This window comes from Amblyomma americanum, chromosome 9 (genome assembly GCF_052857255.1).
Source record: "Amblyomma americanum isolate KBUSLIRL-KWMA chromosome 9, ASM5285725v1, whole genome shotgun sequence".
Lineage (NCBI taxonomy): Eukaryota > Metazoa > Arthropoda > Arachnida > Ixodida > Ixodidae > Amblyomma > Amblyomma americanum.
Genome location: NC_135505.1, coordinates 43,871,700 through 43,943,788, shown reverse-complemented (window position 1 = coordinate 43,943,788; position 72,089 = coordinate 43,871,700). Strand labels below are relative to the sequence as shown.

The 72,089-nt window shown below is 45.8% G+C and overlaps 1 protein-coding gene across 4 annotated transcripts; it reads right to left on the bottom strand.

The window, feature by feature from the left end:
* Positions 1 to 19,527: 19,527 nt before the first annotated feature.
* Positions 19,528 to 53,750, bottom strand: LOC144105571 (uncharacterized). 4 transcript variants are annotated; one of them, XM_077638692.1, is made up of 8 exons: positions 53,594 to 53,750; positions 53,336 to 53,476; positions 49,422 to 49,498; positions 49,289 to 49,307; positions 49,058 to 49,214; positions 47,572 to 47,705; positions 45,658 to 45,793; positions 19,528 to 19,864 (listed from the first exon to the last, which is right to left on the bottom strand). In XM_077638692.1, the coding sequence occupies exons 2-8, from the start codon at positions 53,415 to 53,417 to the stop codon at positions 19,636 to 19,638; spliced, it is 834 nt and encodes a 277-aa protein (XP_077494818.1). In that variant the 5' UTR covers positions 53,418 to 53,476; positions 53,594 to 53,750; the 3' UTR covers positions 19,528 to 19,635. The 4 variants fall into 4 exon arrangements, 1 of the variants encoding a protein (XP_077494818.1); XR_013308830.1 differs by lacking the exon at positions 49,422 to 49,498; XR_013308829.1 differs by lacking the exons at positions 49,289 to 49,307; positions 49,422 to 49,498 and having other exon boundaries at positions 53,594 to 53,749.
* Between the last annotated feature and the right edge of the window lie 18,339 nt (positions 53,751 to 72,089).

The window sequence follows — 72,089 nt, the reverse complement described above, 5'->3', positions numbered from 1 at the left end:
GTAAACAATAAATAGTACAGAACAAACAGGGGGTAAACGATAAATATTAAACAACAATGATAACGTCATCATGTCAAAGATGCGTGGCCTTAATATACCTGGTGTCCCGGCTAACATGAGCCGGAGGTTAGAAAAATAAACTATTAGACAGGCTTGTGAAACCAGTTGCATATTGGTAAAAGCCATCTTGCGCACCACAGGAAATTTTTGTTTGGCAGTTAATTATCGTTATTTGTGTTTTATTATTCAAATGAATAAATATTGACTCTAGACAACAAATTGCATTTGCAGAGTTCTAGAGAGTCTTCGGAAACCCTCATTCCATGATTTACGATAAGGAAACCTTCACGCATGTCTTTTTTCCCAGCTCCAAAGAAAGCCTGCGTACTACAAAACTAAACCACGCGACTAACGCATTCGCGCGCCACGATCGTCCTGCTCTCAAGCGTGGTTTGAGCAAACGAAGTCACCTACAGCCTTGACTCGACGGCCTCGCAGCAGCGACAGGCCGATATGTTGGCGGTGGTTTCTCGTCTGCGTGAGCCAGTTGGCACACATGACGGCATGCTAGCTGCCGCCGCCAACATATCGCCCTGCCGCTGCTGCGGGGCCATCGAGTCAAGGCTGTAAGTGATTTCGTTGGCTCAGACCACGCTTGAGAGCAGCACGATCGTGGCGCGCGAATGCGTTAGTCACGCGGTTTATTTTTGTACTTCGCGTATTTCTTTGGGGCGAGAAAAAAAGACACGCGTGAGGGTTCAGGTTTTCCTTAACGTAAACGACGGAATGATGGTTTCTGAAGCTGCTCTAGAATTCTTTGACTGCAATTTGTTGTCTAAAGACAACATTCTTTAGTTAAGTAAAGGTAATTAAACTGTTAATTATTTGTTAAACAAAAACTCCTTGTGGTGCGCAAGATTACTGTCACCAATATTCAACTGGTTTCACCCGCCTGTCTCTGATAATTTATTTTTTAACCTTTGGTTCAAGTTATCTGTGACACTCGGTATAAATTGGATTGCCAATGGACTCAAGATAATGTAACAAGGAAGGAAATAATTGAAACCAAAACGGGAGCCAAACAAGCGCAGAGTATGCTCATGCAGCATAACTAGCAAAACCTAAGTATGCCGCTTTCATCGAGAAAAAATCAAAGAAATAGTATTTCGGGCCTCTGCGCAATTGCGTCAAGCTGAGTCAGTGCAGGGTGAATAAGCGGCTGACAAATGGACACTTGACAACAGCTGACACGAGCCTTGAGAGTGGGTTCCGTTGAACAGGCCGTGAACAGGCTCTGGAGTGGGATATTGGGCGGAAACAGCGATGAGAGCGCTGGCGGTGCGATAAGCGGCAAGCTTCAAACACGCCTTGGAAAGCAAGGGGTTTCGGAGTTCATGATAACGCTAAGGAGCCTCCCGATAACAAAAAGCTTGGATGGGAGTTCAATAGTCCACTCACATAGACCGCTGGAGCATGGTGTTTCAGTGTACGCTGCGCACATTTTCCGGCAACACATAGAGCCAACATAGCTTTTGTGACCATTAGAAGAAAGCATGGCTCGTAGCTAATCACATTTTAATTCAGGGTTTCATTTAACATCCAAGTGTCTGATGTGATTTTTAAGCAAATATTTTCCATAGGTATACGGACTAACTCGAATCGGAAAGGTAAAAAGTTTCTTTTGGATTCAAACCCTTGCCTTAGCGCAGTGAAGTACTGATGATGATGCTAGGTTTTTAATGGCGCAAGGGCAACTGGGGCCAAAGAGCGCCAAACACAAGGCTTATGGTCGACTCGGGCTAAAATGTGTGCAGATGGTAAAGTTAAAACCAGATGTATAGGGCACTGCCTCCAGCGACTTGGATACCTGCACAACGCAGCGTGTGATGTTTCTACATAGTTGTTTTATCAACTTTACTGAAGTATTTGTGCTTCAGATGGCATGATACGTTTTTGGTTTAGTGTTTGTTATATATCATTATAATTTACGCAACCTTCAATTCATTTGGAAAAAATGCCTTTTGAATTGCCAAGCTGTACTGCTTTGAACCTTTAAAGTATATGGCGCCAAGTTCCACATTTTTCGCTTCAGCCGTGACGAGCACTGCCCTGAACCGCTGGTGATTCACCATATTTTCAACATTCCACTTACAGGTGTTCCCGTCTATCTAAGGTGGTTTACGCTCGCTCAAAGCGCATCTTCATGTAAATGCTAACCCTCAGCGATGGCTCAGTTGTTAGGGCGCTCAGATATTGATCCGGAGGACCCGGGCTGAAACTTGACAGTGGCGGCTTCGTTTCGATAGAGGAGAAACTCAAAAAGGCACCCGCATGCTGTGCGATGTGGCTGCGCATTGAAGATCCCCAGGTGGTTGAAGTTTTAAGGAGAAAGCCTGGTACGGCTCATGAGCAAAGAAAACGCAGGTTCTGGATTCCAGTAAGAGTGACAGACAGCACCTCCAATGATTTCATCAGAAAAAAAAATTTCTTCCAGAGGTGCGTGGAACAGAAGCAAGCACCGTCGGAATGCGAGGCCAGCACGCAACCCACATGCCACAGAACGCCATTGCTTCTTGGCGAATAAAGGTCAACCAGTGTATGCGTTGCCTTACGACTGCATGCAACAATGTGCGCCAATAGAAAGGAAAGAAAATATAAATTAATAAATCAATCATTTAGCTTTCAAAGCAAGTAAGTATTCTTAGTGCCCTCTGCAATTTTTCAGGACGCCTTCACTACCGGCCATTGTATTTTATATCTTCTTTCACTCCACTCCCACCTACATCCCTTCCCTATGGCATGGTTGAGATATCCACCCAGCAATGAGAGAATTACTGCGCCTTGCCTTCCTCTTCCCCAATGTACAAAGTCAATAAAACTATTCTTATCGGCAAGCTGCAATGATTCGCAAATTAATTTAAGACTTGAGTCAAATCCAAAGAACTTGATAGCAACAGAATTCGGGTCTCCCAGGAACCCTGGAACCCACAACCCCACCACACTCATGTGTTCGTGACTATATGTCCATAACGCTAGCAGACCGCCGGACAGCTATATTTAGGCTTTTTGGGTCCATGGAGCGCAGTGAGATCTGCCAGTCTCCCCAGGCTTGGAGTTGCACCGGCTCGCCGGGGAGAGCAGCCGGACAGAACAGAACGATAGGGGTGAGGCCTGCATTCGGTGCATTTCACAGAGGGCAGGAAGGTGCGACAGGTCGGTAGTGGGAAAGGATGGAGAGGATAGGTATGGCCCACGTTTGCAGACGGGGCCTTAGTTGTTGTTTGCTGGTTGTGAGGGAAGAGCGGGGCTATTTGACTTTTGGAGCGAGAAATCGAGATGGGGTGAGTGAAGGTACACACACACTCCTTTGAGAAAGGCTCAGTGAGTTCGCCCTGTGCCCCGTTTCTGGACCTTCGGGCTTAATAATCCGATGCCTCATTGCCTCGGTGTCCTGAGTGCGCGGCTAAGATCATAAGCTCAGCTCTGCGGGTGGAGTGAGGTTCCTGACCAATACGTGGAAGGCAGCACAATGGACTTTGCTCAAGGATTGGATGCCCAAATCAAAGAAGCACTACAAAAAGCCGTAATGGTAGTACAGGAAGATGTTGCCAAGGTAAGCCTCATCTGCTGACCAGAAAAATCTGACCTCCTCTTGATTCCGCTACAGGGTTGAATGTACCACATACCGATGGCGTAGAGGTGGAGCGGTTGGCTCGCGTTCAAGACGACCGAGCTTCTTATCCTGGTGCCACGCACTTTTCCACCGGATTTAAAAAAGAAAAAAATTCAGCGTACCGATGGAATTGCATAACCAGGCCTCGGGTGCGGCCTGATCTCGGTGACCAGAACCGACAATGCACTCCCACACCAGAACAAAATTCGGCCACCTGATGTAGCACCTGGCGACAACCTTCTAATATGATTAAATCAAGTAACAGCTGGCCCTCAGCCCCCGGCGCCTGCGGAGCAACTGACGAAGGCGGCGGTCACACGTGTGATGCAGCGGAAGGTGCTTAACATCTCTGGCTCAGGACAGGCAGACAGGACTCCAATGGAAGCTGAACCTGCCAACGTTTAACGCTGGAACCTTTTCTAGTAAGGCTAGTCTAGCAGTACTCTTCGAGTAACCAGCGGATATTAAATTATGTGACATAGGGCTTAGTAAGGTTAGGAGACAGATCAGGCGAATAGGGTGCTAAGGGATGGGCACGTACTATGCTATCGTGGATTATCAGACTGACGAGAACTAGTTGTGGGATTCTGCATCAATAGGGATATAACTGGCAGCATACAGGAATTCTATAGTATTGACGATAAGGTGGCAGTCTTCATATTTAGGCTTAATAAGAGGTACAAACTTAAGGTTCTGCAGGTTGACGCGCCTACGTTCAGCCACGATGGCCAAATTGTCAAAAGCTTCGATGAGGACATAGAATCGGCAAAGAGGAAAGTAAAAACACTTTACATTGTATCGGTCAATTCAATGTCAAGCTAGGAAAGAAGCAGTATGGAGACTAGGCACTAGGCGACTATGGCATAAGTTCTAGGAGCAACAGGGCCGAGTTGCAGAATAGAGGTTGCAGAGAAAAATAATCTAGGAATAATGAATACCTCATTCCTTCAACGAGAGAAGCGGGAGTGGACGTAGAAAATCACCAATGGTGTGACTAAAAACGAGGTAGAGTTCATACCTTGGGCTCACGCTGGCATCATGGAGGATGTGGGTGTGCTCGGAGAGGTGCACTGTAACGAGCGCAGGCAGGATCGTAATGTCTCGAATTAACAGACTTAACGAAATAACTGAAGAAACTAGCAAAGCAGAAGCCCAGTAAAGAGTTAGCGGTCAGAGAGAAAGTAGAGGAATTCAGGATACCTCTACAGGCCAGATATTTGGATTGGGCCGAGGACGATTACCTTACTGTTCAAGCTAGAAAAGATAATCTCAAAGCTATCATTACCGAGTGTGCAGCAGTGGTAGGAGGTAAGAAGGTTCGATAGCACACAGGCAAGCTCATTCAGGGGACGTAAGATATGATTAAAAAATGCCAAAGCATGAAAGCATCAAACACCACAGACAAAATAGAACTGACAGAGCTATCAATGTTAATCAATAAGTGCAAAATAACTTACATGAGGAAGCTTAGTATGAATATATTCGAGCATGTTCTGAAGAAGAGAGGTTGCCTAAATGTGAAGAAAACTCTAGAAATATGCAAAAATCAGATGTATGCGTTAAACGACGAAGCGGGTAATGTCATTAGCAATATGCATATAATAGTTAAAGTAGCCGAAGAGTTCTGTGCGAATGTATACTGTAGCCAAAGCGATGTGTATGTAAATGAGATAACCAATATTACACAGCAATGGGACTTCCCGTAAGTAACAAAAGAGGGCCTTCGACAACATCTCTCACAAGGGCATCCACAATGGGCTGAATAACATCAGCTGTGAAGAATGCATCTTTTAATACATCAAATCGTCCCTGACGTGCCAGACGGCGACCATTGGAATGGGCTTGACTCGATCGGACAAGACCGAGGCGCCGAACAAAGTAACTCCGCAAGTGCCGATGGTCTCACCGATCCTATTTGAGATCGCATTGCTGCCGTTCACCAAGCAGCTGTGGAAGATACCTGGCTTGGGTTTTGCCCTGAACACCCACGGCATCACGTTCCGGGCCCCCAAGCGCTCCCTCGCACAAAAAGAGGCGACCATTAAATAGGTAGTGATTTCCGCGGAGATATTCGTGGCAGCAAGCGAGATCCTTGGCGCAGCCGTCAAGTCCGGGCTGATCCGGGTACACGGAGGAGGAATCTACAAGGCCGCCGGCTCCTTAAACCTCTATCTAGAGGGCTAGAAAATTCCAGAGAGCAACAAGACCAGGATTGTGGGTTTCTGAGCACAGAGCAACCTGAAAGCATCCCACACGATCCAAACCTTAAGGTCCGCCAAGGACCATATCTCAAAGATGATGAAAAGAATAAAAAGGAGCCGCAAGGACACGCGAAAAGAGGATACGCTCCGCCTCTTCCAGGCTTTTCTGATTAGCAGAGTGGCGTACGGCATGCTGTATCCTCACCACTTGCTAAACAGACGAAACCAAGAACAAGTCAAGACCGGCCATTATGAAAAGTGGATACAAAACGGTGCTGGGTCTCCGCATCACCACGTCGAACGAGAAATCAATGGCTCTCGCTATCCACAGCACCTTCGCCGAACAGCTGGACGTCATTCTGGCTTCGCAAAAGGCCAGACTGCAAAACACGGCGGCAGGCAGATCAATCCTCCACCAGACGGGAACGGCAACGGAGCTCCGCACTCTCGGTGGGTAGCGGTCGCTCCTGCCTGAGGTCAGAAGCAGGATGAAAGTGAGCCCCATCCCCTACCACATGAACCACGAACTCCGCGAACGTAGGCGCAATGCTCGCGTTGACCGACTGTGGCGGGAATTCAAAGGCGACCCGCACGCAACGTACGTGGACGTGGCGGCGTATCCCGAAGGGGGCCTCTTTGCAGTAGCCGCCGTGTACGGAAGAGACAAGTCCTTCACCCTCGCGACCTCCGTCAAGGCAGAGAGCCCCGCTGCGGTTCTAACCGTAGCCGAAGCGCTAGTTTTCAAGCAGCACGACAGGGTGGGCAGGGAAGTTCAAGCCGTCACCGACTAGCAACACGCTTGCCGGAAGTTTACAAATGGGCTAACACCGCAACTGCCGGCTCAGCTCCTGGGCCCAAAAGCTGGCGGAATACCATCAAATCACGTGCTCGCCGGGCTACGTGGGACTGGAGGGGAACGAAACGGCGAACAGTTTAGCTTAAGCGTTAACCAACCGACCGGGCCAACACCAATTGTCCGATAAATCCCCATCATTTATCCTCGTGGCCCTGCCATTCACTCACGACAAACGCATCGAGATCCAGCGGCTTAACCGAAGGATTCAGCCTCCCTCTCAGGAAGAGCTAAGCACTGAAGTCGCCTTAGTTCTCAGATTTATTCAAACACATGCGCAAGCCAGCACAGAGTGAGCAAGGTGTACCCAGTAAAAAGTCATGGCGTCTGTCCCTGGTGCGCTGACAAACATCAAATACTCTTCCTCATCTCGTAGGGGTGTCGTTGCAAACAACAACCACTTATAGGCGCTTAGCAACTAATTTGAGCGGTGGCAGGTACAGCTGTCCAGCGATGCCCTGGCGGGACAAGAAGCACTCCCCGTGCAAGTTCGTCGAGCAAGCATGGCCAGTGCAGTCCTAAAATGAGGAATTAAGCCATCCACTCTACCTCTCAAACGAGAACAATTATGTCTTTGGTTCTAATCAATGTTTCTCTTCCTCCTCCAATTTTTAGGACACAATGCCTTTGACTTGCAGCTTTCCCGCCAGAAAACTGCGTCAAATATCGCTGAATTTGTCGCCATCTTTCGCTCATTATACGCCTCTTGAAAATATAGTTCATAAATTGCACACAAAATAATCCAGAGTGACAGATTGTTTAGAGTTGCTTTTCCCTTTTACACAGCCGCAAATCGCTCGAAACCACTGGGCGCGAGTCAGATTCAGTATATTGTCGGTTAAACCCTCTTACCACTTCAGTGACTCATTCCTCCTCTTGTGAGAAAACGCTTGGAATTCTATCAGCATTCGACCCCCCCCCCCCCCCCCCCCCCCCTCAGTAAACCGCGCGCTTGAAGTCAAATAGACACCCGCTGATAAGCATGTAGTACAACTTTTGCGAATAGTAGGTTCCGGGATCATATCTCTCAGGAAGAGGTGAAGTGGGCGATAATACTCAAGTCTTCGGCCGTCAGCGGCAGGTTGTAGGGGCATTATTTCCTCTCTCTCGATACTGCACGGTACTGTGAGCGTCTGACCGCTCCCTGTGCCCATATTCAAAAACAATTTCCGTGGTTTGCGCATGTCACGCAGATAACCGAGTATCCTCCACATTGAATTCTCAAGATGTGTTATGAATAACACGAACGGGAGAAAACATCCGCCAGCACGGTATCACACTGCTTTAGATATCCGAGTGGCAGAAACAGACCCTTCCCCATGTTTCACATATATTACACTTCTCTACAGTAAGCCAGCTACGCTCTTAATAGATTTTCTCAGGGGAACAATGCCAGCAACTTGTGCACCACGCTTTAAAACCTGATGTGGAATTCCTTCAAAACTTTTCTGAGCAACAAGCCAGAGCGAAAAAGAAACGACCAGACGAAACAGAGTCTTGGAATTAAGGGTGCTTCGCTATCCCACAGGGAGAACTAGAAGGCGTTAATGGACTGTACGCGCGCTGATTATCGAATTTATGACGATAAAAGGTTACTTATACGGGTTGTTTCACCCAGAACTTAAGACAATTCTTAAAATTAGGTTTTGTTTTTGTTTAGAAGAGAGTTTTTCGGGCATAGCCTCTTAAGACGCTGTGTCCACATAAAAGTATGCGACCTATTCTTGCTAATATTTTCGGATACAAGGCGAATTTGCAGCTCTGAATTCCTCGCTCTTACCGTTTTGACCCTCCCTGTCAAATTTGTGGTGCTGCCCCTTGCATCTGCAGAGTAATATCCTTGCAAGAAATAAGGAAAAGATTGGCATAACTGTTTTTTTTTTTTGGCGGAGCCAGAGAATAGCTTTTAGTTTTGCGTGTTATTTTTCCAAACGGTCGTGAGTGAGCCAATAGGTCAACGTAGAATCGGCACGCCAATTTTCATTTTCATGGACGAAGAAAATGTTCTGCGATGGACGTTCAGAGTGGCACGTCCACATATGTGTACATGGCGGGTAATGCCGAAATTATCAAAGTAGGGTTTTTGCCATTGGTGCACCGTTTTGTTGCTGAAGTGCGATACAAAATGGCCTTATTGCTTACAGATGTTGAAAACTATGTTTCTACAAGGAGACCGTTAGGCGACTCTTGCGCAGAAGCATTGTTCCTGAATATAGCCGATGGCGAACCACCTCCAAAGAAGCGCGGCTGACCGAGCAATGAATGCGCGCAGGTGGTCGCACCGAACCGCCGCTACGCTTAGCCCCTGCCGACCGACACAGCGTACTATGATCAGTGCTTAAAGTCAGGAGGGTCCCGCAGTGCCTTGGCCCCTACCAATATTGAAAAAGGATCCGAGGGCCCCCCATGTTAGAATGTAGACTGCATGAATTCGAAGTAGAAACTATTTTTACGCTTCTTCTCAGTGGTGGTTTGAACATTTCTTCTCTCCTTTTCGAATCATTCCCTGTAAGTTTTAGCAAGAATCATGACATTTTGTATAAAACCACGAGACAGAGAAAATACGAAATGGCAGCACTACACAAGGGCGGTTGAAAAAGGGGAACCCATAGCCTCACACCACGAGGCACCGACAGAGCGGACCGCTCAGCTGCAAGGCTACAAGACAATACTCAGCACACTGGTGGAGCGTGCGGATAGTTTGGTACATGTCTGACGTAAATTGAGCAAACAACGACCTGTAAAAATGATTTCACCTCTTTTTAAAACCACGTGTAAATAGGCCGCAAGTTGCTTTCTTTCTCTCCATCTGTGCTCAGGTCCCTCGAGATCCCTTCGATGGAGCCAGACTTTAAGCACTGCCTATGATGGAAGCAGCCATGTGTCAAAAACTTCTGAACGCGTTAAGTGCACAACGGTGATGGCGTGAAGGCTGCACATCTAAACGCCATGTTTGGGACCGGAAATGGCGAATTTTCTTCTGCCTGTCTTCACAGAACGACTGTTTGTATCTGTTTCTTAGGTCACGAAATAAAGAATGATTCTCTGAAGCGCATATTCGCGAAGCTAAACATTTATTCATGTCGGACGATCAGTTAGAAAAGGCAAGCAAATGTTACAGTGTTTACGTCCGTGTACCAGCTTTCAAACGCTGTGCCCACACATGTGAACGCGAATAAAAAATGCTAAAATTTGAATATTTTCGCATACGTTTCGCACACCACTTCTATTTGGTCGACTAATCATGATTTATGCAAAAATAAATGATTTTATTTTTGGCAGATTTAACCAGTGCCTGAATGGGATAGCATTTCCAATGGTGTAGTACATCAGATAACAGCTAATACGTGCTATCTATCAGGCTGATTAACTAGTATTGAACACTTCACTTTTTAGCTCTTAGTTTTATAATCCTTAATTATTGAGATGCGTGTAGCCCGCCGCAGCTAATATCAGTATCAGTTCTTTATAATTTCGAAAACACGGTTACCCTCGATGCTGTGGCGAAACAAATTCTGGCTACGGCACGTCAAAAATAAATGCGCTTTCGAGAAACTTGTACGCAAAGCAATCTCTCCAGTGCACGAAACTCTTCTATATAGCCAAAATTGGTTCGGCTACAGCTGTGAGGGTAATCGCATTTTCGAAATTCTAAAAACTGATATTGATATTACGGTGGGCTAGGCGCCTCTGAATAATTCAGAAGACTAAAAGTAATAGCTAATAATTTAGCTAATAAATATTAGTTTGCAAGCTTGCTAGTTAGCATGTCTTAGCTGTATTTTGATGTACTTCACCACTGATAATGCTAGGGCGAAAAAAGTGCTGTTATAACTCAGAAATCCTATTTTTATAAATTCTGTAGAGGTTTAGGTGAAACACAATCGTGTATATTGTTAACCAAAGAGCATTAACAACAGTCTGACAGGCCATTCCAAAACGAAATTAACTCGGCCCTTACAATCGCCCTTCCAGAAATTGCACCTACAATTGCTGACTTTGAGGTACAATTTTCGGGCGCGTGGATGTGATGGCAGGGTTGCTTTTATTCCTGGTGGACTCTGAGCATGTTGTTGTTGCTTTCTGGTTCACTGTATAAATGTCATCATGCGTCTTAGTATATTAAGGTATAATTCTGTGCACGCCCAGTTCACTACTTTCTTTTTCTCGTCCTTGTTTGTTAGCGCAGTACACGAAGCTTGAAGGTGTTGATGTACCAAACCGAGCGTGTCGCTCGAAAGCTACACAGGGACTTGCTTCCAAGAAAATTCCGTGCTTGTGAAATTTCGAAGCGGCAAGTATAGAAGGTGGCTGTAATAACAATGACAGTAAGTGAAAATTCAGCGCCAGCGTTCTCTGTTCGTTTCTTTTTCTCTCTCAATTTGGCATAATACGGTTGGCTGGTGGTTGTGTAAACTGAGGAGTAAAGCGGTGTAGCAACACGGACGTGGCCAGAGAAGAACGCAAACATAGGCGCTAACAGCTGCGCTTTTTTCTTCGATCTGCCTGATCTGGTGCCAGGTTTATGACAGCGCAAAGAAAGAAAACAAGTCACGCATGTTTGGCACGATTATCTCAAAATTCTCCCCATTCGCTCTAATAATTTACGCTGTCGCTGTCGTTTAGAAACTGCAGCTTTTTGTGCAGACGTATGGAAGTCTTACTGCCACAACTATCGGAGAATTTAGACATACTGGGACGCGTCTGAATAAGACTGCACGAAGAAAAAAAAATTAAGGATGTAAACTTGAGAAAACACTGCGAAAACATTGATAAAACACTGCAGCCATTGTAAAGGCTACAAACCCGCCTTCGGAAGAACAACAGTTCTGTGCATGTGCCGGGACAGCCCCACAAGGGTGAGAGTAGAATTAAATCGACCATACTTGGCAAAAAATAGGCAAGAAAAGAGACGTGACGGAGCCGAGACTGAGGTTTCGCGGAAAGTGGTAATGCCAAATTTATGCTGCTCGTCATCTTTCGTTGATAAAAGGCAAAACTAAGAACTAAGCTATGTTTATGTCACAGCAAGCAGAGCCCCTTGTTCGGGTAATGTTTGTCACTGGTATTCGCTGCAAGAAGAGATATGAAAAATTTTTCAACAGGTTCAGCAAGATTTTCACACTATACTCTATCTTTCTTCCACACGTTGCCGGCTGCCGCTTCACGTACGTTAAAAAGCAGACGCATCCTGTTCAAAGCCTTACACAAATTAAACTCCTCCAAGAAGGAAGCGTGCAACATGACTTCAACGTTGTTGTCGTCCAATATGGGAAGCATCATATACACACTGGCCAGAGTCCGATGGTCACATTAGCTGTGATTAGGGACAAGTGCAATTGTTGCATCTCGAATCTCACCTCTTTTACCCTCCTGCGTCTTCCACACACTTCCCGCTTCTGCTGATTCATGACTGTTCTTCCTAAAGGAGGTCTGCAACTGAACTATTCCTGCGAAATTCCTCGAATGCAGTTTTGTTTAGCTTCTCGCCTAAATTTTGTGCTTGACAATAAACTACTCATCCCCATGTTTGATCCATATTGTAATCAACTCACCTACGGGGCAGAAACGTGGAGGCTAACGAAAAGAGTTCAGCTTAAGTTAAGGACAACGCAGCGAGCCATGGAAAGAAAAATGATAGGTGTAACGTTAAGAGATCGGAAGCGGGCAGAGTGGGTGAGGGAACAAACACGGGTTAATGACATCCTAGTCGAAATCAAGAGAAAGAAATGGGCTTGGGCAGGGCATGTGATGCGAAGGCAAGATAACCGCTGGTCTTTAAGGGTAACGGAGTGGGTTCCAAGAGAAAGTAAGCGTAGCAGGGGGCGGCAGAAGGTTAGATGGGCGGATGAGATTAAGAAGTTTGCAGGCAAAGGGTGGATGCAGCTGGCAAGGGATAGGGTTAGTTGGAGAGACATGGGAGAGGCCTTTGCCCTGCAGTGGGTGTAGTAAGGCTGATGATGATGATGATGATGTAATAAGAGAAGGGTAACCAAGACGACCAAAGATATCGCTCTGGCTTTTCCAGACACCGCATAACGTAGATTTTCATCTTTATTGTGCACCTCCCACGCCTGAAGTCATACCTTTCGCCCACCGAAGAAATGCACTGATTTCAAGCAACACGCATATCTTTTCTACAGGCAGGCCATGCTACGGTACCGTTGGATAGCCATGAAAACACTTACTATTCAGGGAGTGCTTGCGGCCGTAGTATCCAAAATCATGTCCATATCGCACATTCTGTGTTATAGACAGTGTCCGATGAGATCAGCCAGGTGCCTCTTTTTCAGATTGACCTCGCAAAAGCTTTTGATAAGGGGCGTCGTGATCTTTTTGTTTGCTGTATAAAGGGTGCAAACATTGGTGATGTCTCGCTTAAAGGCATAGAACAATGTTATAAAGCATCCGTTGCAAGACTGACTGTTAATGAACAGTTCACCAAACCTATTCCGCTTAAAACATCTGTTGGACAGGGCTGCCCTCTATAGCCTTTGTTATTCGCTTTATATCTTCGGCGCCTATGCTGCATCATCAAGAACATAGGAATCCGTGGTTTCTCACTATCGCAAAGTGAAATTATGATTCTGGCTTATGTTGATCACGTTGCCTCTTTCTGTTCTGATAAACAGAGTGTGCTCGAGGTTTTTCGGGTAATTGAGCAGTTCGCGTGCGTCTCAACCTTGATAAATAAAGGCTTTCTAGGTAGGTCACTGGGGTACACAACCCAGCTTTCTATTCGGCACTAGATGGGACTCCGAAGACGGACATTATTTGGGGTTTTTTTTTGCATCAGTATCGCAAGAGTGGTCTTCACTGGGATTCTCAGATCCCGATAGTTAGGCGACAAACTCAGGCTTGGATGGGCAGGAAGCTGTCTCTATTTGCACGAGCACAAGTTTGCATGCAATACCTTTTTGGTTTGCAAGCTTATCCCTGTCATACAGGTGTTGCATTAGGCGACGAAAAAAGCACAGGCAATGCATAGAATTTTTGCGACTTTTGTGTGGAGCTGTCAACGGGAGCCTATGCGTCGGGACACTTTGTTCCTCCCTCTGGAGGCTAGTGGAGCTGGCCTTTAGCACTTGTTTGTTCATCAGCTTGTTTTAAGGTTTCCATTTTTTTGAAACTGGTACGCGTCCCTTCCCCCTAGCTTTGTATAACACACGATTAGATTCTCATTTGCTATTCTGTTCGCCCCCACAGGCCATAGAAGTTAGGGACCTTTGTGGGGTTTTGTTAAAGAAGTCTCAAACACAATCGATTTCCCACTGTATGGTTTTGCTTAGAATTACTTTACAGAGGATCCAGAAGACAGAAGACAAAAATTGGGATTGAGACATTGTTTACTGTACCAATGTACTGACAGCCTTACCTCTCCTCTCTAGACAACAATGCATTAAATTGGGTGCAACCGACCGCAAATACGCTCTTTTTTAAGCCTCACACGTCAACCTTGCCTGTCAAAAGGTGGCTTCGTGAAAAAGAGACATTTGTGCCATGGTCTGTGAACTGTCGCTTGTGTCAGCAGCCAGAAAATATTGATCAGTGCTTTGTATTTTTTCGTGTTGCAGTGTTTTCTTTTTTGGACATTCGCAATGAACTCTCAAAAAGGACGCAGAGATTACGCCCCATACTAAAAGATTTTTGCCTACAACAAAAAATATTAAGGTTCCATGTTATCTTTTAGTGCTCGTGGTACTGTTCAGCCTGTGGAAGAGCCGCATGTCAGATCGCCACGCAGAGCCGCCAAGGCCGTTGAATTCTATGTTCAGAGCGGAGTGCATTACGATGCGGGGATTACATGCTGCGCAATTTGACCTCCTGCCCAGCTGCCTACCCTCGATGCGTGTGTGTGTTTGCCGCAATTTTAATGCGGGGGCAAAATAAGAGCAGAATGCTGTTGTGATTGTGTTATGACGAACTGAAGGATGCGACCTGATTTTGTCTAGCTTGAAAACTGTCAGGGTGGCTGTACTTCCTTGCAATAAACAAAAAATCGATTGCGCGGTGTAGTGGCTAGCGTGGTAGGATGGGGATTTGAAGGTTGGCGGTTCGAATTCCCAATTTTTTCAGCAATTTTTTCTTTCATTTTCCTTCTTTTTGTTGTTATTTTGCTTTTCTTAATTGGCCTCCTGTTTCGCAGTACTTATCTTAATATTTGCATCGTGTTTTGCAGCGGGCAGTAAGTCATGAGAGAGTCAAGAACCAATCGTCAGAAAAACGTTTATTAGGAACACACTAGAACCATGGTCGCCAATCTGTTTTAGAAATGTGTCAGGAATGCATCACGAAAAGTAATAAGAAAGTCTTGAGAAAGACACAAGATCCTAATGTCAAAATCACTACAGTTTCTAAAAAGTCATCACATGTTTTATTAAGGGCTCGCTGCCGGATAGCCCTGGAAAACACCGTCGCAAGTGTAAGGCTGACTCATTCAATTCCATGTTCTCCCTCAATTGCTGAGAACACTTGGAGATATGCGCTTTATCAGGCTTACGAGTATATCCGCCACTTAAACTTTGCAAAATGGCAGATTTCCTTAGACAATGGAATGGAAAGAGGTGCTCGTGATGATATTAATGGCGAAAGCCAAGAATCACCGAACCAAAAGAGCATAGGGGATGTTAATAAAACAGAAGAAAAACAACCCCATGCATAGCTGGTAAGATCACCGGCGGCATGTGGTTTTCCACTTTTATTATTATCCCATTGATAAAACTACAAAATTAATAAAGAGAGGCATCCCCTATGATGCTTGGTTCTATGAATGTTGTCTTCCGTCATTTACAGCAGGTTTCTTCCTTAACAGCGCCTGAAATTGTTTGAAATTCTCACAATTTCTTTACTTTTATTGTTAACCAAATTCTATACACCCCTTCAGAATTTTTCTCTACATATTGAGAACTTTGCTAATAGCCACGGTTTTCCTCTGAATATTCGCAATCATTTCACTAAATACTCATGACTGACGATTACGGCCCTAATGCGCACCACCTCGAACAGTGGAGCGTGGTGCGATCCGGCTGTGCAACGCCCGCTAGCAGACACCGCGAACAGGCGACGCTGGCGACGATCCCGAACCTCGCTCTGCGGTGGAAGAGAGCAGAGCTTGGACGCTTTGACGAATATTTAAAAAAAAATATGGGATATTTATTTGCTGAGCGGTCCTACACTTATAAGCAAACGACTCATGTGCCTTTCTCTGGTGAGTAAATCAAGGCTTCTTGTATATCTTTTCACGCTAATTTTACCTCACACAGCTGGCGGCTGAGATGCGCTTGACGTCGATCTTGACTAGATGCACTCTCTCGAGCCGGGATCTCAGTCGATTTCGCAATTATAAGCCCGCTTGTAATTACTCAAAGCTCCAGCCTTTCTGCTCCGTACCACATAGTCTGCTAGATTACGTTGCAAGGCAGTAATTGTCGCTCACCAGGACTGCATCAATTTTATGGTCAGCGTGAGCCTGAGAACCTGATAGCGACATTCCTTAGGTACTCAGTCGGTCCATCAAGCGAAGCCGCAGCGGAATCCTAGAGGCCTTTACCTAGCAGTGGGCCTAGTGAGGCTGCTGCTGATGACGATGAAAATCTCTTCACACTGCCCCTCCACCACGCCGCGTCGTTCCGCCTGAATCGCTTTTTTTCGCCCTCATTTCCTTTATTTTTTTCCATTTTGTTTAATTTTTCGGTCCATAATTTCCCTGTACCCTGAACCTCGTGCTATTATTACTCCGGAACACTTGACTTCTACATTCATTTCCCCCCTTCTTTTGGCGTTCTTCCAACCCGTCATTCCCTTTTTTGTTTAAAGTGTTTTTTTGCCGGTACTTTGTTCTTTCATGCTGCTTTAGTTCTTTACCCTAGTTTTCAGGTCAAGAGAAATAGCAATACGAGGCGAGGCGCCTGTCCCAGGAGGACACACAGCATTTAAAGCCCACGTTCGCTCTCTCTCTCACGCTCCAAACCGCCAGATTCCAATCTGCAGAGCTACGCTACCATATTTATTTTATTGCACATGAACCGGTTAACCCTCTTTAGCAGCCATTGTGCTAGGAAAACATCCACGCTCACCATCCTAATAATATTTCAACTTAACGCCCTCCTACCCCTCACCGCGCTTTCCTCTTCGGAGTGAAGGCCGTTTTTGAACTCCTCCAATGATGAACGCTCTGCCCAAGCGATGACAAGAACTCTTGTCAAAACGTTGGCTAGCGCTCTGAAGGCTTTCCCTCCGTTGTTCTCTTTTTCAGTGTCAAGAAACAATCTGCCTTCCCTCTCTCAACCATAACGTTGGAAAAGCTAAGAACCATCTTTGTTCGCAATCGATGCCTTGCGGAATTTTGTAAGTGGGCTTAACAGCAAAGGTTTTTCAAACAAAAGCAACTCTCGCACACATATTCATTTTCACATCCTGCTCTGCCTACAAACGAAGGGAACGTGCGGAGACGACTACGAGACCCCTACATTGTATTTGAAAACCTCAGCCATAGTAATCAAATAGTCGCCTTCGGTGTGTAAAGCCTTGGGGTGAGAGCGAAAAACGAAATGGAAATTAGCAATGATTAGCTGCGCTCGTCCTTGTGCCCTTCTCGTTCATGTTTGTATTATTTTGCGCAGTACCTCTACTCAACGATGTACGACCGACTTGCCCAACAACATGCACTTCTGAAATTAGCAGTGATGATCTCAATACACGAGAGACACCTCAACCGCGACGTGAGGGAAGTGCAGTTCAATCACACAGTGGGCGCTGTCAATCAGTTGGTCATGGTCATTATGACATAAGCATTAGTAATCTCTTTTTCTCTTTCAACGGTGTCTTTCTTCTCATTTTTCGCATTTGTCTGAGGAGACGCCGCCACCATTGCACCAATGCTGTACCAACTTTATGGAACTGGATTCTAACACTTCGTTCTCAAAACGGACCCGAAGAGAAAGTGCCTACTTTTGCGCCGCCGGCTTCTCGATCCTACGTACAGTAGGCCATTTTCCGAAATATGTCATCAATCGGCTAGTGTTTTTCTAGAAATAATACAGCCTTGACGAGTAAAACCCAGACGTAGCTCTGACGTAATAATAATAATATTGGTTTTGGTGGAAAGGATATGGCGCATTATCTATCTCGTATATAGTTGGACACCTGAACCGCCCCGCAAGGATAGGGACAAAGGAGAGAGTGAGAGAAGAGAGGAAGGAATAGGTACCGTAGTGGAGGGCTCCGGAATAATTTCTGCCACATGGGGATCTTTAACGTGCACTGACAGCACAAGGGCGCCTTAGCGTTTTGCCTCTATAATAACGCAGCCGCCGCCGTCGGGTTCGAACCCGGGAACTCCATAGCTCTAACATACAAGTTCATTTTTTTAGAACCCAGTTTTTTCTGTTCGGGTCCGTAGGGAAGCCTTTTCGGTCGCTGATGGGCCAGCTTTCTTGGATGTGTTATGTCCAGTCATGTTGCACTGAGCATATTCCATTTGCCAAAAAAAAATTGGCGGTGGTTTAAATTTCGTTAAACCTGGGGTGACGCGATAGCTACAGCTGGCCGAGTGGAACTTGCTCAGTTGAATTGCAAAGTCAGTCTTTCGCCGCTTTGTTTCGTTGGGCGTTCCTTCTTCATCTTCGTCCCACTTGACACGGCGCATGCGCACAGCTGTGGCAGCTCGGTGTGGCAGCTGTGGCAGCACCGCCGAGAGCAGCAGATGTTCCGCACCACGTGGCTCGTCACGTGACCAACCAGGTGACGAACCACGTAATCAGCTACGGCGTCGCGCCGCCGGCAGCTGCTCCGCACCACGTGACACACCACGTGACAGCGTGACGGCGCATCCACTGGGGTGCAGCGCAGCCATAGAGTGGCAGCACAGGCAGAGGGTGGCGGCGCCGTCGCTATGAAATAGTTAAAACCGAACCTGTTTTTTGTTGGGGAAGTCAATAACAAAGTACTATAGGAGGAGGAGGAGCAGGAAAGGCAGGGAGGATAACCAGACGAGTAGCCTGTTTGCTACCCTGAACGGGAGGAAGGGGTGAGGGGAGAAAAAGATGAAGGAGAAAATACAGTTGCAGGAAATTAAAGTCACAATGCAAAGTCACAGCGTTCAGTAAAATCACAGCCTATCGTGCAAGCCACAAGTCTTGAAAAAGCGGAGACGTGCATTGAACGCCTTCACCGCCGACGGCCACCGCGGCCAGTGGCCGAGAATCTTCGTTTCCGTCAGTGGGCGCAGGTCGAGATGCTCCAGTGCACGGCAGAGTGACTGTCTTTCGCCGCTGTAGGCAGGGCATTCACAAAGAATGTGGCCTATAGCCTCATCACACCCGCAGATGGTACATGCAGGGCTATCAGCCATATCTATTACGAACGAGTAGTGCTTCGTGAAAGCTACACCAAGCCACAGGCGACACAACAAAGTTGCTTCACGTCGTGGTAGGCCGGATGGAAGCCGAAGCTTCAGATCTGGGTCTAAGGTTTTTAAATGCGAATGCGAGAATTGGCCTGAATTCCACGCGGCTATGTACTATAGGCATATTCCATTAAACTCGGCGGAACAGCCATCATGCTTACCATGACAAGAGCTTGCGTTTCGTCCGCTATTCCGGCGGATCATGGAGTAGCTTTATGGCGTGCTTCAGACTGTTCAGCCTCTATGTAAAAGTTGAATGTTTGGAGATAGGATTTCCGTCACGCCAGCTACGAATTTAGAAAAGCATTACATGATACGGAAGAAGTATTGTTATCGGGAAGTCGCTTTGCATCTTCGTAAAATCTTCGTGGTGTACTTTGAAAATAGACCTAAAAAAACGACATTCAAACAGTTTATTTAACTCATATTGGCAGTCCGTAAAAGAACAAATAAACAAATGACACCAGGTGTTCCTTATCATAAGACATTCCTGAACGTCGATTTATTTTAGCCCTGCTAATAAGGAAGCCCCCTTCCAGCATAGAATACCTGTTGCTGCTAGTAGTAGCAGTGACGCGCGAGGAGTTTGGCATGAGCTTTTCGGGGGGCAGTCAGCAAGCTGCGCTAACGCATTAGCAGCCTCGTCAATATTCGTTTTGAAAAGGTTGAAAGGTATGGAGCATACTTTCTTTAGTGAACTTTGCACACAATTTCCGGAGTTCAGTAGGGCCCTGAAAGATAAAAAGGAATTAATTTCATGATGACAATAACAGAGCACCACTCACTTTTCGCCAAATAGGGAACAAAAGGCGCGATGATGAAAGGGAAAAGATGTGGGCAAAGATGGCCGCTCTTACTACAGCCATTTCGCCTACGAGAGAGTGGAAAATCAAGTGGCAGCTCATTAATTTGCGAGATATGCCCGTACTAGGAGCGAAACACTGGGACGGTTCTGATAAGCTGCACAGAAAAAAAAAAGAGTCGACAGGTGAGCCCGTGCTAAAGCAGAACTCTAAAGAAGCCCCGCTTCTCACTTGCGTAATATAGAGGCCTGAGAGGAAATCAGTGTTCTCTAACTCAAAAAGGAGAGATCGATAAACACGTGTGGGCGAAATGCAGGCTTGGCAGAGGAATTTGTCCATCAATGAAATACGAGCCCCTCTAATGGTAGCAAACAACCGACACCTCAAACGAAATATGGGACAATCACTCAGCGGCAACGGTGATTTGTTCACGGAGCACCGCAAATCTATTGACACAAAACCAGTGCTTCTCACAACAGGCTTAAAAGCCATGATTAAGACAAAACGCGGAAAGCCAATAGCAGTGTAAAGCCAGAAGCGCTACCCATCACAACTGTTTTATTGACACTTTCATGCACATGCTACAAATAACTTCACCAAACTTTCACACTGTAAGCTTGCGATTCTATAATTATTTTACTATAAAGACACAAGTATTACCAAAAATTCTGATGGCCTAGCTCTATTAGGCCAGGATATACGTAGCGAAAGCGGGGCGACTTCCGGATCCCAAGAGTTAATATATGAAATCCGCGCATTCACTAGATGCGCCGTTATTCAAGATGAAACCTTCAGCCATCGCGGCGGAGTGGTAGCGACTGCGCCTCAAACGCCAAAGGCCCTGGTTCGAATTACAGCCTCGGTACAGGGCTTTGTTTATTCACTGAGTGTGCGAGGGTTTCAGTGGCTTCCATAGATGCCCCTATCGAATACGTTGGTAAGCGGTTAAGCGCATATGGGCGGGTAAGGGCCAGGGCGGGTAAGGGCGGCTACCGGCGATACGCACGGTGTGACGTCATGCGAGATGGCGCTGCGAGAACAGTACAGCCGCAGCGGTTGCTAGGCAACGGCTCAACGTCTGCATCTGTGCCTCCTAGGAGCATCGCCGCAGCGAAATCGCAAGTTCGTGGCCAATGTAGCTTTCGCTACAAAAGTGTTACTTAGTTTTTGCCGACGTCTATTTGGTCATTTAGAACATATATTATCAGCTATAAATGAAGAAAGCCAGCAGTCACCGATACCAAGGAGAAGTGATAGGACTGCTTCTATTTTTAATTTTGTGGCGTTGATCATTGGCAAATTAATAGTGTAACTATTTTATTGGTCGAAAATTATTAGAAAGCAGAAGAAAAAAATTGTTGGTGGTTTAGCTCTGGTTAAACCTGGAGTGACGCGAGAGCTACAGCTGGCCGGGTGGAACTTGGTCACGTGACCAACCACGTGTCGAACCACGTGATCAGCCACGGCGCCGCGCCGCCGGTAGCTGCTCCGCATCACACGATGAACCACGTGACAGCGTGGCGGCGCAGCCATCGGGTGGCGGCGCCGCCGCGATGAAGGCTTGAAATCCCACCGTAAAGTAGCTATCGCTAGAAAAAAGCAGGTGCTGCTGGTGGGATTCGAACCCACTGCCTCCTAATACCGGGTCCTGTGCTCTACGAACTGAGCTACAGAGACGGCTGTCCAATCTTCTGCTTTTGGGGGGCACTTATGTCTCGTCTAACCTTACCTTCAGAGCGTCCACCATCGCCAACCTCGGTCGTAGCGTCTGGTGTGGTACGGTCTGTGCTAAAGCGAGTGTTACGTGGGACATGATCCGTGGGAAGGGTGAAAGCTGTGCGAGAACCCTCTCATGCTACCTATGGCATGAATACTGCTGGAACCTGGGCCCTCATTGAGATATTGAGCAAACAAGAGGAGGGAAATGAGGGGCTTGTTATGAAAAATATACGAAGAAAGACAGCAACTGCCGACAAGAAGGAGCATAGCCGTATTTTTCTATTCTTTTTCATTTGTGGTGCCCATCAGTGGAAAATTGGTGTAAGTATGTTCTCGCTTGAAAATATTGAAGAAAAAGCAGCCGCATGCCATCTCTTTGATCCGAACCCACAAGCTTCGAATTTCACGTCCACTGATCTACGAACTGAGGCGGCAGCTTTGTAATCTCCTTCTTGGGGGGTACTTATGTCCAGTCCCGCCTGATCTGGAGAGAGTTCACAAGCGCCTCCCTCATCCATAACGGAGGTCATTAAAATAGCCACTGCCGACTGTGCACCCAAACACTCTTCGCACCGAGACATCAGCAGTCCTTCAGCCTTATGCCTTCAGGTCGATTTGACATACACGTTAAGATAATCTATTGGCATTGCAAAAGCTTAGGCGAGTTGTTGGTAGATAATTGTTGGGTTGTAGGACAGCGTTCGTGTCTGCATTTCTTCTCTGCGTCCGTATCTTTTTCACGCTGTTTCAAGAAAGATTAGCGTCCAATTGGTCATATTTAGAGCCATATTTTCTTGCCACAACCACTGCGTCCTTTGACTGAGCTTGCATCCAAAATCAATTATCCTGTTTTTACAAAGGTAAGCATACTCACGTGGGCACAATGCATATATTATTTCTGCTAAGGCCACAGAAGAATTATGTGCTGCTTTTTCATTCAATACCTGTGCGAAACCCTAAAAATTGCCCTCTCCTAGTTTACAGCAGCAAGTACAGTACCACTGGGTCATAAACATATCGTCCTGACCAAACACCAGAGGAAACAAATGCTTAAGCACGCTAGTGTTCATACCACAAAAAAACAACAATATTTTTGCTAAAATACCAATTTCTTTTCATGGCACTGAACTATCTTAACCACCTAGTCACCACTTCACGACAATTATAATACCAATTAACTTGCAAACTTTACTGCCCTTATTAAAGCACAGTTTTGAAAATTATGCCAATCTCCACAAGCAATACAGAGATGCCACTGGTGAACATTCACGCATCGTGAAACGTCAAGTGAATGAACTACGTTCAAGTGAATACTTGCAAAGCTACAGACAAGCAACAGCGACTGATTAGAAGGAAAAGTGCTAAATATAAAAAATAAACATGATATCTAGAAGGCAACAATGTTACCCACTTTAGTGAACGGTCATGAAGCCTTCTTGATAGCGGATGTCATTCTCAAGTAAGGAAATCAAGACTTAAATCGAGTAATAAAACTGTGCAGTGGACATGATGTTCTCGATGTTATTTACGGGAAGGATTAGGGTTCATTCTGATGGCGTTCAGCTGGACGTCATGCAGAATTAACTCTTACCTGGAGTGGGGCAGCACTGTACAATTTGAGTGCAATTTACGAACGTGGATGCACGCTATACCGAGCTTTAGGGAGCTAAGTTCGACAATTTCAAAGTTTGCAAAAGGCTTTGTGAACAGCCAGTGACAACTAGGCGTCCTCAATACATTACTTTCTGGGTTGATTCTTTCTTTACTTGAGTGTTGTACGTTTCTACAATAAAGACTTCGAGTACCTTGAATGCAGTGCGATGATTGAGCAGACTGACAGAGCAAAAACAACCGTCACAAAGCGGCCTCTTTTAGGTGAAGTGAAGGCAAGATATCTCATCTACCTGCTGTTTAAGTGCTGCATAATTTTAAAGAAACTTCTCAGTTCATTGGCCACTCTATCTCTACAGCGCCTCGCGTCCCCATAGCATTTGCGAAAGAAACGAGCAGTTTCATCAGGAACGCACCCAATGGCGAGAAACTGGTGCAATATGATGCCTGCCTTGTACATCTGAACCCTTTGCTGTATCTCTTGCCTTTTTCTATGAAAGAGAGAATCATTTTCTTCTTTTCTAGTTCAAGCAACACCGGCTAGTATGCAGACAGGTTTTGTGGCGTCCAGGTTTGTTGTGAGGAATGAAGAAATGTTTATTATGAACTTTGCATGAAAATTATTTCTGCAGACGACAGAAGCATGTGCAATAGTTGAAGTGAGAGAGCCTTTTGATATCTGAGCGACTTTAGAGAATGATGCCTGTCACAGACTAAATTTTCGTCCTGCCAGTCGTGTGCCATTTATTTCACACACATGCATCAGGGTGTCTTATTCAAGCTTTCTGCACGATCCATTAGGCTTGGTGCCTAGACAGTTGCAGACAAGTAGGTGGGCAGGAGTGCAAGGCTTTTATAGCTGAATAACTGATAGCACACAATCACAACCGTGAAAATTATTAACTGTAAAGGAAAAAGCGCTAAAGCTCGCAGAAACTACACAGAAATGAAATTATGGTTGAAACAAGACATAGCAAAGAATAAGAGTGTTCAACCTGTCTGTTTTCATGGGGAGTAAAAATGAAGGTGCGTACAAAAGAAATAACTTCACAAACGGGTTGGAAAAGAAATTGGTGAAAAAAATCTCTATTATTTCAACAAAAATATACGTCTCAGAAATGAGCCGAAGCAGTGGCTTATTGGTTATGGCGTTCGACTGCTGACTAGAAAGACCCGGGTTAGATCCCGGCGGCGGCGGTCAAACTTCAATGCAGGCGAAATTTCGATGGAGGCGATGGAGGCGAAAGTCGCTCCAGTCGGCCGGCGTTGGGTTCGGGGTCGGCGGGTAGCAAAGGGGTCCTTGAGGAGTCAGGCGGCGGCCAGCAGCCAGAGAAGTTTCCCGCCGCGCATGCCTGTTTTAAGGCGAATGCTTTTAATAGCTCATGCTCGCGGTCGCGTCCGTCCGTGCGCTGAATTCCTGCCAACTGTGGCCTCTCATACGCGCCGCGGTGCAAACTCCTCCCCCCCCCCCCCCCCCCCCTTAGCAATCGGCGCGCCGGTGGGGATCGCAGCTCTGCATAGCAACTGTGTCGTCACACAGTAGCTGTAGAACGAGCGCGCTCGCGTCGGCGGTGCAACCTGCACCGCCGCGCGTTCGCCAGGCGTCTGGTTGCTGTCGAGTGAGTGAGACGCATGGCTCCGTAGCGGCCCAGTGATTCAGTGCCAAGCGGTTTGGGGAAGCGGACGCCGGATTCCCCCAACATCAAACGCCAGAACAACAAGGAGCGAATGCACATGTGACGACTGAACATGTCACCAGATGCGAAAGCAAGAGAGGCAAAACGCAAACGCCAACAGCGACTGATTAGATCGCCGGGCACCAAAGGCAAGGAAGCAGAACCTAAGAGGCAGCAGCGACAGGCGATATCGCCGAACACAAAAGCGAATGAATTGGAGCGCAGACGGCACTAGCGACTGACTTTGTCACCCAAGAGCAAAACATAAAATCGGAACGAAAGTGGCTGCAGTGGTTGTCGCAAGACCGCAAGGCGTTCGCCAAGTACACTTAAGAATTTCCAAAGTGTCTTCGGAAATTTTTTGAGGCATCGGGCTATCCCGCAATACCGAATAACACTCGGTCCGAGAGAATGAACTAGGCGACAGGTTACCCACACAGGCGCATATTTAATACGCCCTACGTGACACAAACACTAGCACACAAAACTAACACAATATACTGCCAATACACACGACCCGGGAACACGCAGTCTACTAGCGCCCGGTGTTCGTGCTCACGGTTTGGTAATGATGAAGCGTTGCATGGGTCCAGTCAGTGGCATCCAGGTAGCCGGCGTCGAGGTGGAGCTCGAAGTGCTCAGGTTGGTGCCGCTGGTGGCGTCGTTGGCAGCGTCTTACGAGCTCCCGGTCAAAGTGCCCGTGGAGGTCATGCTGCTGATGTTGGCGTTGTGGGCACCACTCGGATGGGTGGCAACTGCGCTGGAAGCACCCCTGGCCGTAGCAGATGGTTGCGTCAGCGGGTTACTCCCTGGAACGGGCTAAGGAAGGGCAGGAAGTCCACGGTGCCACGCTGTAGAACTCGAGGTCACCGGAGCAGTAGCCGGCGTTGCTCTCTTCCATCCGAGGTGTTCCTGACCCGCCGGAACCTCCGCCTTTTTCTGTCCCTCCCCCCCCCCCTGCCGTGCCACGCTATCCCTCGCACTTTTATTAACCTTGGCGTCGGTACACTTAATCCTTGTCGTCGTCGTCTTCATCTTTCTTCTCCACCAGTCATCTCTTCCCACCTCACCGATTACTTCATCTTTTTTATTCTTGGGTTAATACAGGTCATGCTTATCGCCATCCACGTCGTCTTCTCCGAACATCATTAGTTCATACTTCTATTTCAACCATCCTATCAGATGTGACAAGGGCCCTCCCTCAAGTGTTTTTCCATAAAAAACTGCTCACATTATCTCCATCTTCAAGCCTTCCAGCCAACCGACTATCTTCTGTGGCGATTCTGGACCCAGCACACAACACCGCAGGTGTCAACTACACACCAAAAGCGCACCACTGACACAGCACACTCAATTGCATTTATGGGGCATTAATACACCACTGCCGTTGTCCGCATGGTGGCCTTAATAAACCGTTGATGTCCACAACACACTACGTTGTATAAGCACACAACAAGAGAAAGATACATCCCAGAGATGGGTAAATGTGTTAAGTTGGCTTTACTTATGAAGTCCGCTTCACCGTTATCTCTGTCTTTGATATATTCAACCTGAAAATAGCATTCTTGCAAGGCCAAACTCCATCTCATTACTTTGCTATTGTTCTTTTAAGGCTTCGGTTAAGTATTCAAGCGGCTGATGATCCGTTTGAATTCTGAAATGTCACCCTTAAAGATAAATGTGAAATTTCCTTACTGCCCATACCCCCACCAAGCATTCATTTTCCACAGTGGATGAAGTAGTTGCGTTCACCAACCGATAATCTTTAACTGGCAGAAAAAAACGGATGTAGTATCCGATTCTCTACTTGCAAATGTATGGCTCCTAATGCCCTGTCTAATGCATCAGTGCGAAAAACAAATTTTTTATCCAAATTCGGAGCAAGGAGAACGATCGGATACTGTATAGATTGGCCCCAGAAAGTCGAAAGCCACTCTTTGAAACGGTAGCTAGCATCTTGTTCAGAGGTACGGGATGAACTCATCCCTTTGGAACTGTGAGCTGGCACACGTTACACGAGCGAAGAAAGCGTTTGAAGTCAATCTGGCCAGAAGAACTCCTCGGTGATTCTAGACACCGTTTTCTGAACATCGTTGTGTCCGGCCATAATGGCGTCATATCCTAAGCGTAACACTGTCTATCGCATGTTTTTCGGTAGCACCAGCTGTTGAACCCGCCTTTCGGAAATAACGAAGTATTCCCTTTGCAGAAGTTCGTTTAGCAATTGATATTTGAATGACGTACGACTCCTCTTTCTTTTCACTTTTCCCCAACTCTTTCGAATCAAGCATTCAAGCTCGGGTCTTCTCTTCGCCTAATTGCAATTTCGCCCGATGTTACGCTCAGGCACATCGTAACAGGAGAGAGCGGACACTACGTTGCTCGGGCTCTCGCTTGAGCTCTTGTCTCCACTGCCGACGAGAAACTGACTGCCCCATCACCCGCCTGAGCTGTCGTGGGCCTTTCCTCCTTTGGATGTTCCTCGCCGCCGATCAGCCTCCACTCGGGATCGGGGTCCTCGACACTTCTCGCACCGTAATGTTTCCCAAGATGAGATCGTATGTTGGTTGTTCTACGCATTTTGCGACTAGCCTCTCCAGCACAATATGACGTGGACACTAGAATCCTTGCTTCAGGAAGGTACCTCACTGTGCTATCTAGAAGAGTGACGACCGACGCTTCCCCTGTAAAATCCTCGTCCTTCACCAGGCTTCTCCGAACCAAGACTGTGTTGGCTCCGCTGTCTCTAAGCACCAATATAGGACGGTCTCCTATTTGCCCAACCACCACTGGCATTGCTGCTTTCGACTTGGGTGTTCCACTCACTGCCTCATTTTCCAGCGGCGTTTGCTCTCCTTTCAGCTGTGGAACTTCGGGTGGCGTGACAAGTTCTACCCTAGAGTCGACAACGCATGCAGCTCGGTCCTGCGTTCTGTATCGGTACTCATCCAGAGTATGACCCCTCTTCTTACAACCTTGACACACAACCTGTGTCTTTTGGGCAGCACTACTAGTCCGACAGTCAGATGCACGGTGTCCCACCTTGCCGCAGAGAAAACACCTTACTGGCGCTTAGACGCACCGCCAAAGGCTCTTGGTTTGTCGCATCTGTCTCTAGGGTTTTTTGAGTTTCTTCTTTTGCCTTACTCATTTTTCTCAACCCTTGAGCCTCGATGAATTGGTCTCCAGTGTCGGCAAACTTTTCAAATGAACACAACTTTTTCTTTCAGGAATAGCGCTAGCTTTGGTCTGCAACATGCTAAAAACTGCTCTGTCACCAGCTTGTCACGCACCCCTTCAAAACTCTTTTCTGTGTTTGACATATCATGCCACCTGTCTAAATAGTCATCCTGCAGAAAAACTTCTTAACGGTTTCAGAATCCTCAGGTTTCGCGGGGCGAAATCACTCGCTAAATTCCTCTCAGCCGTAAGCATGAATCTTTGGAGGAGTGCCTTCTTGGCTTTCTCGTAGTCCATGGATTCAGCAGCAGGCATTCTCCCAAACACATTCAGCGCCTCCCCGACTAAACACATGCTTATGCCGTGGCCCATTCACTGTGCTTCCAGCCTTGACCCAAACCTATCCGCTCGAACGTTGCAGCTATGCGTCCAAATCATCTCTTTTGTCATCAAAAGGAGCCACCAGCTTCATTGGACAAAATCTGGCCGGTTAAGGAGATTCGGTAACCGCCAAAGAACGCTGACCATCATCCGTGATCTCCTCATATCTTCTCACGACATCCGCCTGTTTCCACAAAAGAAACTCCTTCTCCTATTCTTTTCTAACGTTCTTTTGCCTCGCGAGCTCTTTTATCCTCCCACTCTTCTGCCTCGCGAGCTCTTTTAGGCTCGCGCTCTTCTCCCTCGCGAGCCTCTCATCATAAACTCATCGCCTCTTCCTTGCTTAACCCTAGCTTTACAGTCAGTTCTTACGTTCTTGCCAAGTCCATACTTTGTGCCATCGAGAGATAAGAACGATCCGAGACAAAACAAAAAGAAGCAAGGAAATGAATCCTGCAGGCTCGCCACTTAACTTTGTCACTGATCCCCGGATAACAATCGGGCCGAGGGAATGAAGGAGGCGACAGGTGTACGACACATACGCACATTTAAAACACCCTACGTGACAAACGATAGCAAACAAAACTAACTAACAAAACTAACACAAAACACAAACACTACCAATACACATGACCCGGGAACACCCAGTCTACTAGCGTTCGGAGTTCGTGCTCACGATTCGCTGCTGATAAAGCGTTGCATGGGTCCAGTCAGTGGCATCCACGTGGCCGGCGTCGAGGCGGAGTTCGAAGTGCTCACGCTGGCATAGCTGGCGGCGTCGTACGAGCTCCTGGTCCAAGTGCCCGTGGACGTAATGCTGGTGATGTTGATGTTGTGGGCACAACCCGGAGGAGTGGAAACAGCGCTGGAGGCCCCCTTGGCCGTAGCAGGTGGTTGCGTCAGCTGTTGACTTCCTGACGCTTTTATAACCTTGGCGTTGGTACACGTCGTTTTTATCGTGGTCGTCTTCGTCTTCTCTTCTCCATCAGTCATCTTTTCCCACCTCACCGAATTTTTCTTCTTCATTATCGATCGGTTAATACATGTCATGCTTATCGTCATCCTCCTCGTCTTCTCCAAATTTCTTTAGTTCATACTTCTGTTTCAAGCTTCCTAACACGTGTAGCACTGGCATTACCGAACTACGAACAATACGTTGCTCACAAGCCCGGACTTGCAACCCTTCGATAAGTGGGCAGCGCTCTTTCGCGACGTCCCGTCAGTATTGGAATTGGTTTGGAAAACGTTTCTTTCGTTAAAATGCAGATGCAGACGGTCCGCGCTAGATGGCATCTAGCCCATGGCTAGGGGCGACCTTAGCGACCCACTCGGTGTCCAATGCTTGAGTGCTCTGGTCCGAGCTTGCCAAAACGCCCTCCCATTGCTGAAGACAAGGAATTTTTACTAGATCGTCCGGTGGAGGTCGTTCATTATATTGCCGTATTATTCGATCATATGCGGCTGTTTCGCCACAGAACCTCCACTCGATGTTAAAGTCATCCGGATAAATTTTTCCTAATGGATAGAGGCTAAGAAAGAACCTCGTATTGGGAAATGAGCAGAGTCGTAGGAGTGCTTTCTCTCCACATTCCCGGTGGCGCGTGAGCGTGGGAGTCACGTTTGCCGCTGGCGCGGGGGACGGGTAGGGATACCAGTATATCACACAAAAATCACCGGCAACAAACGCGGCAAACAAGAAAGTGCGACTACGGGACACACCTCCAACTGGTATGGCACTTTGGCTTTCACGCTAATAATAATAATAATTGGATTTCCGGGAAAGAAACTGGCGCAGTATCTATCTTAAGTATCGTTGGACACCTGAACCGCGCCGTAAGTGAAGGGATAAAGGACGGAGTGAAAGAAGAAAGGTCGAAGGAGGTTCCGCAGTGGAGTGCTCCGGAATAATTTCGGCCACCTGGGGCTCTTTACCGTGCACTGACATCGCACAGCATACGAGCGCCTTAGCGTATTGCCTCTGATTGGGAAATCGCCGAGGACCTTTCCTTTGGTAATGTGTGAAGACGGTGGTAACGCACTTTCATTCCTCGGAGCCATCTACGGCACAGAAGTACGTAGCTTCCAGTTCTGTAGACTCCGTGAAAACGTTCTTCAGTCAGACCGCGATCTCGTGAGGATCTGTCAAGCAGAAATTGCCCATCTTCGGTCTGAATGCCCGCAGTGATTGTAAAGCATGTTGAGGTCCAGTGTTTAGCATCAAAAACGTGGCTGTGCTTTACAAAACTGCTCTAAATTCTCCACTTGAAAAAAACAGCAATACATTCTCAAGGCGCAAGTTACATATACACCTGCATAAACAAGCCATTTTGCCCAATCTAGCCATAATTTGCTGCTACCCTGGAAGTTGAGTTAAACACGAATAGACCAAATTTATGAAACAAGGGAAAGAGTATGACGAAACCGCACCCATTTCTCAGCTTAATATATCAGGTATGTGGGCTGTCTTTCTAGAAAAAATACTGATATGCTTTTTTCTATAGACTGATACAGTCGGGAAAATAGGCCACGCCTTCTAAACGAAAGCGGTGGTCTTACGGTAGAGCATCCGCCTCGCATTCGGGAGGTGCTGGGCTCAAACCACAGGGCCGCCGGGTACCCACCCGTGTTTTAATGGCTTTAAGATTTCCCTCGGCCTGGTGATCGGTTCTCATGGGGTGATCTTCTTCGGAAAAAGGTCTTGAACCAAACCGTATCGCGTGACAGCTAGGCAGGTGCCTCGGGAGCAGGGGGAGATCTTTCCGAAGCGGCGAAGAATTGACGCTCAGTGGTGGAGGAGGGTAAGCCGCCAGCGAGACGCCGGTCGGCTACAGTGGCAACAAGTAAGGCGTTTGCGGGAGACGCTCGTATAAAGCGGTGGGAAGAAAGGTCGCGGAGCTGTCGGTGGCGTGTCACCTGCCGCGTCTTCCGAACGCGGATCACAAGATTATTATCAGGCCCAAAGAAGGACTGTCCCTAACCAACCTCTCGGTGCCAGTGTTTGGCGGAGTAAGAAGGATGGCGGTGGACATTCATTAGAGCAGAGGATTCAGAGGAGCAGAGGATCGTCGTGAACGACAAGCAGGGAACACTGAAATACAGCACTCCCTACGAGGACGATGCTAAAAAAAGGTTGGGGCTGAGGTCCATAACGCTCGACGAGGAGAAGCACGAGGTGTCGACATACATGGCGGCACCCGAAAGCTGTGGCAAGGGAGTTGTACGCGGACACGATCTGAGGCTGCCTGAGAAAGAATTGGAATTGGCTTTCTCACAACCGACGAATCCTCCCATTCTTGGTGTGCGGAAGATGGGCAACTCCAACTCGGTGATCATCACTTTTGTTGACGACTAGTTGCCGAAATGGATGATCTTTTTTGGGGTGCCAATGAAGTGCTTTCTCTACAACAAGAGATATGAAGTATGCTACAGGTGCGGTGAGCTGGGACATCGACCCGATGTGCCAGTGCAGAGGGTGTCGGGCAACCTCCCCGAAGAAGGACCGCGAGTGTAGGCGGAGGTGCCGACTGTGTGGCAAGGATCACATAACCGGAGATAAGAGGTGCAAGGCACTCTTCCGGACACCTTACGTAGTCAAGAAGTGACAGTGGGTAAAGAAGCTGGCAGAGGAAGCGAGAGACAATGAATAGTGACTCATGGCTGACGCAGAAAAGCAACGGCGCCGCAGGAAAAATTGGTTTAGAGGTAGTTCGAGGAGTGAATCCAGGCATCGCAGCAAGTCGAGAGGGTGCTCGGAATGCTTCCCTCGACTGCCATTAATGGAAAAGAAACCGACACCAAAGGAACCCCAGGACCGTAGTGGCGGCATGCAAGCGAAGACAGAGTGTACTGAACCAAAGGTGGGTTCGGTAGATAAGGTCTCCCAGGATGCTAAGGCAGAAATTATTAATTTTCTTAACGAGCAAAACAAGATTTTACAAGACCAAAATGCAGAACTACGCAAACAACTTGATGACATTAAGGAGCAACTAGCCAATAAACCTAAACCGGAACCGGAAACATCCAGGCCAGGTTATCCTCCACCCTTAAAGAAAAAAGGGGCCAAGGAAACAGAGCTCGAGGATCATCGAAGAGTGAGAATTGTAGAGCTAGAAGTTGAAAAAAAGTAGTTGCATGGAATGCTTCAAACGGTACTTGAGCAGTTGAAACACGTCGGCACTGCTGTCGAGCAAGTGAAGGTGGAATTTGCTAGTAGGGACAGACAGTTTCAATGGCTCTGCCAAGAGGCTCAGATACTCAAACGAGATGGCTGTGCACCACAGTAATAGCACAGTTTGGCAGTGAAACTCTAGAGGTTTCTCGCGCAAAACGTGCGGTTCTGCAGTCCTTTCTCACCAATGGCGATTGACCGGAGGTGGTTGCAGTCCAGGAGTGCAGGAAAAATGCTAAATTAGCGGGTTACAAATCTTTTGCGGGATCGGTTAATGCTACCAGAGTGACTACCTTTGTAGAAGTAAACATTTCTACACTGCAACACGAGACGGGAAATGCGCAGGTCGGTCAGTTTTGGTCCAACTCATCACTCGTAATCGCAAAAAACAGTCTTTTCGTCCTGAAAGTGTATAGCTCACCGAGGCAGCGCAAATGTGATTTTGGCGATCGTTTTGCAAAAAGATCGCCAAAAAGAAGTCCCCTCTTGAAAGTGGGCGATTTTAATGCGCACCATCCAGAACGGAGATTAAAATTCACGCAGGTTAAGGGCAGAAATCTCTGGGATAAAATTCAACAATATGGGCTCATCCTCATTATTAACCCCGATGAGGCCAACTTGAAGAGAAATAGCGTGTCCGAAGACATGACACCTGATCTAACTATGGTCGGCAGTGGCATCACCGCTACATGATGCAACGCCAGGGGAGACCTAGGTAGCGATCAGAGGATACTAGGTATCATAGTTGAGAAGGGCCCACCTATCATCAGTAAGAGGACAGTCGAGACTCTGCATTAGAATACCTTTAGAAGTATCAGGTCGGGACAGGACGCGATAAGCGATATTAACGATTGGAGCAAGGCAGTTATTCAATCTTTTCAGGACGCTTCCGAACAAATAGAATTTGAAGGTGATCCGAAAGTCGTTGATAGACATCCCGTTAGTTTGTGAATGAAAAAGAAAGAGTTAGAGCAAAAGATCAGCCAGAGAAGAGGTGACATGAATCTCAGAAAACAACTTGCTGCATTGAACAGAGGCATTTCAGAGCATGCATTGGAACTCACCAAGCAAAATTGGGGTAATATTTGTGAACAAACGGATAGGAATATTGGCCGTGCCAGAAAATGGAAACTACTCCGACACCTAATAGATCCAGAGAAAACAAAATCGGAGGCTCGATAGCAGCTTTAAAAGCTGGTGTATAAATATGAAGTTCCGACAAATGTACTTATAGCCGACGTTAGGGATGGCTACCTCAGCTGTATTGGAGTTGAGAGTCTTCCTGAATACGTGGGCTCAGAAAAGCCGGCACTCGACAGTCCCTTCCCTATAGGGGAAGTGAGGGCTGAACCAAACCGCCTAAGATCCGAAACGGCTTCCGGGCCGGACAAAACCAACAACAGGATGCTCAGGTATCTTGATGACGGTTTCATTCGGAATCTTACAACCTATATGCAAGAATGCTGCAACGAGGGAGAGATACCGCAAGCATGGAAAGCTGCGAACCTGGTATTCAATCCAAACCCAGGGAAGAAGCTCAGCTTTGAGCATTTTAGACACATTTTCATCACATCTTGCGTTGGAAAATTGATGGAGCAGTAATTCAAACTAGACCGAATAGATTCATGGAAGATCAAAATCTTTATCCTGATATCATGATAGGCTTCAGATCAAGCCTATCGGCATGCGAAATCATGCTACAGAGAAGTAGCAGGTCATCGATAAAAAGACTGTTGATACTAGGGTCGCTGTGGCACTGGACGTCTCCAAATCTTTTGATAGTTTCAAACACGTAGCCAGTTTTGAGAACCTTAAGCAACCTAAATGTTGGAGTCAACATATATAACTACGTAAGGGACTTTCTCTCAGATCGAACTGCCACCATCATCCTCGGCAGACAATTGCTCGAAAACATAAGATTGGGGAATAGAGGGACGCCGCAAAGGTCCATTCTCTCTCAGACCCTGTTTAATGTAGCATGATTGGGCTTCCAGGGAAGCTGGACGGAATCACAAATCTGCATCAAACCATATATGCGGCGATTTGACGCTGTGGGTGAGCACCGGTAGCGATGGACAGATGGAAAGGACACTTCAGAGAGCCATAAATATAATAGAGAAATATCTGGAGCCGATTGGGTTAAAAGCTCGACAGAAAAATCACAGGCTCTTTTTCTGTCATCTCAAAAAAGGAAAATAAACAGTCCCCCTTGCAAGGGCTAAGATATTGTTTTACGAGTGAATTGCAATGCCATCCCAACGGCAGACATATTCGAGTTGTACAAGCAAATGGCAAAAACACAGAAACTACTAGGAGACTTGAAGCGAGTGCCAGCCAGACGTGCCGGCTACTCAAGCGCACTTCTAACCGCTTAATAACCACACCAGCAGGCAAAGATAGAAGCAAAACAAAAACACGCAGTGACAGAGCATAGGAACACGTGCCAAAAGGATCAAGAAATGATTACAACTCTGATAATGACCCACTGAGGAACCTAATCTCTTCATCTGAGAGTGAGACAGATGGCTTGCTTATGCAGATATGACCCCTCTGCTTGATGTAATAAGCTTCTATGATTTCGCGCTCTAATTTGTCTTTAGACCTTGCGATGAATTTGGTGTTTTCAAAACCTGGACAACACTTGCAGCTTTTACAGTGAGTGGCCATGTGGCTCCCATAACCATTTTTTATCGCAATCTTGTGCTGCCTCACTCTTTCATTGTAGCATTGACCTGTCTGGCCAATATATTCCAGACCGCAGCTAAGAGGCACAGCATACACAACGTCAGTAGTGCAAACAGTGGCGCGGATTTGGTGATTAGTTTTGCACTGCCTAACCATTCTTGCTTTGTTCAATGTGCACACGCGCGACAGCTTGCAAGGAGCAGATAGAACCACATTGACCTTTTACCTGCTGGCTACTTTCTTTAGATTGTGCGAAAGCCGATGAATATAGAGAATCACCACAGTCCGTTTCTTTTCTTTGTCCTTCTCTTTCTGAGCCTGTTCACCCCTTGACGCCACCTTGCGCTTTTTAACAAGGTTCTCAATAATACTCGGCTTTTATTGACCTCTAACATTGTTAGGGTTTTCAGATATGTGGATGACTACCTAATTGTGCTAACCGATCACGTAGGTTCAAAACCAAGCGCCATTTATGAAAACATTGTCACCATTTTCAGTAGTGAATCCAAAGGGCTTCTTTTCACTCAAGAACTTCCCCGCGATAATAGCCTACAGTTTCTTGACCTGAGACTTGTGTTTAGGCAGGATAGACATATTTGCTGGTCCTACAACCCCAGATCGTGCAAAGAGCTACTCCCTTTCGGTAGTGCACATTCCAAGCTAATCAAGCGAGGAATCGTTGCGACATGCCTGAATGCAACCTTGGAAAAATCTTGCCAGCATGAGATGGCACTGAGCTTTGATGCGCAAACTGAACGCATTCACCAAGCCGGGTACCCAAAACACCTCATCACGAGTATTAGTGAGAACCTTGTAAAAAAGCGCAAGGTGGCGTCAAGGGGTGAACAGGCTCAGAAAGACAAGGACAAAGAAAAGAAACCGACTTTGGTGATTCCCTATATTCATCGGCTTTCGCACAATCTAAACAAAGTAGCCAGCAGGTATAAGGTCAATGTGGTTCCATCTGCTCCTTGCAAGCTGTCGCGTGTGTGCACTTTGAACAAAGCAAGAATGGTTAGGCAGTGCAAAACTAATCACCAAATCCGCGCCACTGTTTGCACTACTGACGTTGTGTATGCTGTGCCTCTTAGCTGCGGTCTGGAATATATTGGCCAGACAGGTCAATGCTACAATGAAAGAGTGAGGCCGCACAAGATTGCGATAAAAAATGGTTATGGGAGCCACATGGCCACTCACTGCAAACGCTGCAAGTGTCGTCCAGGTTTTGAAAACACCAAAATTAATCGCAAGGTCTAAAGACAAATTAGAGCGTGAAATCATAGAAGCTTATTACATCAAGCAGAGGGGTCATATCTGCATAAGCAAGCCATCTGTCTCGCTCTCAGAAGAAGAGATTAGGTTTCTCAGTGGGTCATTATCAGAGTTGTAATCATTTCTTGATCCTTTTGGCACGTGTTCCTATGCTCTGTCATTGCGTGTTTTTGTTTTGCTTCTAGCTTTGCCTGCTGGTGTGTTTATTAAGCGGTTTTTTCCATGAATAAACTTAGTTGGAAGTTGGCGCCGGTCCTGTATTGAGTGTGCTTGTCTTCGTCTTTTAGCGCCTGTACGCTTTTTTGCGTAAACCATGTCAAGAAACAACCAACTAGCTCAACTGAAAGTCTTGCTGCAACATATTTCTTCTCCATTGAGCACTGTCCTGTCTTCCTTCAATAACCGCACTGCAATTTCTACTTGTGTGAACCTCATCGCTGCAGCGACATGCCGTTCCCGCATGATAACCTACTACTTAAAGCGTAGACTGGTGCCTCCTGAGGTTCAAGCCATCTTTGGTGTTGTTCAACCATCGTGGGGTCATACTAGAAGGATTTGCAAGATGCTGAAGTCTGAAGCGTGGCGTCAAAACAGGTTGTTCAATGACTGGTTGCACGTCCTGTTGGACCATGGAACACAAGCGCAGAGGACCATCCAAGACTACAAAAGGCTGGCGGCACAGACAACGGAATTTCTATGGCACAGGATTAGAGCAAGCTTCCCCAAAGTGAAGGAGGTGCGACAGTCTTCGGCTGACGTCAGGGTGCTTGGTGATGTGGTTCTCGAACCCCGTGTGAAGTCAACGCTCGAGAAAGGCCCTAAATTCAGCTTTGAGCCTATGATGAAGAAACCTGACCTTCTTGCCCTGACTAGGAAGGTGGAAAGAAGAGCCAGAGACAAGGATGAGGACCCAGCGGCTTCGGATGCCCTGGATTGCCTGATGCAGCACGTGAGCCGTAGTCGCCCTTCTTATCCTCCTTTTAAGAAGATCAAGGGCTACTTGAGAGACAACAACCTTGAGATACTTCAAAGCGACAAGGAAGGTGGCTGCATTGTCCTTCCCGAGAAGCTATTGAAAGAGAAAGCAGCTGAAGCTCTGCAGAAGAACTTTGTCGCAGTGAAGTTCAATCCTGGCACGGTCAAGAAAACCGCTGTAAAGCTGCTGACTGACATGAATTTGGAACCGCTCAAGAAAATGGTGAAGAGCGCAGACAGAGAGTTCCTGGATGTTTTCTTTACGGGCAAGTCTCACAAGCCTGGATGCCCCCTGCGCACGACTGTTTCGGAAAAAGCGTCCTGGCAGCTGTGCGTTGGCCGCTTTCTCCAGTGCCATTTACAGTCCCTACCTCTAGTTGACCCTTTTCTTGTCCGCAGCTCTAATGAGGTTGTTCAGGAACTTAGAAACGGAATGCCAGGAGCACAGTGGGCGTTTTCGATTGATGTCAGTGACCTGTATTATTCCATCCCGCATACCGAAATGTTAATTTCCATCAAAGACATGATTGCGTGCATTGGCGAACTACCATTTCAGGACAAAACAGGTATTAGTTGTGATGATTTCTTGACACATTTAGAATTTTACCTTTCATCGACTGCCGTTTTTTTCAACCATCAGTTTTATGTTCAGCGCGATGGTGTTTGTATTGGGTCGTCCCTTGCGCCTATATTGAGTGACATTTATTTATCATGTGTTGACAAACGTGTCAGTGACCGGCTTTTATTGACCTCTAACGTTGTTAGGGTATTCAGATATGTGGATGACTACCTAATTGTGCTAACCGATCACGTAGGTTCAAAACCAAGCGCCATTTATGAAAACATTGTCACCATTTTCAGTAGTGAATCCAAGGGGCTTCTTTTCACTCAAGAACTTCCCCGCGATAATAGCCTGCAGTTTCTTGACCTGAGACTTGTGTTTAGGCAGGACAGACATATTTGCTGGTCCTACAACCCCAGATCGTGCAAAGAGCTACTCCCTTTCGGTAGTGCACATTCCAAGCTAATCAAGCGAGGAATCGTTGCGACATGCCTGAATGCAGCCTTGGAAAAATCTTGCCAGCATGAGATGGTACTGAGCTTTGATGCGCAAACTGAACGCATTCACCAAGCCGGGCACCCAAAAGACCTCATCACGAGTATTAGTGAGAACCTTGTAAAAAAGCGCAAGGTGGTGTCAAGGGGTGAACAGGCTCAAAAAGACAAGGACAAAGAAAAGAAACCGACTGTGGTGATTCCCTATATTCATCGGCTTTCGCACATTCTAAAGAAAGTAGCCAGCAGGTATAAGGTCAATGTGGTTCTATCTGCTCCTTGCAAGCTGTCGCGCGTGTGCACTTTGAACGAAGCAAGAATGGTTAGGCAGTGCAAAACTAATCACCAAATCCGCGCCGCTGTTTTCACTACTGACGTTGTGTATGCTGTGCCTCTTAGCTGCGGTCTGGAATATATTGGCCAGACAGGTCAATGCTACAATGAAAGAGTGAGGCAGCACAAGATTGTGATAAAAAATGGTAATGGGAGCCACATGGCCACTCACTGCAAAAGCTGCAAGTGTCGTCCAGGTTTTGAAAACACCAAATTCATCGCAAGGTCTAAAGACAAATTAGAGCGTGAAATCATAGAAGCTTATTACATCAAGCAGAGGGGTCATATCTGCATAAGCAAGCCATCTGTCTCGCTCCCAGAAGAAGAGGTTAGGTTTCTCAGTGGGTCATTATCAGAGTGGTAATCATTTCTTGATCCTTTTGGCACGTGTTCCTATGCTCTGTCACTGCGTGTTTTTGTTTTGCTTCTATCTTTGCCTGCTGGTGTGGTTATTAAGCGGTTTTTTCCATGAATAAACTTAGTTGGAAGTTGGCGCCTGTCCTGTCTTGAGTATGCTTTTTTTCGTCTTTTAGCGCCTGTACGCTTTTTTGCGTAAACCATGTCAAGAAACAACCAACGAGCTCAAATGAGTCTTGCTGCACTTCTAACAATCATGCGGGGATGAAGGAGGCCAATCGTTTGAGATTTTTTCATGCTTTCGTCATAAGCCGAGTGTTATACGTTGCCCCCTATCTAAATCTGGCCAAAGCAGAAAAGAACAAAACTGAAATCATAATAAGAAAAGGGATCAAAACCGCACTAGGTCTTCCTCCGAACACTCCCACGGTTAAACTTCTAAGGCTAGGTGTCTCCAACACTCTGAACGAGCACATAGAAGCCGCCATGGTGTTGCAACATCAATGGCTTTTAAAAAGCAAAACTGGAAGAAAAATCATGGGGTGTTTGTGGTCCGAACTCTCGGAGTGTTCAAAGTGGACAGATAACGTACCTAGAGCCACCAGGGATAGACTCAAAATTCCACCGCTGCCAAAGAACATGCCACTGGTATTTCACGAAGGTAGACTGAAAGATGGGGCTGTAACCCTACAGGGCAAATTTCGAAGTAAATCCGAACGTGCTCTACACGGATGCTGCCGAATACAATCGCAAGGCGGCACACAGCGGTAGTGGTTCGTGAGTGTGGAGGCCCGGTCTCGTGCTGCAACTGAGGCAGAACTATTTGCCATTGCTCTAGCAATAATATAAAATGGTACAAGGGTGATAGGGAGTGACTCATGGCATCCATTAAGAATTATGATATGGGCAGAATTTCTGCTGCAGAAGCCAAAAGAGAAGAGCAAGTACGATCAGAGCTAATGTCACTGATCTGAACCTCGGCTTATCAGGGACTGTGGGGAACGAGAAGGCGCACGCGACCGTCCGAGGGCTCAATTTCCGGTCGATCGCCGCTGACGATCCGCCTCCACGCGAGGGCCCCGTCCCATCGGGTGACGAACTCACAAAATTCTATGAAACCATTTGTCATTATAAGCTCGGCCGTAAGACCTATCCAAAAGCAGATAGACAGCTCTGTAGGAAAGAGGAAATCATGTGGAGGAAATTGCAAACCGGGGTGTTTCCAAACCCTCAACTGTACAGTAAATGGCATCCAGAAGCCTTTAATCCTAGATGTACGCAATTCGATAGCATTGCAGATCTAGTCCACTTGGTCTGGACCTGCCGTTTTTACAACGACCCGAATGAAAATGTACAATCCTGGGAGACCGTGTTGCTCAACCGCGAAAGAGAACAACAACGCAAAATCATCGGTCTAGCTCTGGCCGCCGCCGAGTCCCAAGGGATTCCGGCCGACGGTTAAATGATTGGGGGTTTAGGCTATAGCCTTCTTTCCCGTCATTTTTGACAGGTTCAAATTAAAATTCCCTCTCTCTCTCCGAAGCGGCACGCTGACTTTTGCGGACGTCGGTAGTTGGGACTTCTGCTGTGACTTCTGTTATCGGAGCAAGACACTCACTTTTCATGTCGACAATGCCAACTCTGCGACAGCTCCGCTTTTTATAAAAATTAGTGCCCTTTTCGTGTGTTTAATTTATGTATACGTTTAGTCATGCACCAGGTCTCGGTGAAGACGAGAGGATTGCCGTTTCTCCGCCTTCTTCCATGCTCTTTAATGGAACCGCTGTTGCAGCTCACATCAGCCTTTGTCATTTATATCGCCTTTGCACTCTCACAGTAGTGTTTTTCATTAGACAAAGCTTTCCCACCTTTTCGCTGTATTGTATCGCACTTTAATGATTGTAATTAATTATTACGGCCTTAAAACCGCTGCGGTGGCTCAGTGGGTATGGCGCTCGGCTGTTGACCCGAAAGGCGCGGGTTCGATCCCGGCCGCTGCGGTAGCATTTCGATGGAGGCGAAATTCTATAGGCCCATGTACTGTGCATCTCTCACTACGGCGTCTCTCATAGCCTGAGTCGATTTGGGACGTTAAACCCACACAAGACAAATCAAATATTAGGGGCTTATTAACGTGTCTACCCTTTTGTGAGCAAAAAAAAAAATCCGACGGTCTGTTTCGGCGCGCCGCTGTGTAATAGAGATCGATGCAAATGCACTACTTCTATTTGTCATCGGCCGGCAACTGATAATAGGAGTGGAGCTTTTAAAGCGATCTTTATTATAGAACGGTATTTTGATACAGCACCTGGACTTCCTTTATTACTTTTGCTATCGTCTGGGTAACCTTGGCTCATGGGACCCTAATTTACCGGCAATCTCCGATTGTTCCTTTTAAGCTGCGCTGTTTTTTCTACTAAATCATCCAGTGTCTTCATTAATTATTATGTGAACAACTGCTAATTATTGATTCGTCAGCACTGTGAGGTCCAGTGCGAGCGGAAATTCACCCCTGTGAAGCGAGGGGCGCAGCGAACCTTGTGACGTCATCACAGCCTGGCCACTGTGGCTTCTGCCATCCTTCCTCAGCGGATTCTGAACAAGTTGCGCACCATTGCAGGTGGCAGTTAAACAAATGGTTTACCGCAACAAATTGCCCGGGAAGAGCATTCTGGTTCTCACAGTCGCCACCAGTGGTGGTCAGCTTGAAACAGCGACCTTCAGGGGCAGTGGCGAATCAATTAACTGTTGCAATATTGTGCCATGTGTGGTATAAGGACTTCCGACCGTCTTTCGAAGTAATGATTGAGCAGTTTCGCAAATAAGGGCATAGGTTCATTAACACTATTGCGTCGTACCCTTACGGCAGAGCTTTAATACAATCAAGACCAAGAGAGAACGCTAAAGCATTCAAAATATCCACTGAAAGTGGCCTAAGTGCTGTTTTTTTTAAGTCTTCTCAGTCTTGGGTGGTGCAAACACAATGAAAGTTATTTCTAGAACTCACTCGAGGTTGTTTTGGACATATATACAGCCAATGAATGCAAGTCTTTATTTAGTGAAGGTGACTTCAACAGAAAGACCAGAGCCCAGTTGTCTGCAGCAGCCTTTTACTACGATAGAAGCGCTGTTGAACCCCCCCCCCCCCCCCCCCCCCGCCTTTATCCCCCGAAATACCAACTGGAAGCACCAACTATCGCCACAACCCCTCAGCACTCCCAATCTTCGGATGGTATTAGACTGCCCTCCAGCTCACAGCCAGGATGCATATATGCTCACTAAAGGATGCATATTTTTCACCTCTTACGAAAACAAATTCGGTGATCTCTGAAAAATTGAAACTTGGCGCAATTTGCGCCCTTCGGTTCAGTTAGTTGGAATGAATGGTGCGTTGTTTCCTTTTTCTTAGCTCGGAGCCTTGAGCCATTCATATTGATATTTCTTTCGTTGGTAGAGCAAGTAAGCAAGTCTTGAGTATACTGAGACGAGTATGATATTCCGATATGGTAAAGTGGTGGTTGAAGCAAAGGCCCCTTCTTATAGCGAAATTATAGGAGTGCCACGATTGCTGGAGCATCGTTTCGGAAGCGCGCACCTGGCAAAAACCAGTCTCTGACTTCCTACAGAAATGTCTAAAACAGCTAGTTGTTGATGACCCTTTCATAATAAAAAATTCAGGAAATGTAATTGATTTTCTAAAGCAAAGCGATGGAAAGAACATGTTTGCCTTCTCGGTCGATGTCAAAGACCTTTACTATTCTTTGCCGAAAAACGGATTATTGCAGTGCGTTGAAAGATGTATTGAGAACGCTGGCCCCATTGCTTTCCAGAATTCAGTGGGAGTGAGTGTTGGGGGTTTTTTGGAGCTATTAAGTACATATCTCAATTCTACGTTTGTAAAGTGGGCCGACGATCTGTTTTTGCAGAAGCAAGGAATATGTATTGGGTCCAGCGTAGCTCCTTTGTTAAGTGACCTGTTTTTAGCTGAATGTGACAGAAGGCTTTTAGCCTGCCTTGAAGACGTAGGGGTGTTAAAAGTTTTTCGTTTTGTCGACGATTTTTTAATCTTCTTAGACGCCACTGCAATCACCCTCAATGAGGCGGTAGAAAAGGTTTTAGATCATTTCAAGTGTAGCCTATCTCCTCTTGTAGTCACGCATGAAATGCCAGAGAACAGTAGCATACGCTTTCTCGATATCAGGTTAACTTTTCTAGAAGACCACACTTGCTGGATTTATCATCCCAGGGATGGAAAAATGCCCTTACCCTTCAGTTCCGCGCACTCAAAGCTTATAAAAAGAAACATAGCTCGTTTAGGGTTTCTTAACTGTACAAAGAAGTCTTGTGAACATGCAATCGAAGAAAGCCTTCTCCTGCAGTCCAACAAATTGCAAGATGTGGGTTATCCGTTACACCTGCTGGTTTCAGTGGCGGAAGGACTTGTCAAAAAGAAAAAATGGGAAGCCAAGTGCCAGGACGAGCCGGAAGAGACAAAAGCCAATAAGAAATTTGCAGTCATTCCTTATAAACATAAGATTTCACACAATCTCAAAAAAATTGGTAACAGGGCAAACGTTGACGTGGTGTTCTCTGCCCCAAATAAGCTGATGTCATTATGTAAGCAAAGTACTTCAGGAAACCAAAGAAAAACTGGTTGCAAAATCAGGCATCAAAAGCCGTTTGTGAGATGCAGTGAAGGTGTTGTTTATAAAGTGCCCTTATCATGTGGAAAATACTATATTGGCCAAACGGGACGATGCCTGAACGAGCGGTTGAGCGAGCATGACTACGTTGTGAACAACAAAAAAGGGGGGCACATGAGCATTCATTGTTTAAAGTGCAAAAGTAAAAGTAAAGAGGGTTGTCGTCCTCTCTTTCACAAGTGCAAAGTCCTTTACGTGCACAAATGCCAAATTACCCGAGAAATTGTGGAAGCTTTGGAGATAGCGCGAGCTGGGGATGATTGCATAAGTGCTCCATCAATTCTGCTGTCACAAAAAGAGATGGCATATCTGACATCTTTCATATGTGTTACATGATAACTGGTATCAGTCATAACTCTGCGGTAATTGCCCTGTAAGCATGTGCAGACACTTATCAAGAGTATAAATTTCGCTTCTTGCATGAAATAAAATCAGTTGGAAGTAAGCGCTCGTGTTGTCTGCCTTAGTCTGTGTCCTTGTGTTTTTTGCGCTTTTACGTTCAGAATGGAAAACCAACTCGCCCAAATGCAGCCAATATTGGGTTAAATTAAAAGCGTCCCATATGTAAAGAGTGTTATATAATATAGCTCGCAAAGATAAAACAGTTGACTTTGAAAAGAAAACGTCCCTTTTTCTCCTTCAGTTTGCTTTCAGAAGCTGTTTATGTTCTCACGCAGCTAAAAACATATTTTGCTCTGCTCAGGTCCCGCTACAACAGCGGCGTTTCATGTGCGTACTATGAAATGCTTGCCCATTGCGAGAACATCTTGATGGAAAAATAAACTCACTCGATAAAGTATGAATGGTGGCATGGTTTCCCTCTCGTTTTACTTCCAGTTGTTCCTACCGCCTCTCCTTTTTTTCCGCGCGCTGTTCTCAAGCTTACAATGCGTATCAGTGACATTCACGCTGACCGGTTCTCATTGTCATATTTTACATTGCTCAGTGTAGCACCGGCACCAGCCAGTCCCTACAGAACACGACCATATGTAAAATAATAACAGCTGATTAATTACTCCAGCGTTCCAGTAAAGCATTCCGCGCATATATTGGGGACGCTGTGAAAGACGGAGTTAGCTGGAACAATAAACGTGAGCATTTGGAAATGTTTTACGATATGAATGCGGGTTTTATGGCACGATTCGCACACGTGAGATTGACAAGAACTGCCCTCTAGTTACCGTTCTATATAGTAAAAAGTTCGAGATGGAACACAGCATTACATTGCACCTTTGGTTTACCATGTGAGTAAAGTAAGTGGTGTGTCCGAGGTATCGCCGATGCAAATATGCCAATTTAGTAGTCCTGTTAAAAAGAAAGCGGGACAATATATAAGGTAAACAGAGCTTGTCCCCTACTTTTTTAAAAGGATGATGACATACGTCGACATTGCATTTTTTCAGCAGATAAATTAAAATTACACGCTCTGTAAGCATTTCAGTGTTGTGTTACACCACGAGAAAACTTTAGCTCAGAAGATTTATCGAAAAAAAAGTAAAATGAACTAAAGAGTTCATAAATATAAATATTGTTTTACATTTCCAGCTTTCAAAACATCTATACACCACGGCAAGAAGTTAAGTAAAGAAGCTAATTCATACTTACTTGCAAAGAAACGACTTGGAAATGTAAGACTCCTCTCCCTGTTTCCACTCCTGGAGCTTTCCCACCTTGCATTTCAAGAGTTCCTTGAAGTCTACGCAGCTGGCCACTATTGCGCTAATATAACGTCGCGTCCGACCTAGAACCAGAAATTATGCAGCAAATTCAAAAAGTTGCGCAAGAGCCAATGAATATATATGAAGTCCTCAACACCTAATCTCTCGTTTTTGTTGATGGGAACTCGAATGAACAGGTATTTATGCGCACTGATACAATATATTTGTGTATTGAAATTACATTGCTATCAAAATGGTTCATTTCAATTACAAAAATATCATCAGCTTCAATTAACCTTTGATCTATGTCGCTGACATCAGCCTTGCTAAATCACTGTGCCGCAGCCACTTTGCATAACAGACGACCATAAAAATGCTGGCAACGTTGGTGACGGTAATATATCAAGAAGTAATACTGCAATAAGGTTTCAAAGAAAGATTATTATCATCGTTCGCTTTATTTCATCCCGCTTCTTCAGGCCGCATGAAAACATAGTCTTGTTCTTTTCCTATCCCCAAGTCCTATATTTGTGTTTTGTGCCCTCGCATGGACCACTTTAATGCTTTCCATGCAAAGGCCTCGACGGATATGCGCTTATTATACAGTAATAAGGACTATTTTTTCTCCCCTTTGCCTGTTGGGTTCCTGAACTCAGGTATATATTTAGCGGTAAATTTTAACCAGGAATTGGTTTTAGCTAGATACTTGATGTCATTTATTTCATCCTTTGTCAGTGTAGGAACCGAGCGGTGTGATTTTATTCTCTAGAGCGGGACTCCTGCTGTACGAACTGAAGAACTTCATTTTCGAGTGGGGATCACGTGAGCTGCTGTCACCTTCGTGAGGTGTGAAACACTCTCCTTGCAACGCGCCACACTAAATGGCCTGTGAGGATACTCCTTGCCGCTAAAATGTTTGGAACTATTGTGTTTCTGGCAAGGTCCGTTGTCTATCAGGAATAATGTGTTTCGAATTGTTGGCGGCTAGTTCCGTTTAAGAAAGCTTTAGTTTATGGCCCTGATTACATCTTTCGAAGGCGCCATGCCATTTTTCGTTAATTGTTCTCAGCACAAAGCTGTTGACTTACACAACTGTAGTGAAATGTAATTACAGGAGAGATAAAGCTCTAGGTTATGTGGCTTCTCCTGGCATTGAATTTAGCAGACAATAACATCTCCTCGTTTGTCGTTTCTGTACGTAGAATTGTAGCAGTCCCTCAACATTTCCAGCAGCTTGATAAACCAGGTAACGCAGTGTTAAGGAATCTTTTTAAGCGTTTTGCGTAGAGTCCTGCTAACTGGAATGCCTTTTTTGTAATTCTGATTACTCTCTGGGCAGTGAACTCAAAAACTTTTATTTTTCATGTTGTTTAACGCAGGATGTTTATGGTATAACTGTGCCACTGCAGTTTCCCAATTTTCCTCCACAAACGCGGGAGATATATTCAGATATACCGCAGCCTTCTTTGGCCCTTCTTGACGACAATCAGCAGGCTCGTTTCAGTCTTAAAATGGTTTTATAGGCCTGCCAAATACTCCAGTGGTCCAAAAATGCACCCCAAAAGTTCGGAATGAAGTCATCGCTTTTACGTTACGCTCCTGTACCATTTTATTGTCTTGTATATTTATTGTATATCCACTTCATAAGCATCACCATTTATGGGCATGGTTAGCCTTTTTAGAGCCTCTTAAAAACCTGAACGATTTCTGGCATTTGTTAGACAAGTCCAACCTCCCGATGCCAGCTTTCACGGGCGGCCTGCAGTATGATGTTTTGTATAAATGGGAATATTTATACAGTGGCAATACTTTTAATTCCCTAAACTTTTGTGCCTAGATAAGGTACGAACGGTTTTGTTACCATTCCTGACGCTTCCGTCACAAACCACATCTTCGATATATCTGTAGCTTTCCTGTTGTCGGGAAAATTGCTCCGTAATGTTTTTCGGGCAACGCTCGATCCTCTTGTGACAAGGTAACTTTTCCTTCAGGCGGCTGCAAAAGAAATCGTTTGCCTTCTGCTGTTATACAATTAAACATACGGGTATATTTCCCTCTGCCGCACATAGGAGCGAAAAACAATCTTCATGAAAGGAAACAAGAAAAATATGACGAAACAATTATTTGCAACTGTTATGCTGAGCATTAATTATTAGCGCCCTTTTGTGAACCTTTTCGCCATTGCCTGATGCTAGAAATCAAACCGGATCGTTCATTCCTAGTTGTGGTTTAAACTTTTTCGATGACCAGGAGGAGCTCCTCGAGTGAGCACAGGCAGCATAGGCAGCCGTAGACTACCGAACTAGGAAATCCAACCACGTCTCACCCTGTCCGAAACAGTAAAGTTAAAATTATCACCACCAGCATTTCAATTTATGCAACAAAAAAAACTAAGATTGAACTGCATTGGCCAGAGTGTGCACGGTCGATAAAAAGGGCTGACGACACACAGATGTCACTGAGCTAGTATGTCCGCACATGCAATTGGAGAGAAGGCATTAGAAGCGCGCTTCTACTAGTTTCTCGACACTTAAGCGGATCCTAGTCGCGATGTGCTGCCGGAATTTTCAGAGCAAACTTCACTGAGGTTTATTATCTAGTTCTAGTTCATTTTCACATCTCTCGTGGCCAACATTGAATTCAACCAAATTTCAAATCTTCAAAATGTGGGCGCTTTAATGTTCATTTCTGTGTTCACGGTTGAAGTTTTCCCATTCGCAAAGTTTTCATGCAATCCTCCTCTCCAATTTCATAGGGTGGCAGTAAGACTACAGAAGGCCACACCGTTCATTTAAAATAATTCTGCCTGTTTGAAGCTTTCAATATTGTTCTAAAGAGCCATAATAGCATGAATGAATTGATGTCTGGGTAAGCTCGATGATCTTCATGGTGAAAACATTTTTGTTTGTGCTTGCAGCACTTGTGAGGTCCCGGACACTTTTGCAGCAACGTGACCCTTAAAAATTCACAAAACAAGGGCAGTAAGTTTTTCGAAAACGTGATATGCTTGTAAGCAAACTGATATGAGCATTTGTTTCGTTTTTATTTAAATTTCATTCAATCTTTTCTCGTAACTCTCATTGACAGGCTTAATACAATCTCTTCCGTCTGAATTGTGTCTCTTGCTGATGTGATTTCATGGAGTGACTGCCATTTAGTATTCTCTCAGGATTTAACTCCCATTTCACCCCCCTGTTACTCTAAGCGACCACCTCCAGAAATTGCGTATTGTCTTTTTTCCTGAAGTGATGCAGCACATCCCAATAAAAAAAAAAAAAAACAGGTGGCAGCTGTGGGTTCTTAAGAATTGCTTGTTTTTTTTTTTACCAAATAGCGAATGTACACACCTGCATGCTCTCACTTCATCCGCACCCTCCATGGCCTTCAAGAGATTTTCGTCTTCAGGCAAAAACAACGTAGATGTCAGTGCTTCAAGGTAGCTTGCGTAGCATCTAGAAATTTTTTCCTCAGCGCACGGGTCTTCCTTGTCACTCTCTTCCATCGCTACATAGAAAGAAAAAGAGGATCGTATGATGAAACAGTCAAAGGGCGAATCCTTGCATAGCAACAAAACTTACCCAATGCGGCTTCGGAGTTCTGTACGTAGAACGAGAGACGGAGAATTAGAGCACTGTATTGTTCTTGTCAATCGACTGATACAAACATGTAAATTTTCGACAACCTTTCTTGAGTAGACCTGAATGTAGATACCTGATAATGTTTCCTAGCTTCTTGCCATGCAGGGTAAATGTAGTGCTTACTAGAAAGCGTACAATCAACGTAGCTGCCTGAGAGAAAGAAAACCAAGATAGATGTGTTCAACAAGTTCCCAACCCACAAGTGCGATCCATATATACCGAATATAGCGATTTTAGTTCACGTATTTAAAAGACAAGTCTTCCTGAATCGCTCCAATCAGCCTGTGAACTGGTAATGTAAACAACCTTTTTCTTTATTATTTTTTGCTTTGATTTCTCGTGTCCACATTGCAGTCGGCTCTCGGTATCTACTTCTGCACTTTCTATGACAGTGTCATTTCAAACCTCGTCTTGCCGTTATCTTTCAACAATCTTGAATTTAGTGGCACTCCGCCAATGTCTACCGTCTCCTGAACAGGAGTGACAGCCCATGCGCGGTTCTTTGTGAAACTAAGTCCTCTATAAACAACGTCAGCTGCGGTGGAGTGTTTCTCTTTGTCTTTTGTGCCTGCCCTGAGCTATTTTCATAGTCGATTGGTGAGATTTTTTTCACCAGTCGAATATAAGAGTTATTGTCGTATGGATATGTGTTCACAACTCTTGTCCATATTTGCAGCAATTCTCAATGCGCTCTCATAGGAACCACTGACAACAGTAATCAACAAGGTTGTTCACATGCAGGGCATAATGCTTCTCTAACAGGCATAGAGCATAAGAGTAATGGAAGCCTCGAAGAATGAGTTAAGGCGGACTAATTGCATTCTCTATACTTCAAATATTGGACTCCTTAAATTTGGCTCAATATTGAGAGACCAGTTCAGTATTTTCTTCGGGTGACAAAGCTATAGTCAAGAGATATCCTTTCTTTATCCTTAAACCTTCCATGCCGGAGGTACTGCATTTTGGGCAAACTGGAGCGTGCCTAAACGAACGGATAAGGCAACACCGAACAACTTTGGGCTCGGGCACGGGAAGCAATTTAGCCTTGCATGTCAAGGACTGCCACTGCTCCCCTTGGTTTCCCTGGTCAGTATTATCGGTAGGGGAAATCAAGACGTGAGCGCGAGCTGCTGGAAGTGTTTTTAATGAGGAAACATAAGAACATATGCGTAAGCGCCCCGTCAATCAGTCACTGAAAAGGAGTGTCAATTGTCCATCACCTTGTCCAAAGTGTGCGCTGGCGCAGGAAGTACGTATAAATGTGGCTGAATTCCTCGCAATAAATCAGTCCAAAGTCCAGCGGTGTTGTGTGTGTGCCTACTTGTTCTTGTCCTGCGTCTGTTTCGCTGGTTCCACCATTGCGCATTGCGAACCAACTGGCCCCGATATTTACTCCCTTTACTCTATTGCACTGCATTAGGCACGGAAACGTGTTGTACAAGCCACCTGTGCAAAAAGTTTTGGACGCATTCGATACCCGTTAGTACTAGGAGTGCTTCTTATGCTTTACTTGTATTACATTCATATCAAAAATAATGAAAACAAAATTTGGAATGTTTAATTTTCTTCAATAAAAGAATAGGAGACCACGTTATTCCGCATTCGATTTCAGGTCAGTCCTCGTCGGCACGCTTTTCTGAAGCAATAGGTTCACTATGGCATGTAAAGCCCTCCTCTGCGCATACGCCGAAATATTCGGGGCTGCGTAAATATCAGAGGGTACACACACTCAGTTAATAAAAAAACGGCGTACAAGCCGGGAATCAAAACAAGGTCTTTCGCGTTCGAGATGGGAACGCTTCCAATCCGCCACGGCGGCCTGACGTTTGAACGTGAATAAAGGCGGGTCTAGTGAATGCACGGGTTTCTTAGAAAAGTATCTTCGAGATCTGTATTGAGGCATACATGATAATTATGCGCATGTAAATTGCAGATGTCGGAATTAAGCGAGTACCATGCGTTTTCACTACAATTCCTACGAGCTTGGCGTGTGGTCGTAGCGCCATCCTGTAGGCACCCACTGAAACCTCACTAAACATGCACGGCACTGCCTCAGCAGATGGCACGCCTATCTTCGGAGTCTGCGCCTTCCCTGAATGCTGACATGCCCTGTGAATCAGCGAGTGCTCGACCACGAGGGAAAGCGATCGCGTTTCGCTCTTCAGGTGGAGCTTAAGTGTCTCTCAAGTTTTTTTTTCATCTTTTATACCAGCAACCATGGCGTGTTGTAACAAAGGGTGCAGTTTTTGGTTACGTCTCTGTACCTAAGTGTTTTGCTATCCGACATTATTAGATGTATACGGGTTGCTGACAAAAGATCTTTTTAGCCTAGCGCAGAGCTACTAGCGGAGACGTGTACTGCATTACCGTATCTCTGCTGCATACGAGCAGTTCTACCAGCCGGCCTCGCACCTGCTACTGCGCGTGCGCAGCAGGCCTGCAGTAATGCGGTATACGCCTCCGTTATTGAAAACAATCTCTACTATCCCGTTAATTTCAAAGGACGCTTCATCTTCTAGATCTTGAAAACACGATAAACATTTAGACTTTTTGAGCTGCTGGAAACAGGTAAGAGCAATAACGGCATGCGGCAGCGTTTCAAAAAGTTGGAAGTGATGTTTTTGAACACCACCTTTGCAAGTTGCCATACTGGATCAAAGTATGGCATGCTCTGAATATTTATTTCTAGTTTAAGAACCGAAGATTTTTCTTGTACGTATACAGAATGCATCCATCTACAAATCCTCTTTCCGATAAACCATACTGTGCCTCGTGCAGATTACACGGTGACCAGAAAATATTAGTGGTATGTATACCACTCAAGGATATTTAATATTGTTTGAGTGAGCTGCAAGGCGGATAATTATTCATAATTCCCAGGCAGCAGGGTCCCAATTGGAGCCCAGTAGTGAAAGCTTTACTACCGCTTAAATCTCATAATGAGAGGAGGATGAGGAGGAACTATATCTTCACCAATCCGGACATTGCATTATTCGTTAATTACCCGACTGTATTCCTCCTAACGGACACTGTGGACTGGGAACGTTTCACGAACCTCGTGCACATTGCACATCTCATTCAAGGAGATATGTTTGACCATATAAAGCATCAAGCGACGAAATAAAAATTGTTTACACGGTCGCTTTTCATTCACATATTTGGTAGAAGTGCCTGCATCTTTGTCGAAAACTTGCCTCCCAATTTGCTGCAGCCAGTCACTAAATATTCTGAGAAGGAGCTTGGCAAAAATCTGTTTGGGAAGAAGTGCTATGTTACGTTTTGTCGATTGGCCGCGCGCCAGACCATGCACCAATGCCCGTTGAAGTTACGTCTTGTGCATAAACCGCGCGCCGCATGGTTTAAAAATCTTGATCCGGCTACCCGTAGATGGAGGGATTCTTCTGCGGAGGGCAGAACGACGGTGCTTTGTTATAATTTTGCTTAGTTGTATAGTAAACATATCTGATTTCTTGGACAGCTCTTGCATCTCGGTTTGCTGATTTTTTATTTTATTTAGTTTCCATTTCAGATCATAAAACTGCAATTCTTAGCCTACTGCTTGAATATTCATATTAAACGCGCACAAATAGAGTAATGGCAAATAAGTTATCCGCCTTCTTTTCGCCACATAAAAGCTTCTAGGATTTTTAAAGCCATTGATTGGCATCTGCATCATGCTAATAGCCTGAAAGATCATAGATTAGAATAAAACAATGTATGAATCAGCTCCATGAACGTAATTTATTTTAAAAAATATTTCATAACATGCCAACAAACATATCAAGTAATATATTCCATCTGTCACCTCTAGCAATGCCCACGCGCCTTTGTGCAAGCGTACAACAAAATAGTGGTTTTGAAAAGCGAGCAAGTTCACTTTCACACGCAGGTGCATGCAACCGAAGTGGACTAATCTCCAAAAAAGAATTCTAAATTAACACTCGTACAACTCAACACTGCAGACTTGCTAAAATCGAGTCTATTTACCTTGCTCAGACGAAACCAAGTTTGGGCTAATGCTCAGAAAAATAACCACCGAGAGCGTTGCCAACTCAAACGGAGACATCATTCTTCAAAAGGGTTCAGTTCTCTCCTGAATTCCTTTCCACTGCCGGTGAAACCAACACGCTGAAACAATAATCAAATGAGCCCCTCCTGCTGAAAATCCGCTATACTTAGTTTTGCATTCAGTGCGTAACCGAAAAAGGCAATGGATCAAGGAGAAAAAATGTAAAAATGACTTACGAATTGTTGTTTTCTTTTTACCCAAGAGCAAAGCGATCAGTTCGCGTGGGCTGCCAGTCTTTGAAACAGCAACTTTCCACCCGAACGACTACACACATTTTGTGACTGGTGCTGCCTCATCCGGGACGTTGCTTCCAGACGCACGAGGGTCTGCGTAGTTTTCTTACTCATCTGAGAGGATGCAGTCGACCGGAAAAGCAATCACTGCTTCCTCTGCCTCGTCGCCAAACAGGAACTCTCGCTACAGATCCGTTACATTCAGACCTATCTCGTTGAAAGCCGCACAAAGTCGCATCCGACAGCCCTTCTTTCCGCACCTTTGTGACAATCATTTAATGCCCGTTACCGCTAGGAAACCTGCAAAATCTCTATCGGCATATCTTCAAATATAATATGACTGCCCTAAGTAGCGCACGTATCTGTGCACGTGCGAAGGTATCGCCTAATCAATTGATTATCGGAAAACATAAAAGCTAGGTTCGCAGCTTTTTTCACGCAAAGAGTGAACACGCCGTCTAAAAGTGAAGAGGTTTTACCTTGCCCTGTTATGCATATCGGCGCGGGACTTGAAAAATCGACCAATAAAAATTGAATTTTTTGGTTGGGCGCTCTAACATTCGGAAGGTTTTTAAAGGACATGACCGCTCCTGCCGATGCATACATATATACATGTTTTTTTAATTGTTTGCATTCTAGTTCCTTGCATCGCGAAAGATAGAGCAGTTGCTATTACTTCCTGCAAACGTGCCTTAGTATGGACATTTACGTATGGGCATCATTAGTATGGACATCTCGCTAACGACGTTGCATTACTTCAGTCAGACCTGAACACAATGGGGCACTGGTGCAAACGTTGGTTGATGCAGCTAAATATTAACAAATGCAAAGTCATGCGTGTATCTAGAAAAACTTCCGCCCCGCCTCACTGCTACATTGATAACATCTCATTGGAATCAGTCTCGTGATATAAATACCTAGGCGTTCACATTTCTTCAAATCTTAATTGGTCTCTTCAAGCCGAGAACATAATTAAAAATGCTAATCGCATGATAGGCTACTTACGTCTTAACTTTTTTAAAGTCCATTCCTATTTGAAACTATTGCTTTATAAAACACTAATACGATATAAACTTGAGTATGCAAAACCTGTATGGGACTCTGCCCATGGCAACTTAATTAATGATCTTGAGATGGTTCAAAATAACTCTGTACGTTTCATCCTTGCTAACTACAACCGCACAGCGAGTATAACTGCTATGAAATCTAATCTCTGCCTCCCTACACTAACATCGCGTAGAAAAGTGTTTCGTCTCGCCCTGTTCCACAAGCTGTTTCATCATCCTGCTTTACGTGATCCCCTCATCCCCCAGCCAATTTATGTATGCCGTCGTATTGATCATAATCTCAAAATTGGAATTGTGACATGCAACACGAAATGCTTCTCGCAGTCATTCCTGCCGCGCACCTCACGTGACTGGAACCGCCTTCCCGCAGAAGTTGCTGGCATTGTAAATTATGAGCAGTTCCGCGTAGCAATAGCTAACATTGTATATTCAGATGCTTTTTAAATATTCTTGTAACCATCTGTATTTTCTCACTGTTTTTGTATATTTACCACTCCCCCTATGTAATGCCACTGGCCCTAAAGGGTAATGTAATTAAATAAATAAATAAATCTAGAAATATATTTTGTTTCAATTTAACTCTTGTCTTTTTTGTCTTTTTTCAAGAAGAGCTAAAGCTCTTTATTATTCAATGTTCAAACACGAGCTGCTGCAAAACCTAGCCATAACAAATAAATGCCGCTGAAAACTCGTTTGGCAAGGCTGTCGGCGGCGATAACAAGGGCGATAACAAGACCGCATGTAAAAATGCTCTTTTAATCAAGCGATTTCAAAGTATGAAAAATATTATTGAGCACAGGTATTGTAGACAGCACCATTATATTAGCAAGAAAAACTGAGAAGGCTGACATTTCGGGACGAGAATAAACAGGTTTCTTAAATGTGGACGTTGCGTGGTGATTATTATGGTTATTCACTTATGGTACGCACATAAGACAGACTTAAAGACCATCCTTGACAACAAGCTGCAGAATAAGTACAATTCAGTGCCATTCTAAAAATCGTTTGAAACCTTTTTGATGTGTCAGAGGTGCTGCAAACCTCCTAGATTTGTTTTCTACTTTTTTGGCACTGTTCACTTTGCTCTGAGTGACCCCAGACGTTTTGACCCGTACGCCCTCGTTTCTGAGAAAATTCTGACATCGCACTTTGTCTGTAAGCTCTTCGTAGAAGTCAGTACAGTGGCGAGTAGAAAATATTAGCACAGATGAAAGACGACCGGAGCGACGGATTTGCACCGCGCGGCGCGTCCTTATGCAACGCCGATATAACGACGGCGCCGCGCCTTCCTCATGTATGCAGAACATGGAAGGCAGGCAGGAATCAGGCCTTTGATTGTTATTGACATGCACATAAGCCGAGCAGTTGGTGCCTGACAACGGCATCAGCTGGTGACACAAAAACTGACTGTATAAGAGCTGAACAAAAACAGAACAATGTTACAACACACAATTCACAATGCATACCATACAATGCGCACGCCAGATATCCTCACATAAAAAGGACAATATGTTTTAAGCAGTGATGAGTGATAATCAGCGTGAATGAAAAGTAACGGAAACATAAAGCAAATAAAGGAGGATATACAGTGAACAAAGATAGCAATGAGATTAAGTAACTCCAAAGACGCCGCTATGATTGGTCATTCTGTAAAACGTGCGTCTGCATTGGACGTTATATCTATCGGAGGAAAAAGGCTTTTATCAGAAGTGGTCAAACTCCTGTTCAGTCCACCCTATAATTATTATTCTCTAGGAATCAAATAGCAGATGAGTTACATCCCCGTCCTTTTTACCTTATACTTATCGTTCGTGTGCGCGAGCGCTATTCTACGTAGAAGGTGTGCCGTGTGCGGTGTATCGCGACCGCGTGCTGTGAATGTGAATATCCATACTTCTGTTCAAGGTTCGGAGGATTGTAAACCCTCACAGGGGTTGATTCAATAAAGTGTACCAGCTGTATAACTTGTCTCCAACCAGCATCAGAGGGGCGCTGCGCTGACTGCGCGCATGAATGATTTTGGTCGATCATCATAAGGAGCGAAGCCGTCATCCTTGGGGGTTAATTTAATTAAAGCCCCCGCTATCACACAGCGGAGACATGAGATATAAAATGTGCAGTTTTATTCGCTTGCTCGATGGCTCAAGGTGGCGCTAAAAAAAACTAACGTTTCAGACGAGTATCTAGCTTCCTTCGTAAACATTTAATTTATTTAAGCTAATGTTAACCGCTCCCTAGTAATCCTTCGCCCATCTTAGATCTACTGCTTAACGTCACTGACCCCGCGGCTGACTATACGAGGGCTTAAAAATGAAACTCGGCCGTAGTCATATCTGGTGAAGGAATCGAGTAGGTTCCGAAACGTCACTTCTTATTTTTCGATTGGCGTTTTTTTTTCTTTCTAGATTTGCTTTCCCAATCCGAGACACTTCCGTCGAATGTTTTCTTTTCAGTAATAAGCTTTGTTCAGTCCCTGGCCTTAAAGCAATCATTTAAATAAATAAAATTAGAGCAAGAAAATGAAGTCTTGTAACCTTAATCGAATCCCCGCGAAAACACCGAGAGGTAGGGTGGAGGAGTGGGGTGGTTTTCCGGCTGACCGCCTGATTCTGTAGACGAACGGTGAGCATCTCGGGCAAGTTGCTATTCTCGCGTGCAGTGGAGTCAGAGCACGGTGATGCGCAGCTGACAAATGGACACGTGACACCTGCTGACGCACCATGAGAGTGGTTTTCGTCGAGCAGCTGAACCAGCTCATGCGCAGTACGTTGTCCTGGAAGAAAGGTGACACGCGCTGGCGGTGCGGTTAGGACCAGTCATGAGATTTTAAGGAACGAAAAGGGCAGTGTGAATTCAGGATAATATAATCCGCCCTAATGATAGCGAAAATCTTCGATGCAAGTTAAATCATCCACAGTATAATGTAAAGCGCCGCAATGAAGTGCTATATTGTACGCTTTACAGATTATCTGTAAGCGTATGGAATCAATACACCCTTCGTGACCACCAGAACTAAGGATGACCCCTATAAGAGTGTATTTTTAATTTCAGGAGTGCGCACAAGGGCTATATTTTTCACGTCTACATCTCCGCGAATATTTTTCCCGCCATTCGAGGACAAAACTCTGAAAGGTTTCTGTGGGATTTGAACAAAAGCCTCGAAGGTGCCAATCGGACGCTGTACTCAGTTTGCTACCTCCGTAAAGCTGTATGTGATGTTCCTCGCTGGCATTTTTGCTTAGCAAAATTATTTAAGGACTAGCTGGCATTGTACTTTTCTTTTAAAAGCTTTTCCTACATTTCATCATAGTTTACGCGTCCTGAAATTCATTTTCCTCTGCAATAAAAAATCCTTGCAAAATTATTTTGCAAACCTGAGTGCAGATAGCGCCGAAGGGTTCTGATTTCGTCGCTTAAGTCATTGTGACTACCTGCCTAATTCCCGCACGGATGAAAGGTCGTTCAATATTTGTTTGGTGCGCTAGCAATAAGGGTTCCAATCTCGTGAAAACCGGTTGTCTCTTTGTCTGAAGCCAGCTAGACATGGAGAAATAAAATAATTTTTTTCGCAGCGGGGCCACGCCTGGATTTAGAACCTGTGGCGTCTCGAACAGATCAGCTTCGCTGGACGCTGCGCAAGAGCACTGTGCTATCGCCGCATTTTGTTTTTTTCAGCATAGTCTTTATTACAGTGCTGAACTATTTAATATCCATGAACTATGTGCAAACATTAAGAAAACCTTTACAAATCAACACGATGCATAACACGACACACCTAAGCAACCAAGTATGAGAAAAGAGGCAATGTCGAGCGCGTAACTAATACATCACAATACGACGCACCTAAGCAACAAAGCACTAGAAAAAAGCCACATACGAGTTCAACTATAAGAGAGAGTGCAATTACAGTTCGAGCTTGTTCTGGGAATACAATTCTTTCAGGTGTGCAATTATTCTACTGAAGTGGTCTTATGCAGAAACGGGTTGAGAGTGTCCATGCGTCATATGTGTTTTCCACAGGCTATGTAATCTAATCAGAAATAATTTTGCTAAGAGTGCGTCAACAAATGGCAGTACAGAGAGAAATCGTGACAAATGCGGAGACAAGCCTTTTCTTCAGTGTCCGTTGCATGATATCCCCGAAGAGTATTGCATCTTTGTAATTGATGGAACAATGCTAAATCATTTTGAGAGCATAACAACGGCGATTATTTACCGTACACACTAAAATACCATTTTATCTAATCATCAACTGTTTCATCCGGGTAATGTCTTCGTGTGTAGAATATAAAAATTTGTTTTTCTATAAGGGGACTATTTTAAGAGGGCTATTTTACGTACTCTCTTGAGTACGCCATGTGCCGGCAAGCCAATATAACAGAGCGGTACATGGGCCGAGAAAAGAGCACACAAATCGTAAATGGAATACAACGACGCAAGAAAACGAGAACAAGAAGACGCAAAAGACGGGACTGGCGCCAGTTCCGTCTTTTGCGTGTTCTTTTCTTTGTTTACTTGCCCCGTTGTATTCCGGTTACGATGTCTATTCACCAACTATCTCAAACTAAAATCTTGCTACAACAAATTAAAGCATTGTACAAACATTTCTTGGAAAATAAAAAGAACTCGAGAAAAAAGAAAAAGTAGGAAACGAACAGCCAAGTACGCCTCATGCCAGGCATGTAGCGAGGGGTGGGGGCGGCGCACCTCGTTTGAAATTCAGCGCCATGCATCCCCTTCACAACACCCACACTCACATTTTAAGCGCCAGCACATTAATTCTGAGACATGACAGACGTTCGCTGGTGAGTATTTTTGTAGCCGATGCTTGGAAACGATCGCTAATCGGGTCCCCGATGTCCTTTAGGCACAGTGCAGAGCAGCGGGCTAACGTGGACAGAAACGTGGTTCTTTAATGGAAATGACATCTAGCTGAGGATGTGAAACAGACTGGTACTTGACGGACAGGCCGCCATTGGAATCTGAACCTGGCAACGTTTAACGCTAAAACCTTATCTAGGGAGGCTAGCCTAGCAGTGCTGTACGATGAACTAGCGCGAATTAAATAGAATTTCATAGGGCATGGTGAAATTAGGACAGGTGAGGCGTATACAGCACTAAAGGACGGACAAATGCTGTACTATCGTGGATTAGCGGGTGGACGAGAATTAGGTGTGGGATTCCTCATTAATCAAGATAAAGCTGGCAGCGTAGAGGAGCTCCCTACTATTAACGAGTTGGTAGCACTTATCGTAATTAGGCTCAATAGGAGGAACAAGCTGAAAGTGTTGCAGGCCTACGCACCTACGCCCAGCCATGGTGACCAGACCTTTGAAAGCTTCTGTGAAGACGTGGAATCGACAATGAATAAAGTAAAATCACTCTCCACTGTACTGATGGGCGGCTTCACTGCTAAGGTCGGCAAGAAGCATGCTGGCGACCACGCGGTAGGCGACTATGGGATAGGTTCTATAAATAGCTGGGGAAAGTTATTAGTCGAATTCGCAGACAGAAATAATTTACGGATCATAAATACCTTCTTCCGCAAACGACAGAACAAGAAGTGGGCTTGGAAGAGCCCCAATAGTGAGACTAAAAATAAAATCGGCTTCGTGCTATGCGCTCAACTTGGCATCGTTTAGGATGTGGCCGTCCTCGGAAAGGTGCGCTGTAGCGACCACAGAATGGTAAGGTCTCGAATTAGCTTATACTTGAAGAGGGAACGGAAGAATCTAGTGCAGAGGGAGTCTACTATCGACTGAGCGGCAAAAAGGAAAGTACAGGAGTTCGATATTGCTGCAGAACAGATATTTAGCATTAACTGAGGAAAACGATCTGGATGTTCATGCAATGAATGATAATCTAGCAGCGATCATTGCGGAGTGCGCAGTAGAAGTAGGCGGTAGGACGGTTCGACAGGGTACCGGCGAGCTATCTCAGGTGACGAAAAATCTGACAAAGAAACGCCAAAGCATGAGACCGCCTCACCCTACCGACCAAATAGAACTGGCAGAGCTATCGAAGTTAATAAATCAATGCAAGGGGCGGAGGGGGGTAGCCGACATGCCGACATAATGAAGTTTAATATGGACAGAATCGAGCATATTCTAAAGAACGGAGGTAGCATAAAAGCGATGAAGAGGAAACTAGGCATAGGTAAAAATCAGATTTATTCGTTAAGAGACAAGGAGGGCAATGTCATTTGCAATATGGATAAGATAGTTAGACTAGCCGAAGACCTCTGCACATATCTGTACCGTAGCCAATGTAATCAGAATGTTAATGTGAGAGACCGTAGCGCACAGCAATGCGTCATCCCGCCAGTAACAAAAGAGGAAGTAAAGAAAGTCTTAGCAGCAACGGAAAGAGGAAAGGCATCTGTGAGGATCAGGTAGCAGCACTTCTGTTGAAGGACGGAGGGGAGATAGTGCTAGAAAAACTAGCCACCCTGTATACGCAATGCCTTATGACGTCAACCGTACCAGAACCTTGGAAGAATGCAAACATTATCCTAATTCATAAGGAAAGGGACGCCAAGGACTTGAAAAATTACTGACCGATCAGTTTAATATCCGTTGCCTACACGCTATTTACTAACGTAATTGCTAATAGAGTCAGGGCAACCTTAAACTTTAATCAACCAAATGATCAGGCAGGCTTTCGTAAAGGATATTCCACAATAGATCATATTCAGGCTATCAGTCAGGTGATAGAGAAGTGCGCAGAATACAACCAACCTTTATACATAGCCTTCATTGATTAAGAGAAAGCATTTGACTCAGTGGAAACCTCAGCAGTACTACAGACATTGCGTTATGAGGGTGTAGAAGAGCCTTATGTCAAAATACTGGAAGATATATCTAGTAACTGCAACGATACCCCAGTCCTCGATAAAGTCAGCAATAAAATTCCAATAAGGAAGGACGTCAGACAAGGAGACACGATCTCGCCAATGCTATTCACCGCCTGTTTGCAGCAGGTATTTCGAGGCCTGAATTACGAACAGTTGGAAATAAGAGTAAATGGAAAATACCTAAATAATTTGCGATTCGCTTATGACATTGCCTTGCTTAGTCACTGAGGAGGTAAACTGCAAATCATTACCAGCAAGTTAGACCAGCAGAGCGGAACGCTGGGTCTAAAAATTAACATGCAGAAAACCAAAGTAATGTTCAACAGTCCAGCAATGGAACAGCAGTTAGCCGGTAGTAGCGAGGTGCTGGAAATGGCAAGTGGATGCGGCTACTTAGAGCAAAGTAGTTACCGCTGATCTTTGTTATGAGATGTAAATAACTAGAAGAATGGGGTGGACGCATATGACAGGTTATCTAAGAGCATGAATTGCAGTTTACCAACATCCCTCAAGAGAAAAGTGTACAAAAGCTGTATCTTACCGGTACTCACCTACGGGGCAGAAACGTGGAGGCTAACGAAAAGGGTTCAGATTAAATACAACGCAGCGATCCATGGACAGAAAAATGACAGGTGTAACGTAAAGAGATCGGAAGCGGGCAGAGTAGGCGAAGGAACAAACGCGGGTTAATGACATCCTATTCGAAATCAAGAGGGGAAAAGGGGCTGGTGCAGAGAATGTAATGCGAAGGAAAGATACCCACTGGTGCTTAAAAGTAACGGAGTGGATTCCAAGAGAAAGTAAGCGTAGCAAGGGGCGGCAGAAGGTTAGGTGGGTGGATGAGATTGAGAAGTTTGCAGGAAAATGATGATGCAGCTGGCAAAGGACAGGGTTAATTGGAGAGGTATGGGAGAGGACTTTGCCCTGCAGTGGTTGTAGTCAGGCTGATGATGATGATGATGATGATGACTTTCTCAGCTAAAGAATGGCGAATTGTTCTTGCCTTTCTCACTGCTTGGATGTCTCTTTCTTTTTGAAGTTCGTTTCGAAACCTCAGGTTGCTTCCGTTGGAAGCGCTTCATGGAGATCATTTCAACGACCAACGTTTCACATCCCAATCAGAAATTTGATAGTTGTCGACCTCGCAAGGCTCACATGCATTCCTAAGGGCCACTGTGCGCATTACATATATAGCCATCAAAGATCAACGGCTCATGAAAATTGCTGCCCTTTGTATGTTGTCATAGCCAAAGTTTTGTATGTTAACTGCTGACGACGCTTGCGCATGCAATGCTTGCACTTGCGGCGTTGAATGAATTACAGCGTTTCTAACTAGCGCAGGTGACATCTACTAAACTTAAATTTGATGAAGTTCATTAAATCAACATGAAAAGTAGGCTGATAGGTAGGCTGGAAACCTTGATGGGTCCAAAAATGTGGCGTTACGTGTGTCGTCCCATGTAACGTAGGAAGTCGAGTCATCTTTGTGAAGCCATGTTCGGTTGGAGAAAAAGTTGTTTTGCTTACGATTTTCCTGTTCTTTTCCTACACGGCACGTCCCCAGCCCTCGTTGCTGGAGTGCATTTCTTTTTAGTTTTCCGCTATCTGATGCCTTCGTTTATCACAGCGTTGACGACACCGTGTACGTATGTGCCATGCACGTGTTCGGAGAAAGGTCACGCAACCACAATGCAAGATGTACTGAACATCAATGTAAGAATATCTGGAATAAATACAATAAGATGGGCTTTGCTGGTGATGTAGCGTATATAATGACAAGCGATATATTACAGGCATTTTCAGTCTTAATTTTATCGAGAATGATCTGCACTCCAGTTTCTGAAGGGAGTCGACGTTGCGCTGAATCAACCTCCGGCGTGCATCCTCGCCCAGGGAGTAGCAGTTAATTTTATTCTATTCAGTCGAAAGTCATAGCGCATATTCTGTCCAGAGCCATTAACGTGTTGCAGAATACAGGTTCTTCGACGAAATAAGACGTCTACTGCGCACTAGCTTCCACCATTAGGGGTTCCATTGGAACCTTTTCAACATCAGCTATTTCACCTGAAGTCGGTGTTTCTGGGTAACCCTGCTCTTATCTTCCTCCACATTGGTAGCATCTGATGAGCGCTCAGGTCTGCGCGGTGCGCTGCAGTGATTAAGTTTTCATTTCCTTTCAAAGCAAAGGTGTTAGATGGCTTGAAAGATCTCATTCTGGGTGTAAAGCTGGCATCAAGAGAGTGGCTGATGGCGCCGGGTGTGCAGGCGAGGCTGCTGGGTGTGCCGAGGCTGCCGGGAAGGCAGGAGACGCCGGCGGGGCTGGTGGCACCGGGAGAGCCGGGGCCGTCGAGATGCCAAGGGGTGGCGAAACGACCGGCACCAGTTCAGCGTCGTTGTTAGGCAGGATTGGCGCGGAGGCGGCCAGGGGTTCCCGAGGTGGGCAGGGTTACGACGAAAGGTGCGTGGGCGAGAGCGAGGCTGGGACTGCTGCTAGAGGCGGCGACAGCGGGTCTGCAGCGTCGTAGAGCGGCACGGGGCTCTAGGACACGCCGCAGTGCGCGAGAATGGAAGCGCGCAACTCGTCGTACGGCCGACTGCCCAAGGCAGGGCAGGCGATCCGGCACAGCCGTTCGGGCGGGAGGATATCACAGAGGACTGCGTGTTTGAACGGCTGGATGGTGATGCCGTTCAGGTACATCGCAGCCTCGAACTGAGCAAACTACCCGCCGATGTCTTGAGGCCCGAACGCCAGAAGCGGCGGGTCCTGGCCTGGGTCCTGCCATTAAGCCAACCAGGAACGCAGCTGAGGGAGAACTAGTGGCTCGACTGGTAACTAGATGTGGGAAATCGTTGGATGCTGAAGGACGGCGATGCGTTATTGTTCGTTGTCCGGGTCACCAAATCACGTCCGGGTCACAGATGTGAGATGCCATTCTGTCGAACGTGATATGCCAACATAAAACATAACTGATTAATAGCGACGGCAGCGGACGAGCATACCCACGCTACACTCGTTTCGGTAGCGGAAGGAAAAACGCCGCTCTTCCCAGCCGGGCAGCCTGTTTTTGTAGCTTTGGTGACGGGTGCTCGGGCTGTGCTTTATCGGTAACGCAGTTCAGTGCGTGGCCCTGTTACGCTGGGCCGGATGATAACAAGGTGGAAGCTGCGCGGAAATGTGCGCAGAGTGCGTCGCCACATCTGCATTATAGACGCCGCGTGGTGAAGGGTTCTTTAGCGTTCAGTGACATCAGACAGACCACAGACGTTCTCGCATTTAATATGCTGCCACTCCAGCTTTACCAATTCCTTTGTGGTCAGAAGAATTAGTTGTCTTCAATCGATCCGTTTAAAACTCCACGTGGACTCTGATAGATGCCGTTGTCGAAGGTCATTTAAGAAACGCTCTCATCGGGCAGCACAATTAATTTTTTTGCTTCGTTTTGGTCTAAATGCGTTTGAAGCAGCCTGAATTCGATTCGACCATATGCTCGATCGGCAGCCGAAGGCCAATAAGTATCAGCGATTTTCATTATTGTTTGGTAAACAGCCACATGAGGAGGTTTACCTCATTTATGGCGTTGTCGATGTTGTCTCTGGGACTTTTTAAGACAATGTGATTGTGGAAAACTAACTTAAAATGCTGCCTAATTCACTCAGTTCTGACATACATTAGGTGCTGAGGAAGTGATGCTATTGGAACGCTCCCACCGGTCTGGGTGCACGCCTTATTTTAATTCACAGGATGGAATGGCGCGACAAAAACAGGACAATGGAAGAACACAAATCGCGCTGTGAGATCTCACAACACACGGGCATTTTCCCATCCGAAATGCGGTCGCCGTGGTGCACCTGGCATGTGGTTCTGTTTCTGTTGAGCGCCGTGAAAATATGTGCCAACTTACCCGACTGACCTTGACGATTCTCATTTTTATTTTAACATGCCTGATAGATAAGTCCAGCTTGCTCCTCTTTTAAGACTTGGTTGCGGCATTCTTCCTCTCACTGTAGGAGAAGTACAGGAAAAATGTATTCGCCAGGTCTGAAATGATAACTACTGCTCATTCAAAATCACTCGATAGTGTATATTTGGACTGAAGTTACCAGAAATATATAGAAGAGATTTCAGTGAACCTTCGTGATTTGTTTCATTGCATTGCGATATGCTAAGCTTTAAAATATGAGCCGTTATATAGATTTGAACGTGCAGTAAACTCTCCAGAAACACTGAAATAAAATGATGAGCTCAGACTTGATAGAATGCATAAAGTCAGGGCCTTCGAGTTGCCTTTACTTGTAGTGGTTCATTTTCACAACGAAGTCAAAATTCGTCTATCAGTGATTTAGCTAAGTAGCTGTTTCATATGTTCGAACACATACGGCGATGACAGATATTTAAGCTCCCATTTTGGAAAAACTGTCTGGAAGAAATTCAGTGCCAGTTAATGAATGTGCTGTGCTCCAAGCATCTGGTTTGTTTCATAATATCTTAGTTGCACCTCTTCCATCCCCTCGAACATATACAGTCACTTATTGCTGCAAATTTTCAACGAAAGAACGAATGAACGATCAAGTCATTGATTCTAGCTGCTTTACCGGTATCTGCCCTTGTCCTTGACCTAGCTTTCATTTTTAGATCTTAGCAATCACGTATCACGCCGTTCACAGACTGTTTCACGTTTTACAGTCGTAATGTTTTATGTTTATGTCTATTTCATTCATATATTGACACTGTTAATATATAGCGTTCAGTGCCGAATGCATCCTAATATGTTAGAACTCACGCTTCCTCGGCATTTTAAGTTACCTCAAAAAGCTATAGGCGTAGCACCTGGACGTCACTTCAGAGACAAGAAGTCATACAAGTACTAGTCAGGCAATTCACAAAAACCGATGGCCTATATTGGATAACACATCTCCTCTCTGACATCAGTGCTTTCATTGCTGTTTCATTATCAAATTTTTGTTTGTTTTGTTTTAAATGGTAGTAACGGGATCTGTTTGTAAAATTATGCACGGGAAAGTCTTTAAACAATAGGATGAGTTTTTTTATGGTTGCTGCATACACAGTAAGGTATTTGTGATTTAAGTCACACGACCGACAGCGCAAGATTCGCAGAACCTTATCCCATCCCCTCTGCCTTGTGATGATCTTAACAACACACTCCTTCTTCCTCAACTGTTTGGAAAACGTGGACTCTGTCACTGAACTTTAGCTGCCTGCCTGAGTATGCCAAGCATTTTATTAGCGAAAGAAGACTGGAAAAACGCTTTCTTTGAATAAGAACACCTTAGGAGTGTCGTATTAGGGAGCAGTGGTTATTAGATCACTGAATGACAGCACCTCCAACATTACATACTATTTAGGTCACCACTACACAACTGGAGTTTCATTACATGAGTGCAAAAACAAATAAGTGAGGACCTGATGCACTCTCGGCTCATGCTGTCCTTACTTCACTCAGCACTGTCTCACGCTTTGAATCGTATGAACAGGTGCAGAGGCTTGCAAATGATGGGTTCCCTGTGCCTATTTTTTAAGCATTCCGAAGAGGGGCAAAGAGTTGGTCGCGCCAATCAGTATGGGGCCGGCACAATGAAGGAAATGATTGATTTACTGGCTGAAGTGTCAGAACGTCTCATGGCATGGAGCCAAATGGCGCGTGACGCCGGCACGAGCAGCGAGCTCAATTGCACCGCACTTCGGCGTCATCGTCTTCGACGGCTGGTGCTGCTCCTGGTGCGTAAGGCCGCTGTTGCTGCTGCAGTAGCCCCCCCCCCCCCCCCCGCACACACACACACACAATCACCCCTCGCTAGTGAAGGAGTCCCTTGACGCTGGGAGCCGGAACGATACTTTCCGCTTCTGAATAGTGGCAGGGAACGATGGCGGAGGAGGGCGGCCGGCTGGTTGGGGCAGGCAAAGCACACATGAAGGCCCAGTGGGCGGTGCCTCCTCTGTGAAGGGTGCCTTCAAGCGGTCGATTGAAATGTTGTCAAAGCGCCCATGAATGTCGATGTTCTTTCAAGTACATGGAAGGGGCCGTCGTATGGGGCACTGAAGCGGCTTGCGTAAAGAGTCTCGGCGAACAAGGACGTGCATGCAAGTCGTTAGTTTGGATCGAACATGTGAAGATGGTCGAGACTGGCGTCGGAGATGTCCCATACAAAAACTTCCTAGGGGCGTCTGTGGAAAAAGCTATGTCCGTCTATGGCCTTTTATGAATGTCTATAAGCACACACAGAGGTGCTAATTGCCAGCTATTGAAAAATCTATGCCACTAAAGCTATAGCTTTGGAACCATACAACTTTCTTAAGCACCCAATAGAAAAATATATCAGCCTGTATCTACAGCTATAGATAGAAATAGGAAAGGGTTATTGCTATCTGGGCCAAATGTCTATAGCCGGCCATTGGACATTTTTGTACGGGCGTGGCGCTCTAATATGGCGGCAAAAATAGCGGAGGTGCGTCACGTAATCGGTAGGGTCGGGATTTGTAGACAAATCGGTAGATTCTAAAAATTCACCAGGAAGACGAAGGGTGAGCCGAAGACGAGTTGTGCCGGAATGCAACGAAGATCTTGTTTCAGTGTAGCACGGAGGCTCTGAAGGTCCACGCCGGAGGGAAGACATGATGGCGGCGTGGTAGGCTGGGATACTGCGCCGAGAGAAATGGTGGAGTAGGAAACGTCCATGACGAAGTCCGCCAGCTCATCGAGCTTCTCCAAAGACAACCCCTGGGCGGGCACAAGCACTATGCGGACCGACGACGGCAAGCCCAGGAGCTGCTTTAGCCGCCGCAGCAACTGTGTTGGTTAGCGGTCCCCAGTTCTTCGGAGGAGATGATATGCTGCAGGCGGCGATGTTCCGAGACGGCTGTTCGCTTGATGAGCTCTGCAACCAACATGTCAAACGGGGTCGAGGCGGGCGGAGTTGTGAAGACGTCGCGGACTTCGGCGGCAATCTCGGGTGGTAGCGACGCAGCGAAATGAGGAAACTTCTGCGCCTGGGTGGTGATGTGGCAAATAGTGAACTGGTTGTTGACTTGAGCGAGCCAAAGTTAAGGATCTGCCGGCGAGAACTGGGGAAGGCGAAGGGACAGCGCAGAGACTGCACTGGAGGGTCCGTCACCGGGCATGGCGGAGGCGTTGTGGTAGGCGTTGGCGCTGGTGGGGCGGGTGTTCGAGCGGACGTCTGGAGTCACCAGTTTGTCGCGCCAATCAGTATGAGGCCGGCACGATGAAGGAAATGATTGATTTACTGGCTGAAGTGTTACAACGTATGATGGCGTGGAGCCGAAAAGCGCATGACGCCGGCACGAAGAGTGAGCTAAAATCCACCGCACTTCGGCAAAATCACCTTCGACGGCTGGTGCTGGTCCTGCTGCGTAAGGCCGCTGCTACAAGTTACTCATTCATCACAGCATGCGGGTGAAGAATCGCGAGCTACGACAAGCAGAAAATGTCTTCCTGCGCATGCATATTCTACTGTGCAGTTCGAAACTGCAATAACACTAGCTGTTGAGAATTAAGTTTCAAAAGATTTATTAAAACTACATCGCAAGAAGTGCGTGAAATCCGCCTCTGCATATGAATTATACAGCAAGGGGGACACAATGTAGGAAACTTGAATAACTGAAATCGGTTAACTAACTTTAATATGTGCAGCTGGCGGGCGTGTTTGTAATAGAAAGTTACAGGCAGTCTTCTTCCTATAAAATTCCTTTTGGTAGATATTCTTGAAGCATGGTCGTGTTACGAGATATCAACAACAAATTTTCCTCCAGATTTGTGCAATTACGCATACAAGACTCCGACATTCGGCGGACAGCTCCTCTCTGTTGTGACACGGCTGTTGTGATGGCGTTTATCCCTACAACAGGGTGCAGGCATAGGTAACGCTGGTAACAATTCTCCGTCCACTCTCGGCTGGCGGAATTAAGGAATTACAGCGCGCTGGGAAGTAGCAGTACGCGTTAGAATGTAAGGGGCCGTCACGGTAGATACTGTTACGTGGTCAAAGGCGGCAACGACATAAGAACGCCCTGCGCACAGCACGAAGGCCGAGAGCACAGGGCCCGCACAGAGCACCCAAGCACAGAAGGAAGGAAGGAAGGCCTCAGACGTTGCCCAAGCACAGAACACGCGCACCTCCGAGACACTTCGTTCACCTCGTCTTTCTTTCTTTCTTTCTTTCTTTCTTTCTTTCTTTCTTTCTTTCTTTCTTTCTTTCTTTCTTTCTTTCTTTCTTTCTTTCTTTCTTTCTTTCTTTCTTTCTTTATTGGACAACGTCACGCTGATGTGCACGGGAGGTGGTCTCTGGGAAGGCCGGGGCGATCTCGTACGTGACAGCGGCTACCTGGCGGAGCACACCGTATTGGCCAACACACCGGGACTGAAGTTTTTCGCGAAGCCTGATGCGGCGTGATGGCGACCAAAGCAAGACGAGGGTTCGAGGGGACAAAGTGACCATGCGATGGCGGCGGTCGTAATTGCCCTGCTGTGAGGCCTGCGATGCTTGTAGTCGGGAACTAGCCAGATGGCGGGCGTGGGCGGCCCGGGCAATTGGGTCGTGTGAATATTCAAAAGGCTGTGAAGTAGATGTTGGAAGCAGCGTGTCCGAAGGTAGTTGTGGCTCTCGGCCGTACAAAAGATAGAACGGTTAGTCACCGGCAGTGTCATGACGGGAAGAACTGTAGGCGAAAGTCACGTATGGAAGGATAACATCCCATTCCCGATGGTCCGGGGGAACGTACATTGCGAGCATAACCGTGAGAGTAAGGTAGTAGTGCTCTTTGAGGCCGTTGGTTTGGGATGACAGCGGTGGTCAGCTTATGTTTAGTCGAGTAGGAACGGAGAATGTCGTCGGCAACTTTAGAGAGAAAGCAACGGCCGCGGTCGTTGAGGAGTTGGTGGGGTGCACCATGACGGAGGATGAGGATGTCAGCATGGTTTTTTACGGCTGGCGATCGCACTAAGACATTGTCTTGTACAAGAATTGCAATCACTGCCGTGTAATGAACTGCTTCCTGTATAGCGGCGGCAGCGGAAGAATGATCAAAATGAATCTAATTGGAATCCACTGCGCTGACATGCCTGCTTCCTCCATGGCCACGAATTTCACGCAATAAAAATCTGGCATGGAACATGCAATAGTTCAGGTGCATGCGGCTGTACGCGGTTTTGCCACTCAGACCGTCCACTTTCGACAGTGTCAAACTTTATAAACTTTTTTGGGGGGCTTCCGCACAAAAGGGTCAGTCTACCATCCGTGACAGGCCAAGAAGGTGAATGCCAGTAAAGAATTGGGAAATCGTTAGGATTGGCTTATGGGAGTCTTACGTCCGGAAGCGACTTAGGCTATGAGGGACGCCGCAGTGAAGGGCTCCGGAAATGTCAAACACCTGGGATTCTTTAACCTGCACCAACATCGCACAGTACACGGGCCTGTAGCTTTTCGCCTCTATCGAAATTCGAACACCGTGGCAGGGATCGAGCCCGCGTCTTTTTGTTCAGCAGCCGAGCGCCATTACCACTGAGCCAACGCGGCGGATAGTAGGAAAATGGTGTTCTAGCTTACGCACACCTCATTGCAGTAGTAATCAGTCGCCAGATTCCTGAAGAAGGCGAATGCATCATGGGAACACTCATCAACGTGCCAAGAAAACATAACTTCCATCCGTACCAGGTTCCCTTCAACAGAAATTACGTACGGCAAACCTTCAAAGGCGACTTCATTTGACGATTTGGAATCTCGTCAAAATATATTCAATTCAAGTTTATTTGCATCTATAAATGTACAGATGACGGGAATACTGACAAATAGCCAAATGAATTCGGCTTGACGGGCTCTGTACGCCCTACGGAAATAGCACTATACGCAACAAAGAGAACACAACGATCCAATATTAGATAAACGAAAAAAGCATTGGTGAACATTCTATAACATAAAAACACATGGGTAAAAAAATGAAAGATTGAATGCTGCAAGGAATTAAATTACAGAAAGCGTATAGTTTAAAACGATATAGTATAAAAAAGAATATTGGTTAAGCATTCATGCCGTCAGTGTACGGTACAGCTAAGGCCAAAAAAAAAAGGAATCCACAAAGATCCTATTAAAGGAGATTTAGGTGTCTATTGAACTTCTAATAAGTTTAAAAAAGGTGGTAGTGTGTGGAGTAACATTTGTTGACGATAGTTAACGCGCGCTTTAGGAACGTACCATGCTTCTCTGTGATGTGTGTTGTAAATGTTAGAATTCATTTTCAATAGAGACAAATGCTCGAAAAATTTCGTGTTCAGTTATTTCGCAGTAGTGAAACGCTGGAGTAAAAAACTATGATATATGCAAGTGACCGGCTCTAAGTTGAGGGAGCTAAAAATATGTTGCGTATGAGCGTCATAAGAAGAATTAGCGATAGCGCACAATCCTCTCTTCTGCAATAGCAAAACTTTCGTGATGTTAGACATTGTGGTGTTTCCCCAGACTAAATGGCAGAAATTCAGATGAGGCAGGA

What these genes read in the sequence shown, in the direction of transcription:
- LOC144105571 (XM_077638692.1), bottom strand. Translation starts at nt 53,417, where the DNA reads ATGATGTCTCCGTTTGAGTTGGCAACGCTCTCGGTGGTTATTTTTCTG. An exon ending in GATGAAGTGAGAGCATGCAG is followed by an intron (nt 47,706 to 49,057) that starts GTGTGTACATTC and finishes TTTCTTTTGCAG; the next exon opens with CCGCCTGAAGGAAAAGTTAC. An exon ending in TGACGGAAGCGTCAGGAATG is followed by an intron (nt 45,794 to 47,571) that starts GTAACAAAACCG and finishes TTCTGGTTCTAG; the next exon opens with GTCGGACGCGACGTTATATT.